The 72,089-nt window shown below is 41.4% G+C and overlaps 1 protein-coding gene and 1 long non-coding RNA gene across 2 annotated transcripts in view; both read left to right on the plus strand.

Annotated features, from left to right (window-relative positions):
- Positions 1–709, plus strand: part of LOC122043714 (zinc finger BED domain-containing protein RICESLEEPER 1-like) — a 2,314-nt gene extending 1,605 nt beyond the window's left edge. Inside the window, exons 3-4 of the mRNA XM_042604308.1 lie at positions 1–321; positions 446–709. The exon at positions 1–321 is cut by the window's left edge and continues 237 nt beyond it. Of these exons, the coding sequence (XP_042460242.1) occupies positions 1–321; positions 446–709 (585 nt within the window). The remainder of the gene's footprint in view (positions 322–445) is intronic.
- Positions 710–8,541: 7,832 nt separating this feature from the next.
- LOC122041235 lies at positions 8,542–13,920 on the plus strand. Its single transcript, XR_006128912.1, has 4 exons — positions 8,542–8,665; positions 8,774–8,907; positions 9,798–9,841; positions 9,923–13,920. It is a non-coding gene; the product is annotated as an uncharacterized LOC122041235 (long non-coding RNA).
- Positions 13,921–72,089: the final 58,169 nt, after the last annotated feature.

Raw genomic sequence — 72,089 nt, forward strand, 5'->3', positions numbered from 1 at the left:
AACACTGTCATGACAACATTAGATCACACTGCAGATATATTTTTCCATGAAGCGTGGAAAATCCAGCTAGAGTTGACTAATGCAATTTCAAGCGAGGACACAATTGTGAGCAGCATAGCTAAGAAGATACATGAAACGTTTGACAAGTATTGGAAAGATTGCAGCCTTGTTTTGGCAATTGTTGTGGTTGTGGACCCGCGCTTTAAGCTGAAGCTTGTTGAGTTTTGTTTTTCCAAGATTTATGGTGAAGATTCTGCTAAATACGTTAAAGTAGTTAATGATAGTATTCAGAAATTATATATAGAGTATACTGATCAGCAAGTAGCATCTCCTTTTTTTTTTTTCTTTTTTTTTTTTTTTTGAAAAGGTAAATATATATCATTAAAATACATAATCAAACAAGATGATCCTGAAACCCTTTATATCATATCTGACGAATTATTAGATTTGGAAGGGGAACCATGGTCATATACATGTGTTCACTCGTGTACCATCTATCCATGTCACCTTTGCACAAGCGGGATGCAATCTCGTCCTCTATACTGGATACTTAGCTAAGGTAGCATCCAGCACTGCCTGTTATCTCTGTCCAACTGCTCGTGTGTCCACATCATCACTGTTCACGCTATGTCCTGTATCCAACAAGCAGGTTCCCCGCACCTCCTCCATGTCTCTCGCATCTCCCATGTGTGTTGTGAGTCTCCAGTGATTCCAAGTCAACTCGATCCATCTCCTCCTGTGTCATGGGCCAGGGTTCCATGATGTCACTTTAAGCAAGTGACCAGCTATCAACGGATTTGGCGCGCCTTTACCACGAGTCGGTTGTTGCGGGCTAGATAGGTCTTTATAGTGGGCCTATGCACCCTCCTGGGTTTTTTGGCAAAGCCCTAGTCATAAACGGATTTGGTGTTGTCCTTACCGCGAGCTGTTTGTTGCGAACTAGATAGGTCTTTATAGTGGACCTATTCACCCTCTTGGGCTTTTTGGCAAAGCCCCATCCATAAATGGATTTGACATGTCTTTACCGCTAGCCATTTGCTGCGGACTAGATAGACCTTTCTAAGGTGGGTCTGTGCACCTGTACATCACCCTCATCTCCTACATGCCCTCCCCACATACAGTCCTCATGCTCTACTACATAACTCCACTCGCTGTGGTTTCTCCTCACATACATCACCCTCAACCCATAAGGTAACCCACATGTAGTTCTCACGTTCTACTGCATGACTCCATCCGCTGTAGTGTCACCATGCTGCTCACCTCCTCGCACACTCAGACTGTAGTACCATCTATAAGCTCCATCCATGGCATTCGTGTGCTCCTACAAATGTCCAGCATCCCCTCAGCATCCTGCTCCAGTCTCCATCAGTGTACCCCTCTAGTCAGCTGCTAGAGGGTGTCTCTATATCCAGGCCATCTGCCGATGGGTGTATCCAAAAGGAGGTATCCGTCGCCATGGTGGTGCCGTGAAGTGTCATTGCCCGTGGTCCTCCATGTATAGTTTCGGCCGCTACTAGCTCCTGATCAGGTACAACTTTTTTTTTTTTATCGAGGCGGTACTTGGGCGTGACGGAGTGTCAGCTAGAGTAGCCCCCCAGTTCTATCTTTATAACAGGATATATGCATGGCCGACAGACCTCAGTGACTAAGCTAAAATAGGCCAAGATGGCCCAAAAGGGTGGAGACAACTTCTCAAAAAGAACTCTGATGCAAATGCAGCATGAGACAACCTACTCTCTGATGGGTTTGTCAGTATCCTATCTACATGTATAGTGACTATGTCCGCAAGATGCATGCCCTCGCCAAGTGTTCCAAGGAGCTACACTCAAAATCGATACCAAAATGCATCCTCTCTCTAATCTAATCTACATGAATGCTATAATGTATGCCCCCAGATGGGGTCAATCTATGTATGTATGCATGCTCAATGATGCCCAAGTACTTGATCTGCTAGTACCCCAAGCGTCCTGAAGACATGTATCTGTATCTTCCTGAAGACCAGCTCACCATCAAATCTTGTTCCCTCAAACATGATGTGATTCCTTGCCATCCATATGTGGTGTACCATCACTGACATGGTAAGGTGGCAAGCTCTATCTAAAGTGGTAGCCCCCTGGTACTGTCTCCTGAATGTCCTCAGCATGCACCGGTAGGTAGCCATCTCAGGGCGCATCTATAACCAACCTCTGACTCGTCCCCACAGCTGCTGGACTGGCTGACATCTGAAAAACAAGTGATCCATCGCCTTCTCATCATGCCTGCAAAAGGTGCAAAGTCGACCCTCCAGGTAGTCCTGTCCAGCACGCACCAGTAGTCTCCCATATGCTAGTAGCCACACTATGAAGGCATGGCTTGGCTGGAGGTCACGCTGTCATACTGTAGCCGCCCAGGGCTTCCTAGCTCCGGTGTCTCTGAAATGGTCATATGTTAGCCTGACACCACCGCCCCCCCCCCCCCTTCCTATGACTAAACCAAGAGGAGAGAAGTTGTCGCGCTGCCTCTAGGCTGCCTGTTGTGCTGAGGATGTTGTCCCGGATTTGTACCAGCTGTTTGATCAGTGGGGAGTCTGTGTGCCTGCTCTGCCACTCTCATACCTCCACTTGCTGTAAATATGTGTGATGCACCCAACGTATCCATAGTGTGTCTTGTTTATCCTACACATGCCATAGAACCTTTGCCAGAAGCGTCTAGTTCCATGCTCGTAAGTCCCTCAAGCCAAGACCACCTTCTCGCTTGGGCCTCACTAGCTCTGACCATGCAATGGGGGGCCTCCTAGACGTCCACATGAAAGATCTGCAAATGCTGTAGATGCGGTCAATAACCCCCTAGGGTAGTGGTAAGACTGACATCTAGTAGCACTCCACCCCCTGTAGGACTGATGATATAAGTTGTATTTTCCTGATATAGGATAATGTGGCTTTCGGCCATGAGCCGATCCTATGGGTGAGTGAGTACAGGAGTGTGCTATAATATGAAATCTTCAATTTCTGGGAGGCTATAGGAATTTCCAAGTATCTAAAGGGCATCTCCCCTATCTGAAAGTCTGTGATGGTAAGCAACTGATCCCGTGGGAGGGGGGGTCTACCCCTGCCATGTAAATACTGGATTTAGCTAAGTTGGCAGTGAGTCTGGCCATCTGAGCAAACTGTGATAAGCTCTCAACTAGTTACGTCACTGATGAGACATCCCCCCGAGAGAATAATAATAGGTCATCTGTGTACACCAAATGTGCTATCCTTAGAGGCTCACATTTGGGGTGGAAATGAAAATCTGACTTGATAGTGTATCGTGCTAATGACCGGGATAGATACTCCATGCATGGTCCAAATAAGTAAGGAGAGAGGGGATCCCCCTATCTGGGTCCTCTACCACCACGGAAGAAACCATGCATGATGTCGTTAATCACTACAGAGAAAGAGGTGGTAGTAATGCATTCTCTGATCCATGCGATGTAAACGGCTGGGAACTGATGCTGCCAAGACATCCTGTAAGAAACCCCAGTGCACTGAGTCAAAAGCTTTCTGAAGATCAACTTTCAATGTACATCTCGGTGAGATTCGATTTCTGGTATAATTCCTCAGGAGTTCTTGTGCCAAGTGGATATTATCTGTGATAGTATGACCTCTAACAAAGGCGGTCTGTGCAGGATGTAGGAGATGAGCTGAGACCTCTGCCAGTCTGCTAGCCAGGAGCTTGGAGATCACCTTGTTTAACACCGTACAACAGGAAATGGGCCTGTAGTCTTGCACCTTACTTGCATGAGCTGTTTTTAGTTCTAAGGCAATCAGAGTGTGATTCCATGATTTTAGGAGTTGCCCAGTAGTGAAGAACTCTAGCACAGCTGAGGTAAAATCATCCTTTACTGTGTCCCATAACTGCTTAAAAAATTTGGAGCTATATCCATCTGGGTTTGGTGTCTTAAGGTCTCTTATACTAAAAAGAGCACTCTTAACCTCCTCTGCAGTAGGAATCCTTGCCAATTGAGCTTGATGATCCATTGACAGTGTTCTCCCAAACTGCATACACTCAACCTGGAATGAAGCCCATACTACCTTAGTGCCTAGCTGCGTCTGATAGTATCTGACAAATGCTTGAGCAACTTCCTGAGGACTAGTGGTAGGTACTCCGTCGTCTTTTTCAATGGCCACTATTTCTCTCCTTTTGTTGTTTCGTTTGACTAAGAAGTGGGAGAAGGGAGTGTTTTTGTCAACTTGCTTAAAATATGCATATTTTGCCCTTTGTTGGTAGAAGAGGTACTCGGCCTGTGCTAAGAGATCGGTAGCTTTCCTGGCTTCTTTATATTCCTCATCCACAGATCCTTGAGTTAAAACCCTCTCCTGTACTTCCTCTAGGCGTATCTGTGCCCTCTTTGCTCTTTCTTGAATGTGTTGGTAGCTTTCTTTATTGAGTTGTCGCAGTTGCTTCTTAAGGAATAAGAGCTTTTGCTTTAGTTTGAACTAGCATACACCTTCCCTGATCATTGAACCTGTAAGTGTCCAATTCTCTTGTACTAGCTGGCCAAAACCATGATGTGTAGTCCATGTGTTGTAGAATTTGAAAGGTTTGGCTTGTGGCCTCTGAGGCTCTAAAATGGATACAATACAGGAAGCATGATCTGAGAAAATCCCTGGGGGTTTGAATTCTGTCACACTGCTCCTGTCCTACTCTAACCAGATCTTGTTCACCATTGCTCTATCCAATTTGCAGACCACTCGCCCATTTGTCCATGTGAACTGGCAGCCAGTAGCATGTAAATCCTCCATCCCAGCCATAATCACAAACTCTAGGAAATCTACTGTGGCATATGCTGTAATATCCATTCCTCCACGTTTGTCCATAGGCGATAGGGGGGAATTAAAATCTCCCATAATGAGCCAAGGTAACTCCATGGTCGTAGCAATTCGGTGTAGATCTTCCCACATGCTTCAACGCCTAGTAACTGACAACTGTCCGTATATAAATGTCACTGCATAAAAGGTCCCTGCAACCTTGCACTGAATGAGGGTATGTATGTATTGATCTTTCCACTCCTTAACCTCTAAGGTAATGAGTTGTGAATCCCAGAAAAGAAGCATCCTGCTCCAATTGTTGATGCCTACTCGTTGCTCAGAGGACCATTGTTGGAATCCATGTGTCTTCAACTGTTGGTGTCGTTGGCGAGTAAGATTTGGCTCCATGATACATAATGTGCTCAACTTGTATTTCAGGAGGAGGCTCCTTACCTCCTTCTGTTTGAGGCCCGTGTTCAGGCCTCTAACATTCCATGATCCTATCTTCATAATTGCTTAGGAGGCACATGCCTCCTAGTAGTAGTTTTGAACTTCCTTTCTTGTCTCCCCATGTTTTCCTGCATCTGTCTATCCCAAGAGTGCCCCATTTCCATATCTGATCTCCTACCTCCTTTTTGCATTTCATTATCCATGTTTTGACCCTTTTGTTGATCTGCTGTATCCGGATTTTGGTCCACTGTTCTTAAGTTTTGGTTCCACTTGGTAGCAGCAAGTCCCACTATGATAGGTTTGATTGCTTCTTCTACAAGGTGTGGCTTATGGTCGCATCCCAGTTCAAGTTGTTGTTGTTCTGAACACTGTGATGTGCTGTGTGTGGGTGGTTCTTGCCTCTTTTTGCATGCCGTGGATCTGGTTTGAACTCTGGAAGTCCTCTCTACACCCTGCTGACCTTGTATCATAGCAAGATTACATTGATACATTTCTGCTACTGCTCTGGTAGTGGATTGATCATCAATACCTTTCCCTTTTAGTCTTGTTTTGCTCCTGAAGCAGTTTGCGCTTTGCAGGAAATCTTCCCCTTCCATGAAGGAATTCTACAGATCTATGCCAGCCATCACTATATTTTCTTTATGATTGCAATTCCATGTTAATTCTCCTCCTTTGCGCTTGTGCTTTAGTCTGAATCTTGTATGAGCTACCTTCTTTAGACTCTAATTGTTTCCCAGCAGGAATTTTCCTTGTGCCACTGAGAGTATCAGTTTCAGAATTTGCAAAAGATTGGTTGTCTTTCCTCCTTGATTTATAACTAGCTGTAGTTTCTTTAAAGGTTCCAGGTTCGATTGGTGTGTGCAGCTGGCTCTGCCGGTTCCCTTTGTATGTTCCAGCTTCATCTGAATCTGCTACTGAATTTGTTTCTAAACCTGAGTTTTTTGTGGATTTGGCCAAATCTGATTCTGAACTACGATAATAATCAGGCTCAGAGTCCATTTCTGATTTTGTGGTTTGGGGTGATGAGTTTGATGTTGTGTCCACATTTTCTGCTGCTTGCTTAGGTACTGTGAGAGAAGGTTCAGTTGATACTGAGTGTGCTGAATCTGAGTGTGTAGTTTTTGAGTGTGCCGAATCTGTTTGTGCAGGTTCTGAGTACCTAAAATCTGGTTGTGCAGGAATTTGGACTACACCTTTGTTCAGCACTAAGGCTGCAGCTTCCACAGCGAGTTCTGGATCTCCAGAATTTGCAGGTGCTGACTGTGGAATTCCTGCATTTGCAAGTGCTGGTTGTGCTGTAGAGTGCTGACCAGTAGAGGCCCCAACTGTGATTGTTTGACTGTCATTGGTGTTTCAGAATTTTGTTCTCCTGCATTATTCTGAACTGAAACTGAACCTATCTCTGAATCTGAACTTTTCTGAACATTCACTGCATCCTCTGTGACCTTGGTTGCGCTATCTTTCATAGCAGATTCTAAACCTGCAATCAAAGTTGCAACTCCCTGTAAGGTGTCCGAGTCACATCGATGACTACTTATGTGGATCACGGGGAGGCCAATCTTGTGAATGGGAATGAGGACATTCAACCTTCAACTTCACATCCCGCGGGAGATGATCTTCTAGACTTTGATACGTATGTCTCGGTGTAAGCAAATCAGTCAGTAAAATTTGAGTTAGACCAGTACTTGGAAGAGTCTCTTGTCCCACGAATCCAAAGCTTTGATATCCTGTATTGGTGGAAACTTAATAATATCAAGTATCTGTTAAATATGTGAATGGAGAAGAGGTGGAAGAAGAGAGAAACTCCATTGTGAATGGGACTTTAATCCCACATTGGGAGCTTCAAGGCTTGTTGCTTGGTTTATATTGATTCACATATATTGAGGATGTGAACAAATGCATGGGGAGAGACTCTCTCTCATGCATGGGTGCGCAGGGGGGTGCAAATTCAAGGAGCAATCGGGTGTCACTCAGTTTGCCGTGACTACCAGCCCTTGGTGAAGTTCACGATCAACCATTGTATCCTGGGAAACAGATGACCCGAGTAAGTCTTGAAGCTTTGCCGAAGGTAGGTAGGGTGAATCTGTTTCAAGAAAACTGCGACTCTCGCAGGCCTTGGTCCGTTGCTCACTCTGTTCTGCCGATTTCGCTCGACGTCGAAGCTCGACCGACCACTTGCTCAGTCTTTACGCTCGACCTGTCTGCTTTCACCCGATCGGTCTGTCCGCGATCTGCCAAATTGCTTCGCCCGATCGACTTGTTTGCCCGTCAGCTCGTCATGCCTTTTTGCCCGCCCGACCGTACTACTCGGTCACTCTAGTTGGACTGCCGATCTGTCCGATCGGCCTGCCTACCTCTTGACTGCTCAGCTCGGAAATACAGACCTGTTGCTCAGCAAATCTTCCCGCTCGACGACTGAGTCCGATCTGCCGCTCTTCGACACGTAACAGAAACTAGAAATCAACCTCTGCTGGCAATCTGAGATTATCTATTTAGGTCATCTCGATTATAAGTTGAATTTAGATTTTATAATTTTAAATTTAGCTAAGTCCGACAATATATTATTTTATCAACATTAACCTTATCTATCCAACGTGGCTAGAGATGTCTTGGCCATTCCTGAATACAAGCCACCTTGTCTATCCTTTGATTCGGGGACTGGAAGTAGAATGCTTGATGATTATCGAAGTTCCCTGTGTCCAGAAACAGTGGAGGCTTTATTTTGCGCAAAGGACTGGCTTCAATATTTACCCACTTTGGCTACCATCAAGTTCAAACAGACTTCTAACTACGAGGATGGTATTCTTCAATGAACATCTCTTTTGAAGGATCCAAAACCTGTAGTTTCCATTATATTGCTATATATTCTTTGAACAATTAATGTTCAATTATGTTATTCTTCAGAGTTTAAATTCAGGTATAGTTATTCCATAGGAATTTCTGAATTGTTGTAACATATAAGGCTTTCTTCCTCATCATATATATGTAGATGTGATGATTTTCTTCCTATCTTAATATGATTGTTGCAGTTTTATTCTTCTTAATAGATTAGGATTTAGTGTCTTAATATAATTAGTTCTTTGGGTTCTAGTAAATTAGTTTGTCTTGTAGTGGTTTAATTTGGTTGCATATTTGAATCACACCCTTAGATTTTAGCAATTTCCAAAACACCCTTTAGTAAGATTTTAAACCCAACTTATTCAGAAAAAATTCCAATTAGTTTGAGGAATTCTCATATGCATTTAATTTGAGAAAATTTCTTTAGCTTAAAGAAAATTTGATGGGAAATACCATATTTGCATAATAAATATGAGACAATTACCTGTTTTAAACCGAACGATAGAGTGATTGTGTCATTGAACTCGCTCGTAAAAATCAGTTCTTGCAGGTTCTCGAGAAGAAAATCCAGAAGTCGATCTTCGAAACCGTCTTGAAAATTGAAGAAGGTTAGTTCTTCAATTCCATTCTGAAAGATTCAATTTTGTTTTGTTAATTTTCTGGAGACAGAGTTGATGTTGTTAGGGTTTATCTCGCTGTTGCTACTGGTGTTCCAGGGGTCCATCCAACGCATCTGCATCAATGCGAGCTTCACGTGTAAGGTTGCAGCGTTGGCTCCCCTGGTAGAATCGGTGCCTGAGCGCGCCGGCTGTTGGCCGGCGGAGGCTATTCGAGTTACGGCCAGGACAAGGTGAGAGGTCTTCCTTCCTGCAATTTTAGTTAGGTTTTAGGGCGGTTTTGTTGGTTCTAGGTTTCTAGTTGGTGGATCTGAATAAACTAGCGTGTAAGGTTGATCCTCTTTGAGATTACAGCTCCAAAGTTCCACTAAACATCTAAGAAAATTTTCAATTTCTTGTATTCACAGAGGTTAAGTGCTACTAAATAGTTATGAAAGATGTGACCTATATCAATTACCAAAGGTGTGAGATTGTTATTGAAGGTGTCACCCATACGTTCAGAAAAATTTTAAATTTTTTGTGGTTCATAGCCCCAAGTTGCCTCTAAAGAATTGTTTAATGTGTCACTAATCAATTATCAAAGGTGTTGCCAAACAATTATCTAAGGTGACACCAATCAGTTCAAGGAAAGTTGTCTCGGTGACACTTTGAATAACTAATTGGTAGGCCTTTCAAAATTAGTTGGTAGTACCTTGGAGTTGGTTGTAAATTTAGAAAGGTCCGCCTTAAGGATTGTGCGCACTCCACTTTAGAATTCATGCGTGCGTGAAGAATACCTGCACACAATTAACCTGGAAGGGGACTGCGCGCTACTTTTATCTAGTGGGTCTAGCTCATTTGAACATTGAACATAGAACATAGCAATAAAAGCACGCAAATTACTTTCCTTGGGATTTAATTTATCTCCATCATAAATTCAAGAGGGAAACACAAACATTTCTAGATGATTTGATCTTCAAATGAATTCCTGATTCTCTATTTGTTTCATATCTATTTTCATTCAGGGAAAAGTTCCATTGCTATCAGTCCATTAGCTATATATGTTTATCTTGCCTAGTCATGCTGCTTTCATACAGTTCGCTTTGTTATGTTTCAACCCAAATACTTATTTTTCACTCTTCAGAACCCAAAAGTGGGGGGATTCAGTTCAAGATTGAGAAGAAAACGGTATGAATTCTTGTTATCTATACTTGTGAAAAGAGAAGGAACAAAAGTTCTCACCAAGCATCAATTTATTGTAATTTGCAGCTCACTCAGAAACCACTACGTGCAGCAAGCTGAATTCATTGAGAAGCGCTCCAAGAGTTGTGGAATGAATTCATGCATATTAAGTTGGATGGTAATCCTGTCCAAGAGTCGAGGTGACGGACGCTGGAGATGTGGCGCTCCTGTTGACCATGCGTGGACCTCCGATGAGACTAGCCTGTAAGCACAAAAGCGTCAGTGCCGAGTCAGGGAGTGGTTCTCCGACGATGACCCTCCGATCAGATCTCCGGTGAAAGCAGCAAGCAAGGAAAGAAACGAAAGTGGCAGCGTAACTGTAACTACAATAGAATGAGCATACCATTGTCGAACCTTGGGGTCCTTTATATAGGGCTCCCAGGGGTGCGCGTGCACGCTCCTCGAGACGTGCACGCATCTCAAAGCTTTTCCTGATAGGGCGTGTCAGAAAAGTGTACTTGATACCATACCTCAACAGCCCGAGCATATCCTGACAAGACAATGGAAGCTTCCGTCGTACGATTCTCTGCCTAATCATGCCGCCGACCATGTTGTCTGTCTGCGGCACGGGTCTCGAGGAGGATATCAGTCGATCCTGCCTTTGTCTGCTAGTGGGTCGAGTGGGTGGGCAGCTCGGCTAATTCTACTATCTAGGCCGAGCGGGGAGAGCGCTCGGCTACTTCCGCTGTTTGGGCCAAGCGGGTCGGCCGCTCGGCTATTTCACTGTTTAGGCTTGTTGGGTCGTGTTTCTGTTTCGTTGGCTGTGATATGATCTTTGGTCGATCGGGATACCCGTCTGGCACATGTCCCACCTGTTAGCGCCTGCCTTAGTGATACTGGGCCTTTGAGCGTCGGAAGCTTGGTGCGAGACCGAGCTGTAGTAACGTCGGACCAGCCATTCCTTAGTCCGATCGGCTGATGGGACCGCCTGATCGGACGCTAGCCTGGGGTCGTTGACTTCCTTGACTTTGACCCTCCATGTGGCATTGACCCCATGCAGGGTGGGGCCCCACCTTACCACCGGATCACTTGTCTGCCCCTTAAGTCTAGTCAAAGGAGACTGCAAGTCCGACTAACTGGACAAGTAGTCTGGAGATCGGTTGGCCGATCGGCCATGAGGCTAGTTGGACCCCGGCCGGTCCGTACAGGACTAATCTTCTGGGCTGCTCGGCGATCTGATTTTTTGCACTAAGGTTTCTCCTTCGGCGTCTTTGGATGGGCACGAGCCGAGCGGTCAAATGCTGACGTCACCCGAATCTCCTTGAAATTCGCACAAATCCCCTCCATTAAGGCCGAGCATGAAATCCAGTGCTCCGACGATCCTGTGCTCCTTGACGGCGGTCCACTTCTCTCTGCGGCTCCCTTTCTTTTTCCTGTAAGCTTCTCCAAACCTTTCTATTGGTGATCTTCCACTGTTCTTCCGCCACGCCACTGTTCCGGCGTATGTTCTGCGTTTTTCCTTTCGTCCGTTGCGCTTTTTGTTTTCCTGGACGAGTTTCTCTTGCAATGGCCAGTTCATCGTTGTCGTCGGACATTGCTCCCGGACTCTGGTACACCACTATAGAGACTAGGTTCGACGCAGGCGACGCTGCGAGCCTCATAAATGTTTTTGACCTTCCCTCTGAGTAAGAGATAGTCCTGGCCTCCCCGTCTGATCGGCCTCATGACCCGTCGACCGACACTGTTTGTTTTTTCCGAGACCAATTCACGGCCGGTCTTCGATTCCCCATCCATCCTTTCATAACTGAGGTCTGTAACTACTTCCGCGTCCCTTTAGCACAGCTCGTCCCCAATTCCTTTCGCCTCTTGTGCGTCGTGGTTGTTTTGTTCAAAGTGCACAGTATTCCCCTAACACCTCAGCTATTCCATTACTTTTATTATCCCAAACAATCCGAGCTGGGCACCTACCTCTTCCAGCCTCGGGTCGGTTTTGTCTTTTTCAACAAAATGACATCTTCCAATAAACATTGGAAAAATTACTTTTTCTATATGCGACTCCCCGAGCGGCCGTGCTTCCGCACCAAGTGGCAAGTCGGACATCCGCCTCAACCGGACCTGAAAAGGTATCGGGGCCCGCCAGACTACCTTCACACGGCTAACTTGCTGGTCGACCAAAAGTTCGACATTCACAAGCTGCTGCCAGAGGGGGTGATGTATATGTTCGGGTTGAGCCCCATCCAAACGAAGCTCCTGAGCAGCCTAGGTACGAAATTTCTCGAACTTCTTCTCTTAAGTCTAACTGATTCTTTCTTTCTTTTGCAGTTGACATAATGATGCGCGCTCGGGCAGCCGGTTTGATGAAGTTGAAGAACGTCGAGATAGAGGCGGCAGCGGCAAAGGAGATGGCGAGCCTCGACCTAACTCCGGTCGGCTCTCATGAGGACGAGAGCGAGGCAACGCCAACTGAAGGAAGAGGCGTCGCCGATCGGACGCCCCACACTGAACTGACGGCGAACCCAGTCCCTTTTGAGACGCAGCCTGCCGCCCCGGCCGAAGGCTCGGGGTCCTCTGGCGATGAAGTCCCCCCTCCGGGCGCAAGAGACGTCGCATGACCACCCCGTCCCGTTCTGCTGCCTCGGCGGTGCGTTCTTCTGAGCGAGGAGTCACTTCCTCAATGGTAGCTTCCGAGACAGTGGAAGCCATTTCTTCCGATTGAACCCCTTCGCTGGCCGATCTGCCGTCGGACCCGATTGCTGCCCAGCCGATCGCGTCTCTCCCTCCAGCTCGACGAAGGATCCTGCGATCCAGCATTCTTCTGGCCCCGACCTCCCAAGCTTCCGGCCATGCGACTTCTTCCCAGTCAACACCAATTGGTCGGCGCTCCGTAACAGCAATCCTCTGCCTGCCGACCGAAGATCTCCTTGATCCGAGCGAGCAGTCGTCCTCTCCTGAACATCAAATCTTCTTCTGCGGGCGGCTCACTCATATTTGGGAGGAGGCCCAAGCGCGAGCGGCGATGATGCCTCCGGGGGCGCTCGTCAACAGTCATTTGGAGATGTCCACCGGAGTATGTATTTAAACTTTAGAAATTAATTTACCAATTACCTCCGATTGGCGCTTACACCCATCTGGTCGCTTGAAGTACTGGGTGGAGAACGTGGCGATGTGCAACTGCCTGACATTTGTGGAGGATGAGCTGAAGAAGCTCAAGATTTCTGGGGGAGTCTCTTCCTCCCAGGGCCATCCATTGCCCCATTGCAAGCTGATCTGGAGAAGGCCAATAAACTCCTGGAGGCCGAGCGGAAGAAGTCTGTCGATCAGGCCATCATGCTTGGTCGGCTCGAGACTCAGGTGAAAACCTACGATAAGAAGATCGAGTAGGCTGTCAACAGGAAGAACCGAGCCATAGCTGACCTGGAGTTGAAGAACCAGGAGGCTCGAAAGTTAGCCGAGAAGCTCAAGGAGGCGGAGAACTTGCTGATCGTCGAACGGGACAATCGTTCCTCTAGGGAGGCCGATCTTCAAGGGCAAGTGAGGACCCTTGAAGGTGCTCTGGAGTCCTCCCGCGCTGCCTTGAAGACCTACCAGGACGTCAACCGAACCGCTTCGATACCATGAAGCAAGAATACCTCCGCTCAGAGAAATTTACTGACAAAGTTGTTAATCGAGTCGTCCAGAGTTTCGAGCTTGCCATAACTAGAACGTTCAACCAGTTGCAAGCGAACGGGCATATCTCCGGCTCTTTGATTGATGGCATCATCGACCGGGTTTAGCTGAACGACTCGATGCCGGACGAAGTCTTCGACTATCTCGAGTGAGGAGGGATCTTGTAACCTTTGAATGTTTGACTGTCGCTCGGCAGCTTTTGGTTTGTTATCAATGAAGTCATTTTATAGTTCTTCCTCATATGTTTGCTTGTCTATCACAAAGCTTTTGACTATTTAGCACCGAACGGGCGTCATGCTCGCATTTCAATCATTGATAAATCCATCAAGGTCATACCTTTGGGTTTTAAGGTCGTCGCTTGACCCTAGGGTTTATAGTCGCCGCTCGACTCTAGGGTTTAATGTCGTCGCTCGACAATTTGGTGAAGGACGGAGTTTAAGGTCGCCGCTCGACCGTCGGTAGAGACTTGGGTTTAACATCGCCGCACGATGATTTGATGAAGACTCGAGTTTAAGGTCGTCGCTCGACCGTCGGTGGAGACCTGGGTTTAACGTCGCTTCTCGTCGAGAAGCGACGATTTGATAAAGTCTTGGGTTTAAGGTCGCCGCTCGACCGTCGGTGGAGACCTGGGTTTAAGGTCGCCGCTCGACGATTCGATGAAGACTCGGGTTTAAGGTCGCCGCTCAACTGTTGGTGGAGACCTGAGTTTAACGTCGCCGCTCGACGATTTGACTTGTCGTTCGGCATGAAATTTGGCAATCTTTTGCTTTTGATTTCAGTCCTACACTCAAAGGGCGCTGGGATAAAGAAAATACATTAATTACTTCAGCGTACCTCTCATCCGGCTTGGTATGGCTGGAGATGGTTCGCGCTCCACGGACGTTCTAATTGCCGTCCGTCCTTATCCTCTAGGTAGTAGGCGCCCGAGTGGAGCTTTTCCACGATCCTGAAGGGTCCAGCCCATGGAGCTTCCAACTTGGTGACGTCACTGACCCGCTTTACCTTATTCCACACAAAGTCGCCGACCTGAAATGATCTTGGGATCACCCTTCGATTGTAGTTCTGCCTTATCCTCTGTCGATAGGCCATCAGCCGGACGGCGACTTTAGCACGTGCCTCATCCACCAAGTCCAGCTCCAGGAGTCTCCGCTCGACATTGTCCTCGTCATAGTGTTGTATCCGGTTAGACTCTACACCAACTTCAACGGGGACGACTGCTTCGCCGTCGTACACCAAGTGAAAGGGGGTTGCTCCCGTTCCTTCTTTGGGAGTCGTGCGGATTGCCCACAGTACGCTGGGGAGTTCATCCACCCTGCTCCCTCCCATATGGTCGAGCCGCGCGCGTAGGATCCGCAATATCTCCCGATTGGCGACTTCTGCCTGCCCATTACTCTGAGGATATGCTACCGAGGTGAAGATCTGTTGGATGTCATACCCCTCGCACCATTCCCTGAGTTCTTGACCAACGAACTGTCTCCCGTTGTCCGAGACGAGCCGACGAGGGATGCCAAATCGGCAAATGATGTGCTGCCAGATGAACTTCTTAACCATCCGTTCGGTTATCCTGACCAGCGGCTCGACTTCAACCCATTTGGAGAAATAGTCGACCGCGACAAGTAGGAACTTCCGCTGACCTGTCGCCATTGGGAAGGGTCACACGATATTCATGCCCCATTGGTCGAACGGGCAAGACACAGTAGACGCTTTCATTTTCTCGGTCGGCCGATGCGAGCAGGTGTGATACTTATGACAGGACAAGCAAGTGGCGACTATCCGGGCGGCGTCCTCCTGGAGGGTCGGCCAGAAGTATCCGGCCAGGAGGATCTTCCTTGCTAATGAGCGGTCGCCCGGGTGCCCGCCGCAGGATCCTTGATGCATCTCTCGCAGTATGTACTCCGGGTCTTCCTATCCGACGCACTTAAGCAGAGGTCTGGCGAAGGCTTTTTGTAGAGTTGATCCCCGATCAAAGTGAACTGCCCGACTCTTTTTCTCAATAAGTTTGCCTCTTCCCGATCGGAGGGTGTAGCTCCTGATCGCAGAAACTCTACTAGCGTCGTTCTCCAGTCGCTTGGGAAGGTGAGCCCCTCCATCCGATCAATGTGGGCCACCAGGGACACTTGCTCGATCAGTTGTGATATGACGATCGGGGATAGAGAGCTAGCCAGTTTGGCCAATTCGTCTACAACTTGGTTCTCCGCGCGGGGGATCTTTTGTATAGTGACCTCTCGAAAATTAACCTTTAGCTTTTCAAAAGCTTCAGCGTAGAGCTTGAGTCTTGTGTTACTTATCTCGAATGTCCCAGTAAGCTGTTGAGCGGCTAATTGAGAATCTCCGACATGCTGGGCGGCTTGTAGACCGGCTATCAACGCCTTGTATTTGGCTTCATTATTTGTTGCCCTGTAGTCCAACCGAACGGACAGTTGCATCTGTTCGTCCTGAGGGGAGATGAGCAGTATCCCGATCCCGCTCCCCTGCCGAGTGGACGACCCATCCACATATATTTTCCAGATTGAGTCGGGCTCAGGATTTTGTACCTCCGTGACGAAATCCGCCAAGGACTGTGCCTTGATGGCCGCTCGGGGTTGATACTAGATGTCGAACTCGTTGAGCTCTGTTGTCCACTTGATCAGCCGTCCGGAAGGCTCAGGATTGAGGAGGACTCTCCCCAAAGGACTATTGGTCATCATAATGATAGTGTGCGTGAGGAAATACGGGCGGAGCCTCCGAGCGGCGAGTACTAATGCGAAAGCAAGCTTCTCGAGACCAATGTAGCGAGACTCAACGTCTTTTAATATATGACTTAGGAAATACACTGGTTGTTCTTCGCCATTCTGACGGACTAGTGCTGAGCCGACAACATGCTCGGTCGAGGACAAGTAGATTTGGAGCGGTTCACCGGCAATTGGCTTAGCCAGTACAGGCAACGAGTTTAGATACGCCTTGAGATCCTCGAATGCCCGGTCGCACTCTTCGTCCCACTGAAATTTGGTGGCTCGGCGCAATATCTTGAAGAAGGGCAGGCTCCGATCGGATGATTTGGAAATGAATCGAGACAATACAGTTATCCGACCGGTGAGACGTTGGGCTTCCTTCAGGTTTCTGGGGGCGGTATATCTTGTAGCGCCTTCACCTTGCTAGGGTTTGTTTCGATTCCCCGTTCGGTAACAATTTACCCCAGAAATTGTCCGCTTTTCGCGCCGAACAGACACTTGTTCGGATTTAGCTTGATCCCATACGTCCTCAACGTCTGGCACGTCTCCGTGACATCTGCACATAGATCAGCAGCTCGGAGAGACTTAATTAGTATATCGTCCACATATACCTCCATATTGCGGTCGATCTGCCACCGAAACACTTTGTTCATCAGTCTTTGATATGTAGCCCCAACATTCTTCAGTCCGAATGACATAACATTGTAGCATTACGTACCGTCGGCTGTGATAAAGTTGACCTTCTCTTGATCTTCCCGGGCAAGTGGCACTTGATGGTATCTTTGATACGCGCCCAGCATGCATATCAGCTCGCATCCGGCAGTGGAGCTCACCATCTGGTCGATCCGAGGTAGGGGTAGAAGTCCTTTGGGCAAGCCTTATTGAGGTCTCAAAAGTCGATGCAGACCCTCCACTTATTCCCGGGCTTGGAGACCAACACCACATTGGCAAGCCAGCTCGGGAACTGAACTTCACGTATGTGGCCGACCTCCAGGAGTTTTTCTATCTCTGCTGGGATGATCAAATTCTGCTCAGCTTTGAAGTCTCTCTTCCTTTGCTTTACCGGCCGAGCGTCCGGTCGAACGTGCAACTCGTGCTGGGCGACGTTTGGGTAGATGTCGGGCAGTTCATACGTCGACCATGCGAACACGTCGTGGTTCTGCTGGAGACATGCGATCAGCTCAGCTTTCTGCTCAGCCTCCAGATCGGCGGCAATGAAGGTAGTTGCTTCCGCTCGACTTGGGTGGATCTGTACTTCTTCCTTCTCCTCGTAAACCAAAGTAGGGGGCTTTTCAGTACGGCGTTTACCTCCAACTGGGGTGCTTTCCGTGCGAACTTCGCCTCCGTCTTGACCATCTTAACATAGCAACGTCGAGCGGCCAACTAATCACCCTTTACCTCTCCTACCCGATCTTCCACCGGGAACTTGATCTTCTGACAGAAGGTTGAGACGATCGCTCGGAATTCATTGAGGGTCGGTCGGCTCAGAATGACGTTGTAGGCTGAGGAGGTGTCTACCACGATGAAGTTCGTGGCTCTCGTCCTTCGGAGCGGCTCCTCTCCAAGTGATATGGCCAGCTTAATTTGGCCGATCGGCTGGACCTCATTGCCGGTGAACCCGTACAGCGGGGTTGCCATCGGCAGTAGCTCGCCCCGATCGATTTGGAGTTGATCAAACGCCTTCTTGAAGATGATATTGACCGAGCTGCCTGTGTCAACGAATACACGGTGAATGGTATAGTTTGCAATTACCGCTCGGATAATGAGGGTGTTGTCATGCGGTACTTCAACTCCTTCGAGATCCCTGGAGCCGAAGCTGATCTCGGGCTCGCTTGCATTCTCCCTGCTATAGCCAACGGTGTGGATCTCCATCCGCCGAGCGTATGATTTTCGGGCTCGGTTGGAGTCTCTCGCCTCGCACAGCGTTGCTCCTGTTCTCCTCCTCCCGAGCGGACGGTCTGCTTCGCTCGCGTGCGGCTTGGTCGGGCTCGGTGCTTCTTCGATGGGGCTGCTGCGATGATCTCCTTACTTCCTCTCATCGTTCTGCACCATGGTGCCCGTGTCGCCGGTTAGGAGAGGGAGATCGGCGGCAATAACTTCTGGGCGCCGATTGGGTGACTGAGTTGGATCCGCGACAGTCGCGGGTATTGTGGGTTGCTGACTGATGGAAGGAACAGAACATGGGGGTTCATACCTTTCCTTTTTGTTTTGGGCGTCCGGAGGCCACATGCTGAACAGCGTGTGACCTTGCTTCCTGAGGTGGTCGTGCTCCTTCGGCCCGGGGCCCGCGTGGTGGATGATGGCTGATTGGCGACCTTCATTCGGTCGGTGTTGACGGCTCGGATGGCGTTTCCTTTCTTCTTGCCGCTTGGGCCTTTTCCACGTTTATGTATTCGTTGGCCTTTTTCAACATGTGGTCATAGTCCCGAGGCAGTTTTCGGATGAGCGACCAAAAGAAGTCCCCGTCCATGAGCCCCTGGGTGAAAGCGTTCATCATGGTCTCCGAGGAGACTGAGAGGATGTCTATGGCCACCTGGTTGAAGCGTTGGATGTATGCCCGAAGGGACTCTCTGGGACCTTGCTTCATGGAGAATAGGCTGACGCTCGTCTTTTGGTAGCGCCTATTGCTAATGAAACGATATAGAAAGGTCGTTCGGAAGTCCTTGAAGCTTTGGATGGATCCGTCTGGCAGCCTTCTGAGCCATCGTTGTGCTGAGCTGGAGAGCGTGGTGAGGAAGACTCGGCACTTGACTCCCTCTGTATACTGATGAAAAGTAGCAACGTTATCGAACTTACCAAGATGGTCGTCCGGGTCGATCGCCCCGTTATATTCTCCGATCGTCAAGGGAGCGTAGTGTCTTGGCAGCAGATCTTGTAGGATTGCCTCGGAGAACTGGCGGTTGATCCGCTTGGGCGACAAATCAGCTCGGGGCGCCTTGCCTTTCCTTGCATCCCGCACGGGTGCTTCGTCTGAAGAAGAGTCCCTTCCTTGATTGGCTTGAGCAATCTCGGAGGGCGTTTGAAATAAAGCTCGGTGGAATGGAATAGGCGCGGGTGGAGCCTCCCCGTGAGTGCCGGTCGACCCTTTATTCTGCCCCCAAATGGACAATTGCTCCGGTCGGTCTTCATGGGCCACTCGGCCTCCTAAGGCCGATGTTGCTTGTTGAGTCAGCCGATCGGCTAGCGCTCTTTGCTGTTGCTGCTCGACTAATTTTGCCGCTCGCGATTGTACAAGTGCGTCGAGCTCCTCTTAAGTGAGCGTCACCGTGTGAATTCACCAGCTTCTTCCATCCTCTCGGCTCAGATGTAGATGTGTTCCCATAGACGGCGCCAAATTTGATCCTGTTCGAGAGTCGAGGTGACGGACGCTGGGGATGTGGCGCTCCTGTTGACCGTGCGTGGACCTCTGATGAGACTAGCCTGCAAGCACAAAAGCGTCAGTGCCGAGCCAAGGAGTGGTTCTCCGACGATGACCCTCCGACGTTCAAATCAGATCTCCGACGAAAGCAGCAAGCAAGGGAAGAAACGAAAGTGACAGCGTAACTGTAACTACAGTAGAATGAGCATACCTTCGTCGAACCTTGGGGTCCTTTATATAGGGCTCCTAGGGGTGCGCATGCATGCTCCTCGAGGCGTGCACGCATCTCAAACCTTTTCCTGATAGGGCATGTCAGAAAAGTGTACCTGACACAGTACCTCAACAGCCCGAGCATATCCTGACAAGACAATGGAAGCTTCCGTCGTACGATTCTCTGCCTAATCATGCCGCCGACCATGCTGTCTGTCTGCGGCACGAGTCTCGAGGAGGATATCAGTCGAGCCTACTTTTGTCTACTAGTGGGCCGAGCGGGTGAGCCGTTTGGCTAATTCTGCTGTCTGGGCCGAGCGGGGAGGCAATCGACTACTTTCGCTGTCTAGGTCGAGCGGGTCGGCTGCTCGGCTACTTCCACTGTCTAGGCTTGTCGGGTCGTGTTTCCATTTCATTGGCTGTGATCTAATCTTTGGCCGATCGGGATGTCCGCCTGGCACATGTCCCGCCGGTCGGCGCCTGCCTTGGTGATACTGGGTCTTTGAGCGTCGGAAGCTCGGTGCGAGATCGAGCTATAGTAACGTCGGACCAGTCATTCCTTAGTCCAATCGGCTGATCGGGTCGCCCGATCGAACGCTAGCCTGAGGGCGTTGACCGCCTTGATTTTGACCCTCCACGTGACGCTGACCCCCTGTAGGGCGGGGCCCCACCTTACCACCGGGTCAGATGGTATGTATTGTATCGCCTTTATTTGTGTTCAAACATGATAATGAAAAGTTCATCAGTATGTATTACAAAATTTATTTATTTCAACATTCTTTTTTAAGCAATTATCCAATAAATTGTTGGGTGCATTTAGAAAACCTAATATTTTCATTCTTATGACTTCTTTTAATCTAAATCTTCTTATTGCAGACTCACTGCAATGGAAACCCTAAATTTCACTTTTACAGTAATATGATAGAGTTCTTGAATCTGATTTCAGAAAGGTGGTTGACATAAAGTACTCAATGAATCAATTAGAACAAGTATCATAACTTACATGAGTTTATTTGTCCCCTCGGAGGGGTCTAGTGGCTAGCGCATGAGGTGTTGTCATCCTGAGGTCTGGGGTTCGAAATATAAAAATCAAATCCTCTAAAACAATTTAGTAGAAATATAAAAATCAAATCCTCTAAAACTCCCTCATCAATTCAGATTTGACAAGATTATGCTTCATCTCATATTTTCTTTTTCTTCCTGTTTGCAGATTGGAATGCATATTTCTGGATATCATTTGTACCACTAATTGAAAGTATATAGACAAAGTTGAATAAATTAGAGCTGATGAGCAAGAAAACTATGCCCAACTTCGTATGTTTTAGAAGATCTTATCGAAGTTTGACTATGTTTTGATCATCATGCAGCTTCTGCTCTCCGAGTGCCTCGATTGATGTAACTGATCAAGAGTTGTCTTCGCTTTGATCCACTTCATCCTATGCCTATGAGATTCCACTTTTTTCTGGATATTGGCAAGTAGCAGAATGTATCACATGAATCATATAGTCTCGCCACAAGCGAATGCAAGATCTGCATGCCAAATTGCTTCCAAGACATTTGAAAACTGATATTGTGTACTTGCATTAGTAAATCTTGGTTGACAACAAACCCTCGATTCAGTATAGAATAACATTTATAGTATGCTAATGAATGATAAAGTAAGGGGGTGTTTGGTTGATGAGTTTGGGAATGAGGGAATAGAATGATAGTAAAAGATAGTGTTTGGATTGTGGGTTTGGGAATGACATTTTGGGAATGATTACTAGATTTATAGGAATCAACCAAATCCATATAACTTGATGAGTTTCATTTCTACTCCTATTCTCATTTCACCCTACTATCAAATCCATACCCATGGTCATTCCTATCATTTAACCAAATGCTCCCTAAAATTCTTGTCTCGGTGATTTCAGACAACCATCGCATTTGATCTGTGCATCAAGGGAAAAAAAGTATACTTCATTGTACCAAGGTTAGTAATCAGGTATACTTCAACCTGTTTCAGCTTACACTTTTTATGTCTCAACTCTAATTCAATTCTCGCAATTCTCCAGGGATACAGCTCCCCTACGGCTATAATACCCTTCCACTCTACGCTATTGTCACCCCTTTTCCTTCAATAGCTAATTGTTTCAGATATTCAGATGGGAAGCTCATTCAATAAGGCCATATTCAATGAGAATGTACTGGAAATCTTGTCGGTTGGACTAAGAAAACAGAGGAGCAGAAATGGAGTGGGCAATAGAGAAGATATTCAGAACATGGTTCTTGAGGAGGGAGAGGAACTTGACTGTAAGAAACTTATGGAGCAAAGAAAATATAATTGTTTCAATAGCTCTATGAATGCTCAATCCTTCGTTTTTTTTTATAGATTTGTATAGGAACTAAACTTGTTACTTTGGTTCTGAAATCTTAGTCGAAGGTGGTAAACTTATCGAGTCACTAAATATCTCAGAAGTTGCTGTTGAAGTCCTGGATTTCTTGTATGGTGCCGTCAACCAAATGAGTCATGGTAGCCAAAAGCACCACAGAAACTAGTTGACATGAGTAACAAGGTGCGTCTTAATAATTGAAAAACTCATGGTCCTTAGCTCTTAGCTTTCTCATGTAATTAGTGCTCATATCTTTAAAATAAATCTTGCTAACAACATTTCTTCCCCTTCTTAATTTTGTGTTTAGGAGGATGGCAGAATCCAACATCATGTGGAGCATGCCTTCACCAACATGGTGGCCATGCCTAAATTATTATCACCAACACTAATTTACATAAAACAAAATATTGTTGTCACCACCTGGTCCATCCTCTTCTAACCCAAGAATCTGATAACACAAACCACTGTTAGTTGGCTCACCGTTCATTAATTACGCGATAAACTTGGTCACGAACATGATTAGGTTAAGGCTCCGCAAAGGCTTAGTAGCTCTTATGGACTGGTTTGAGGCTTAGCATGTGCAAAGGACACTTTCATTTGGTTGTTGGGATGGGGACCTTGGAAATGTTAGTTGAGAAATCTATCTCAAGTTCAATCATTCTACATAAGAAAGTGTTGTTGTTGGTTTTAATCGTAATCAAGTTACTTAGGATTATCTTAGATCGATGTCGTTCTACTTTTTATTCCTTCGCTTCATTTTGAAGGTGGAATCATAAAATTTTGCTTGAAACACACAATGCTAATTAATGGTACTATAAAGAAGTAGTACAGTTGTGTCGTCAACGGGGACCTTACTTCGACACTATGTCTATAAGCTCAACTAATTCATCAATTCCCTACCCAATAATTCTATGTAAGAAAGTGTTGTTCCTTTCGATCATAATCAAGCTACTTAGGATTATCATAAATTGATATAGTTCTACTTCTTACTCCTTCGCTTCATTTTGAAGTCGGAGTTATAAAGGTTCGCTTTGAAAACACAATACTAGTAATGGTACCATATGAACACGATAGCACATGGCACTTAAAAGTAATAAGTGATTTTTTAAGGGTCAAATAATCCTTCTCAGTCGATTGGTAGATTGATCTGTTGAATCATGTGGTTATTTTGATATGATCAACCAAGTTGGTTAGGTCTTGCTTTGTGTTTGATCTCTGTGTCTGAGTGTGCAGGAACTTAGGAGCGCAGGAAGTCGAGCGGAAGACGCAGCTAGCGAGAAAGACGACACGGGAAGGGAGCCGATGGACTCGGTGCGTTCGAATGACGAGAGAGCTGCGGAAGAGTACATCGGTGGGCGAGAAGAACGTGTGCGGCGTTCGAGGGACGTTAAGCCGGGGAGGAAGATTGCTCGAGGAAAAGGCCGAGAATTGGATTCGAGTGAGCCCTATTCCGGTTAGGCGCAATCACTCAAGTTATCGGAGCATCGGAAGCTGAAACAAAGTCAAAAGGAGCTAAAGAGCGAGTTGTAGGCGCCTTAAAGGAAGTGCTGGAGGCGCCTACGCAGTCCTCCACCTTAGAGGCGCCTTCAACAAGTGTTGAAGGCGCCTTCAATAATGGAGGCGCCTTCAACACTGTTGGAGGCGCCTCCAAGCTGGTCAAAATGATCGTTCGAACACAGGATAGAATTCTATCCACTCACCGAGTTGGAGACGCCTTGAATCTTATTGGAGGCTCCTTGGACCCTCAGAATAGACTTTCCAAGAGCTATATAAAGGCCCCTGGAGCCAGGAAATAATGATTAACTCAGAACTAAACTCTGTAATCAATTCCTAGCAAGTAGTGAGCATTCTAAGTGTGTAAAAAGGCTTCTCCGCCAACAGTGAAGGAGACTCTGCTAGTGCGATCTTCGACTGCCTTGGATTAACAACCGTCTTTGTTGTAACCAAGTTAAACTTCTGTCTCCTCTTTTATTTCTATTTTAATTTTATTATTGTTGTTGTATTTTTGAATTGAAAGTTTTGAGGAGGGTATAGTTTAATTTTACAAGCAATTCACCCCCCTCTTGTCGGCCTCCGTTGCACCAACAATTGGTATCAGAGCCTGATCGCATCAGAAAGACTAACCGCCGACTGAAGCACAATGATCAAGACGATGGCCGTAGCGAATATTCATCCCCCAAAGTTTGACGGAGACTTCGCGGCGTGGAAACGTCGGATGGAGGTATTCTTCAAGATAGAATTTGATATTTGCGTAATCATGAAATATGGCTATACAGTTCCAAAAGATAAAGAAGAAAACACGTGGAGCAAGAAGGAGCAAGCCGATTTTGTCGCCAACGGAAAGGCAGAGTTCCATCTGCTTAGCGTGCTGCCACCACAAGAGGTAAGTCGAATCGGAAGCTATGACTCCGCGAAAGACCTCTGGGAAAAATTCCTGGAGCTTCACGAAGGTACCTCGGAAGCTAAGCTAGCGAGGCGCGACATCCTCCAGACCCAGTTAACGAACCTTCGGATGAACAACGGCGAGAAGGTAGCGCAACTCCAAGCAAGGATTAAGGAGTTAATAACTCAACTAAGCAACCTTGGAGAAGAAGTAACAAACCGGGACTCGATCCGGTACGCGCTCAACGCCTTCCCAAGAACTCCAAATGGGCGTCCTTAATAGATGCGTATTACAATGGGCGTCCTTAATAGATGCGTACTACATCTCTAAGGACTTCGAGGTAAGTACTTTAGAAAATTTATTTTCAACTTTTGAACTTCATGAATCTCGAGTTGCAGAGCCCAGTGGAGTAGTGAAAACTAGTCAGAACATTGCCCTAAAGGCAAGATCAAATGATTCTGACTCCGAGGTCTCGATCGACGAATCTGAAGCTACATTAATGGTAAGACGATTTAATAAGTTTTTTAATTCTAATAAATTTAGATCATAGACAAAGAGACATCAGCAAAGAAAAAGAACGGTTAGGTGTTACAACTGCAATGAAGAAAGACACATCAAAAATGATTGCTCAAAATTAAAGAAAAAGGTGAAAGAGAAGGTAAAGACAAACTACAAGAAACTAGAATCCTCCAAGCACAAGAACTTGAAGGTCACTTGGTCAGATTCGTCTTCTTTCGAATCAGACGTCGAAGCCTTCTCGGGGTTAGCGCTAATGGCTAACCATCAGCTGGAAGAAGAGTCAAGCTCAAAGATGAGCATAGATGAAGGGGGAGGAACATCAAAAGAAGAAAGCTGCAGTGAAGGGGGAGCATCACCAAGTCAGGTAAGTAAGGTACGTGCTCTAACCCCTACTCAGTCGTTTCAATTTATCAAGTCTCTTTCAAAAGATTTATTTAAATTAGAAAAAGAGAATGCTGACTTAAATAGAATCTTAGATAAATTGAAATTAGAAAATGATAACTTGAAATTAGAAATTGACAAATTGAAATATGATGCATGTTTAAAAATAAATATTTTTCAGAAATCAAAACTTAAGATTTATGGAAAATTAAACTGGTATGTTAAACATCATCAAGGTCAACTTAGGCAAATTCCTAAAACTTATGTACACCCCAGATTTTTTATTAATCCTGTAGGAAGGAACCTCTATTGGATTCCAAAATTTGTGCTAAATTATTTTTTTTAAATACTTTCAGAAGAAAAATTAAATGTTAAAATTTCCTTATGAAGTCTTGTTTAAAGAAGTGGTTGTTGCTCCAATAACCAAGAAGGCCTAGTGCCTCGCCATGACCTGGAAGCTGAAATATTGAAATAAAATGTTTAATTAACTTTCTGAATTAAACTAGAATTAAATAATGCTTTGAAAGTTTTTTCAAATTTTTTTAAAAATTCTAAAAATTTATTTTAACTTAGAAATTATTTTGAAAAATTCTAAAAATTCAAGTTACTTAGAATTTTTTTTTAAAACTCTAAAAATTCATTTTTGCTTAGATATTTTTTGAAAAATTCATCTTACTCAGAAATTTTTCTAACTTAAAATTTGCTAAATATTTTTCTAAATCATATAATTATTACCCCATTTTTGTTGTGATCAAAGGGAGAGAGAAAAATACAAGTTTAGGGGGAGAATTTTTTTTCAAAACTATGAGTTTAAAAAAAAAATTGAAAAATTCTGTTTAAACTCTTAATTAATTAGTTGTAATTTTATTTATTACAAATTTATGCTTAATATGTTAGTTTAGTAATTTTCTTTAAAATTACTGTTTGTCTATTTTTACCCTAACTTGAACTTGGGTTGATACACATCAAAAAGGGGGAGATTGTTGAACCCCGTGGTTGTTTTGATGTAATCAACCAAGTTGGTTAGATCTTGCTTTGTGTTTGATCCCTGTGTCTGAGTGTGCAGGAGCTTAGGAGCGCAGGAAGTCGAGCGGAAGACGCAGTTGGCGAGAAGGACGACACGGGAAGGGAGTCGATGGGCTCGGTGCGTCTGAAGGACGAGAAAGCTGCGGAAGAGTACACCGGTGGGCGAGAAGAACGTGTGCGGTGTTCGAGGGACGTTAAGCCGGAGAGGAAGACTGCTTGAGGAAAAGGCCGGGAATTGGGTTCGGGTGTGCCCTATTCTGGTTGGCCGCAATCACCCAAGTTATTGGAGCATCGGAAGCTGAAACAAAGTCAAAAGGAGCTAAAGAGCGAGCTGTAGGTGCCTTAAAGGAAGTGTTGGAGGCGCCTGCGCAGTCCTCCACCTTGGAGGCGGCTTCAACAAGTGTTGAAGGCGCCTTCAACAATGGAGGCGCCTTCAACACTGTTGGAGGCGCCTCCAAGCTGGTCAAAATGGTCGTTCGAGCACAGGATAGAATTCTATCCACTCACCGAGTTGGAGGCGCCTTGAACCTTATTGGAGGCACCTTGGACCCTCAGGATAGACTTTCCAGGAGCTATATAAAGGCCCCTGGAGCCAGGAAATAATGATTAACTCAGAACTAAACTCTGTAATCAATTCCCAGCAAGTAGTGAGCATTCTAAGTGTGTAAAAAGGTTTCTCCGCCGACAGTGAAGGAGACTCTGCTAGTGCGATCTTTGACTGCCTTGGATTAACAACCGTTTTGGTTGTAACCAAGTTAAACTTCTGTCTCCTCTTTTATTTCTGTTTTAATTTTATTATTGTTGTTGTATTTTTGAGTTGAAAGCTTTGAGGAGGGTATAGTTTAATTTCGTAGGCAATTCACCTCCCTCTTGCCGGCCTCCGCTGCACCAACATGATCTACTGTAGCAATCAATTAGTAATTAATTAATTGGGAATGCAAAATGGATATGGAGTGTGTGATTTAATAATTTTAAAATTTAGATGCGATTTAGATATTTCAAAACTTAATTTACTTGGTTCGATAATTTACCGAAAACACAATGCTAGCAATGGTACTATATCAACGTGATATCACAGGGCACTTGAAAGAGTGAACAAGGGCTGAGGTATGTGTTAGCCTACTTAGGCTTTAACCCAGGGCTCATTTTAAAGTTTAAAGAAGAAGCCTATATATTTTTAAAAAAATCGTATATTTAATCATTTTAATCAATTGTTCACCCAATTAGTCCTAAATTTCTAAATCAAATTTCACGATGAACACGAATTATATATATATATCGTTCATCGTGAAATTTGATTTATCCTAGCCGACACTCATGGGCGCCTCTTACGAGGAGAGGCGCCTCTGTTTGTGAGAGACACCCATGAGGTGGAAAAGTGTGAAAAAATTGGGAGATTGCTAGAGGTTGTTGGCAGTGATAATAGTTCGATACTCATGACTATTATCCCGACTACGAGTTGTTCATTGTTTCCGGAGTTCACAACAACGTCGATTGAGGTATATCAAAACTCAACTCATTTCGTATATGTAATCTCTTATATGATTATGTTATGTCGGAATAAAATTCAACATTGGTATCAGAACTCTCATGCTTGCACCACTTATGATTTATACCTCGGGAGCCCTTACTCAACTCTGTAATGTAAGCATGACTTGAAGTAGACCCAACGTCCATGGCAAGAGGAATCCATTTGTGAAGACCAACGAAAAAGGATAGAAACGCAAGAAGAAACTTGATAAGAGTAATGTTCGATGCTTCGTATATGTTAAGCTTGGACATTTTGCACGCGAGTGTAGCGAGTGAAAGGTACATCCTTATTTTTTACATGGTGTGAGTTATGTGTCATCTAGTGTGATGTTCGCTAACTCTTCTCTTTTGTGGAGTATAGACTTAGGAGCCACAGACCATGTAGCTCATGGCAGGAGCGCATTTGTGGAGTTCCGTCGTTTGAGTCCTTATATGAAGAGGTTATATGTAGGGAATATATCATATGTGGTAGTGAGAGGAATTGGGACCTATAAGCTGTTGCTGCAAAGCAACCAAGTCCTATATCTTCATGGCGTCTTATATACTCCAAAGATTAGGCGGAATCTAGTATTTGTCTGATGTCTAGATCAGTTAGAATACTGTGTGATGTTAGACAACTCTGTAGTTTCTATTTGTTATGACAGCTCTTTAGTTTGTTCTGGTTTAGTCCATGAGGATCTTTATATACTAAATTTGATTTCGTTTGCTTATCCTTATTCTCCTATTGTCTATGTCTCTGATAGTGTAGTAGATTGTATGACATAGCAGACTTGGTAAAATAGGGCAAGAGAGGATGAGTAGGTTAGCAACAAGTGGCCTATTAGGCCTGTTAACGAAGGTTGAGTTGCCCTTATGTGAGTACTACCTAGTAGGCAAAGCAATAAAAACACTTTTTAGAAAAATAATGAGAGCTGGGACATAATTGTAGTTGGTTTATTCTGGCATTTGCGGGCCTATGAATGTAAGAGTTAGAAACAGAGTCACATATTTCATTACATTTATAAACAACAACACACGTTTCAGTTACGTCTACTTAATCTCGTACAAGTCTGAGGCACTAGAGTGCTTCAAGAGGTTTATTAATGAGGTTGAAAATCAGTTAGGATTGAGGGTAAAACTATAAGTACTCCGAGTTAATTTTGATGTGGTCAAACCAAGTTAAGTTAAGTCCTGTTGTGTTTGATGCCTTGTGTCTAAGTGTCCAGGAACTTAGGAGCACAAGAAGTCAGGCAGAAGACGCAGCGGGCGAGAAGGATGGCTCAGGAAGAGAGTCGATGGGATCGGTGCGTTCGAGGGATAAGAAGCTACGAAAGATTACACTGAGAGATGAGAAGGGCATGCACAGCATATCCGAGGGACGAAAAGCCGGGGAGGAGGTCTGCTCAAAGAGGAGGTCAGAGTTGTATTTGAGTGAGCTCAACTCAGGATGGTCGGAGCATCACTCAAGCAAGCAAGGAAGAGTTAACCAGTTTTTCATTAACTGGGTGAGCTGCCTTGTGGAAGGCGCCTCCAACAAGGTTGGAGGCACCCTCATGCATTTTTATGGAAGGCGCCTCCAACCTTGTTGGAGGCGCCCTCGAGCCTTTATGGAATGCACCCTCAAGCCTTTTGGAGGTGTCTTCAATAGTCGTTAGGCTGTCGTTAGAAGAAAATAAAGCTTTATCTCTAGGGGATAAAGTTTATGTCCTTGGAGGCGCCACCGAGCGATGAAAAGCAATGGCTAGTTCATCCCAAAAGGCTATAAAAAGCCCCATGATGTTAGGAATTAAACATAATTTGAACAACTTCTATAATTCATTCTTAGTCTTTTTTGAGCTTTCAAAGAGTGTAAGAGACTACTCCGCCTTCAATGAATGAGTCATTCTAGTGGAGCTTTTTCAACCGCTTTAAATTAACAACTATCTAAGTTATAACCAAGTAAAAAACTTAGTCTTCTTACTTTTTCATTAAGTTGTTATTTTTTTTTTGTTAATCACTTGCTTCTATTAATCTTGTATCCTTGCCAAGTTCCTAGAAAGAGATTTTGGCTAACTTCTTTTCAGGGCAATTCACCTCCCTCTTGTCGGCATATGCGGGCCTATAATTGGTATCAGAGCCCAACCGTCTCAGAAGGACTAACCGCCAACTGAAGCAACGAGACAATGGCTAGACCAAGTATCAACCTGCCAAAGTTTGAGAGGGAATTTGCTACATGGAAAAAGAAAATGGAGGTATTTTTTAAAATATATTTCAATTTATTATTAATAATTAAATATGATTTTGTAGCACCTAAAGATTAGCATGAAGCTGAAAAGGAAGAATACTTATGGGCCAAAAAGGAACAAGTCGACTTTGTAGCGAATGGATGAGCTGAATTCCACCTGCTGAATGTACTTCCAACCTAGGAAGTCAATATGGTTGAAGCCTACGAGGCAGCCAAAGAACTCTGAAAGAAGTTCCTAGAGTTGCACGAAGGAACCTCGAAGGTGAAGCTAGCGAAACGAGATATACTTCGGAATCAACTGACAAACCTACGGAAGGAAAAGGAAGAAATGATAGCACATCTACACGCAAGAATCAAGGAGTTGATCACCAGTCTGACAAACCTCAGAGAAACCATAACGAATCAAGACTCTCTCTCTCTCCGATACGTGCTCAACGCCTTTCCAAGAACACCAGAGTGGACATCAATCGTCGACTCCTACTATATTTCAAAGGACTGTTAATCCCATAGGTCGAAACTTATATTGGGTGCCCGAATTTTGCTTAGTTTAATTTAATTAATTTGTATACATGCTAAAATAAAAACTTAGTTTAATTTTATTATTATTAGGAAAATTAATTATTTCATATACCTACTATTCATTTTTTTCTATTTAAATATTTTTATTTAATAATGAAATTCATTTTCGGTTAGATTAAATTTTTTTGAGATTTTTTTTTTGTAATTATCCAATTTTTATGAATTTTTAAATAAACAATTTAAAATTCTTTTGGAGATTAATTTTAAAAAATTTGAATTTTCTAGAGATTACCATTATGTTTTGAACATTAAAAAAAATCAGCAATATTTTTAAAATTTAAAAAATATTTTTAAAGCATTTAAATTAAAAAAATTATTATATTATATTAAATTATTTATTTTGATCAAAATAAAAATATATATATTTTTTTAAAAAAACTCTAATCTAATTTTTTTCTATTCAACAATAAAAAAATCAGTATTTTTCCAAATTTAAAATTATTTTTCAAATTATTTTTAAAAAATGACATTTTAATCTCCAAATTTTGAATATTTAAAAAATAAATTTTTAAAAAATATTCTAACTTGTTTACTGATTCATTCAACCTTAGAATATTTTTTTTAAACTTTTCACTAATTACCCCTGTTTTTTTTTTATATGATCAAAGGGGGAGAGAGAATAAGTTAAGGGGAGGTAATTGCATGATTTTTGTAAAATTATGATTACACTTATTTCAAATTTGTTACTTGTAATAAATTACAAATTTTAATATTATTTTTTCCCTAACTTAACTTGAATTTATACACATCAAAAAGAAAGAGATTGTAAGTACCCCGGGTTGGCTTTGATGCGGTCAAATCAAGTCAAGTTAGGTCCTGTTGTATTTGATGTCTTGTGTTTAAGTATACAGGAAGTTAGGAGCACAAAAAATCAGGTGAAAGACTCAGCGGACGAGAAGGATGGCATAGGAAGAAAGTCGACGGGCTCGGTGAGTCCGAGGGATGAGAAGTTGCACAAGAGTACACCGACGGACGAGAAGAACAAGCGCGACATATCTGAGGGACAAGAAGCCAGGGAGGAAGTCTGCTCAAGGAAGAAGTCAGAATTGGGTTCGGGTGAGCTCAACTCCGGATGACCGGAGCATCACCCTAGCAAGCGAGGAAGAGTTAGCCAATTTTGATGGTTAACTGAGTGAGCTGCCTTGTGGAAGGCGCCTCCAACCTTGTTGGAGGCGCCCTCAAGCCTTCATGGAAGGCACCGTCAAGCCTTTTGGAGGCGCCTTCAATAGCTGTTAGGATGTCGTTGGAAGAAAATAAAGCTTTATCTCTAGAGGATAAAGTTTATCTTCTTGGAGACGCCTTGAACCTCCTTGGAGGTGCCTCTGAACAACGAAAAGCAACGGATAGTCCATCCTAGGAGGTTATAAAAAATCCCCTGATGCTAGAAATTAAACGCAACTTGAACAATAAATTATGTAATTCATTCCTAGTCTTTTTCTGAGCTTTTAAAGAGTGTAAGAGGTTACTCCGTTTTCAACGAAGGAGTCATTCTAGTGGAACTTTTTTAATCTCCTTGGATTAACAACCACCTAGGTTGTAACTAAGTAACAAACTTAGCCTTCTTACTTTTTCATTAAGTTGTTATTTTTTATGTTAATCAACTTCTTCTATTAATCTTGTATCCTTGTCAAGTTTCTACCAAGAGATTTTAGCTAACTTCTTTTCAGGGCAATCCAACTCTCCTCTTCCTGGCCTTTGTGGATCTACAAAAACTCTTAGAACTAATCGAGGGCGTGAGTATCTATTTAGTTCTTTGAGTGAGGCATTACAAGACAGTTGACTATTCCTGCTACTCTATAGTAAAATGGAGCCGTCGAGAGAAGGAATAGGACTATGATCCTGTCTGAAATCTGAGTCAGACAAACCGTCGGGTGAGGTGGATGGAATGTTGACCGAATCGTGATGTCCCAAAGGGGGGTATACTAAGATGTCTTTTATGTTGACTAAGTCATCAGAAGTCCTCTGGTCAACGCTACCTGCAACCAGCGACCGAGTCGCCCCGGTCACTAGTACCCCGATGCTCGAGGGTGCCCTCGGGTGGATCAGTGAGCTGGTCGGGATGGTCGAGTTGTCATGACCTAGAAGAGTAGATGACTCTGAACAGGCTGGAGAGATGGATCTGACGATGTGAAGCTAGACGCGATGGCACAAAACAGGATATGACCTCATCACACAGACCGGGATATGACATTGGTGCGCAGACTGGGATAGGATATCAACACGCGGGTCGAGATATGATAACGACACACAGACTGGGATATAATAACAGCACGTAGGCCAAGACGATGTGAAGACTGGAAAATAATCTTGACTCAAACCCAGAAACACAAATCAATTCGAAGGCAGGAACACAACAATGGAACACAAGTTAGAGGCATACGACGACGAGGAATCTACACCGTATAAATGTCGGATTCTCAAAGATAGCGACCACCATCCATAATGCGAAGGCGGTAGTGGTTGCGGTGTGAAGGCCACGGTTGTGGTGGGCAACCGCAACACCCCTAGGCGCTGGAGCAAGTTGGGATGACCGGCTATGGCGCTGAGGGATGGCTGTCATAGGGCGGTGGATCGGGAGAGATGCTCAGGAGAGGGAGAGGCGCTTCAGCATGAAGACAGTGAGGGGAGTGACGCTGAGGGAGAAGAGGGTTGTTGCTTGTGTGAGGGAAGACAACGACAAGGTGCGTCCTGGTGGTCGGATGCGATGGTAGCCGTTGGATGCGGCGATGGCCTCCGGGGAAAGAGAGGGAGAGGAGAGAGGAGGTCCTGTCACGAAGACAGCAGGCCTCAACGGCGAACGACGTTCGAGGTGGCGTTCTCAAGAGCGAGGCGGCGGTGTCTCGCGGGAGATAGACAGAGGTTGCATCGGTGTCGTCGGGACGAAGAGGAAGAGGAAAGGGGCTGGTTGCGAAGGCGTCGGCGCATAGAAAGGGAGACGACTATGTGTGCTCGGCGACAGTGGAGGTGCGAATTCGGCATCATTGTCGTGGGGAAGGAAGGAGACGACTCGGAGGTGGTCGTCGCCAGTGGCAGTCGCTCGAGGGTGGCGGTGAGAGAGGGAGAAGAAGCTCCCCTCCTAATTCATGGTGGTGGTGAAAAAACAAACCAACAAAGACCTAGCCCCCTTTGCAACAGTGCCTCTTCCTCCCCTTAGGAGAATGACCAAAATGCTCCTCACTTTTCTTCTAATTCCTCCTAGGTCCCTAAGCTATAACCATATCACAAGCCTCCCAAATTCCTCCTATGTCCCTAAGCTATATCCACATCAGACTGTATTGGAGATGATGAGGTCTATGATAGTGCAAACCAATTTATTCATCTTCCATTGGAGAGATGCATTATTGACTGCAACCTACGTCCTCAACCATGTTCCAATAAAGTCCGTAGTCAGCACCCCATACAAACTTTGGACAGGAAGGCACCCTGACCTTATCAAATTAAAATCATAGGGTTGTGCCGCGTATGTTTATGATTCCTCACACAATTATGGCAAGTTAGGCCCATGAGGAAAGAAGTGTAAGTATCCCAGGTAAGTTTTGATGTGATCAACCTGGTTAAGTTAGATCCTTTGATATTTTGATCCTTGTGTTTAAGTGTGCAGGAACTTAAGAACACAAGAAATCGAGCGAAAGACGCAGCGAACGAGAAGGATAGCACGAGAATCAAATCGATAGGCTCGATGCATTAGAGGGACGAGAAACTACGGAAGAGTACACCGGTGGAGCAAGAAAGACACGCGTGGTGCTTCCGAGGGACAAGAAGTTAGAGGGAAGACAACTCGAGGAGAAGTCTAGAGTTGGGTTCGGGTGAGCTTAACTATGGAAGATCGGAGGATCACCCAATCTATCGGAGAAGAAGCCAGCAACTAGAGAAGGCGCCGAATGGTCAGCACATGGTTGACTGATCCAGGCACCCAGATTATAGGGATGGCAATGGGTCGGGTTCGGGTCGGATTCTATATCCTCTGTCCCCATACCCATCGGGTATAGGATCTCCGATGGGTATACCCATACCCATTAAATGATCGGATATCTTCTATAGTTATAATTTTTCTTCTTTCTATCCAACTATTATCATTCAAAAAAAATATATTAAAATTAATAACCTATTAAAAAAAATATATATATATATATATATAATTAAAAAAATAGATTAAATATCTATATAGTCTCCTCCTAATATCAACAAAAATAGTAAGTTGATTTTGGAAAATGAAAATTTTCTTTAATATATGTATATATATTATTTAATCAGGTATTCGGGTCGGGTATTGATAATCCCTCCATACCCTCCTCTATTCGGGTCGGATGTCGAATCCTCCATCGGGTTCGGGTGAATTTGCCATCCCTACCAGACTATCCAGGAGCCCAGACTAAATTGTAACGCCCGAAAAATTCTCAAACTATTTTAGAAATATTCTATGATTTTTCTGGAATTATTAGATATTTTTCCGAAATTTTCCGAGTAGCGGAAGTAGCAAAAATTATTAGAAAACGAAAATGGCCTAAGCGGGAATTGAACCCGAGACCTATGGTTTACGGATAATTCTAGTAACCAGTTGAACCCAGCAGGGCCGTGCTGAAAGGAAAGGGAATCAATTATATTTATAATTAGTTTGGTCGAATTAATTATTTAGTATAAATAGGAAAACATAAGTTGGTTTGGTTTATTTTGTGTTGGTTCAGCAACTCCTCCTTCACCCTAATCTCACCGACGCCACCTCTCCCTCTCCTCCCTCTCTCGGCGCCAACACCCAAGCAACCCTAGGGTTCCATCCCTAGGGCCATAGGAGTGCCTCCCGGTGACATCTCGGACACGAGGACGCTCCCCTCCGTGAGTAGAACACGTGGACGCGAGCGAATCGTCGAGAAATCGTCTCCACCGGAATTTCTAGCGATTAGATTTGTAAGAAATCTAACACACCAGGTAAGAAACCCCTCACCTGCAGTATAAGTAGCTCTCGTTTGATTGCATGCTTATAATTTAGTTATATGTAGATTTTTATCGATATCTAGAGTGTATTTAATTCTCTTCGCAGATTTAGGGGTTAGTTGAGTATCTCTGGATGAGCCGGACGCGGTTTCCCTCTTCAGATAGAGGTTCTAGACGTCGTCGGGTGCCTAGAGGTGGTCCCCCTATAAGAGAGGAGAGTTGGAGCACACTAGGTGTTCGATAAAATGTTTAGCGCAACATTAGACGGTTTTAACAGCATAGTTAAATGTATAGAAGCATTTAAACCAGCATATTAGTTTTATTTCAGCTTTATGGGACTAGATGTCCAATGGGTGGGCTCCCACAGTCTAGGTTCAGACAACCTAGTTCTAGGTTCGGATACCCTAGATTAAAGCAAGTGTTTGAATATTATACACTGTACTGGATTAGATATCCATTGGGTTGGACTCCCATAGTCGTCCCTAGGTTCAATTAACCTAGTAAACCCTACTAGATTCTGAACTGCAATCCGGGTCTAGTTAGGGATCTTGACAAAATCTGATTGCGGGGCCCTCTGACAAGAACATGTTTAGTATTTTTATCTATTATATATAATAGTTTTTCAAATCAGTTTTAAAACATAATGGAATTCAGCATTAGCTCAGCTTCAGCTTAGCTCACTTTTGTATCAGCTCAGCTTATTTCAGTTGTTAAATATGATAGCTTCATATACAGTTCTAGATATATTATGATCAGTTTTATTTTATGTTCAGCTTATGTTATGCTATGCTTTGTATGATACCATGACATGCCATGCTTGCATATTCAGTATGTTTTTCAAACAGCATGATTTAAAAGTATATTCGCATCGTATGCATGATTTAGTGAGGTAGATGGTTTCTTACTAAGCTTTTTAGCTTACAGATACTATTTTCCTTATACTGCAGATACAGGTAAAAGGAAAATGGATTAGCAGTGGAGGCTGGAGGTCAGTGCTACGAAGATGTGTGTGGGCAGGAACTTGGAGTAGAGATCTTAGGGAACCTTAGCAAGCTTTGTTTCAAACATTAGAACTTTTCAGTGTTTTTGTCATCTTGCACTTTAGTAGGTTAATCGCTATGAATTAGTTAACTATGCACCTTATTATGCTTAGAACACCTCTTTTATGTTGTTAGAATGTTAGTTGTTGTCGTTGGAGTGTTTCCTAGTCATTTTAGTACTTGTAATGTGATGGAGGCACGAAACCGTGTTGAAATCAGACCTTTGGCACGGAATCAGAAACTCGAATTGATCAGCTGATCGATTCGAGAGTTTCCAATCGATCGAAGGATCGACTGGGCACCTGGTTTCGCGAACATTAGGCTTCTGGATCGATCGGGCGATCGATCCAGCCAATTCCGTCGCGAACAGAAGGCTCTGGGATCGATCACTGGATCGATTGATCAGTCTGGATCGATTAGCCGATCGATCCAGAATATTGCCCGAGCACAGTAGCGTGCTGGATCGATTACTGGATCGATCCAACCTATGTTCCGCATACGGTAGCTGGCTGGATCGATCACTAGATCTATCCGACTATTCCAATCGATCCGTAGATCGATTGGGAGGCCTGGTATCAGTGGGGGAGTGTCTAAGTTCAGTTCCTTGGCCATGAGAAGGTAAAACATGTTACGAGTAGTTAGTTTACCTCCCTTAGCATGTATAGAACCAAGAAATGTCAGTAGTTTAGTAAAATTTTAATTAGTTCAGCTTCCGCATATGTCTTTAGTAATGGTCAGGGAATAGTTTAGCGCAGATTAAGGTAACGACCGGCCTCATAGCCTAGTTAGTAGAAGGCGGGTCGTTACAGAGTGGTATCAGAGCAGTGTTCCATACTTCCTACACACACATCAGCATTGTACCTGCAGCTTCCAAGTAAGAATACCTCTACCTTATTTATGCTTTCTGTTTTCCCTGTTATTACAGTTCATGTTTATATGTCTGCTGCTGGTTAGTATAGGATAGTTTTTAAACATGATATCAGTAGTTATATAACTGTGATTACATTAGTTATGTTATGTTCTCTATGTCTTTAGAAATGGCACGAGGACGCCCAGCTAGAAGGGCACTAGCTACTGAGCCCCAGCAAGAGGCAGGCAGTTCAGTGCCTCCTCCAGACCTTACAGCATTAGTGGCTCAGTTACAGCAGCAGCTAGCTGAACAGCATCAGGAAATAGCCACCTTAAAGGCTAACCAGCAGAATACCCCCACAGTCACCCCGGAACCGACGACTTCGGTAGTCTTAGAGGTTCCACCGGCTCAGCCTACGCACCAGCGGTCCCAGCAGCTGAGCCAAGAAAGGAAGCCTATCGATCCAATGGTGGCGGGTCAAGCCAGAGAACTTCTCGGGCACTAGTGAACCATGGGATGCCTAAGCCTGGTAAAACATTGGAGAGCACGATGGAGCTTCGGGTGGCCGAACACAAGAAGGTGAAGTGTGCCTCCTACTGACAGAGACGACGCGTGTGGTGGGAAAGAATCGAGCAAGCGCCCAAAGGAACCGGATGTCATGGGTGACTTGAGAAAGAATTCTTGAGGAGTTCTTTCACATATGGGTTACAAAGTCACTACGACGAGTTCACTGAGTTTCGTCGGGCATCCTTTCGTTGAGGAAGCCGTGAAGAAATTCAACAGGTTGGCCGTCTATGCCCAGAGTTAGCACGGAGAAGGAACGAATCCGGTTGATGCTCAAGATCTTGAGGCCGGAGATAGCAATGAGCGTGGTTGGTGGCATACATGGGCCATAAACCACGGAGGAGTTAGTGAGCGGTGCCTTGACCACAGAGCATTACCAAAACAGAAGCAAGTCTCCTCCGAGTCCAAAGGCCAAGGAAACTCTCACACTAAAAAGCAGCAAGACCACAACTCTAATCGGAAGGGAACTCCAGCAAGAAGCGCAAATCGGGAGTGACCCAAAGGAGAACCATCTAGCAAGCGACCCAGCTCCAAAGTATGCTACTTGTGGGAAATTCCACCTGTGGGTTTGTCACAAGGGCACACGAGATGCTTTGAATGTGGACAAGAAGGGCACATGGCCAAGCAGTGCCGAACAAGACCGGTCTTCCTCGGCCACAGCAGATTTGCCAGCTCAGTTATATCAGATGCAGGCCGCTCTAGAAGGTCCACTTATCAGCCAGGGCAGGTTAGAAGCCCCTCCAACGATGGCGAATGCGAGGATCTACTCACTCACGAGATGACGTAGCGATGCCTCGACGGTTGTCACAGTCGATTAGCATTTTTCGATATAGTGCTACTATTCTATTTGATCTTGGGCAACCCATTCATATATAGCCGGTGTTCTCCGAAAATTAGAAATACCCTCGGAGGTACTCAGTGGTCGGCACTACCTTCGGGAGAGATCATGGCATCCACTCACTGGCTCAGAGCAGTGCCAGTAGGCAGAGAGCTCTTTTGTGATCCGATAGTGCTAGAAATGACCGACTATGACGTTATCTTTGGAATGGACTTTACGATCGATACGGTGCTACCATAGAGTGTCGTAAACAGAAAGGTGCAATTTGAATACAACGGAGAACCAAAGAGAAAGGCCAAGAAGTTTCTCTCAACGATGAAAGCACGAAGCTCTTGGATTCGGGATGTACGAGTTCCTAGTACACGTAGTCAATGCCGGTCGGGACAAGAACCAATAGCAGAGGTTCGAGTTGTATGTGACTACCCAGCTTCCCTGAAGAGTTACCGGGCTTAGCACCACAGGGAGATTGACTTTGAGATAGAGCTCATTCCACAAATCCTATCTCCAAAGCGCCTTATCGCATGGCTCAAGCAGAACTGGAGCAACTACAGGAGCCGCTTGACAAGGGTTTCATACGCCCGAGTCACTCAACATGGGGAGCGTCTGTATTGTTCGTGAAGAAGAATGATGGAAGCATGCGACTGCTGAAACAAGTCACAATCAAGAACAAGTATCCCTTCCCAGAATCGATGACTGTTCGACCAAATGAAGGGAGCAGCAGTGTTCTCTAAGATAGATCTCAGATCAGGTTGAAAGTGAAGGAAAAGGATATACCCAGACAAAGATTCAGAACCAGACACGGACACTACGAGTTCGTAGTCATGCCCTTTGGCATGACGATGCTCCACTACATTCATGGATCTCATGAACAGAGTATTCAGGAGTACTTGGATAAGTTTGTTATTGTGTTTATCGATGACATCCTTATCTACTCAGGAACTCGGGAAGAACACTCAGAGCACCTGAAACTAGTATTGCAGACCCTTCAGGAGAATCCAGCTATACGCCAAGTTCACGAAATATGAATTTTGGCTAGATCGGTGTCCTTCCCGGGTCACATCATCTCAAAGGATGGTATTATGGTAGATCCCAGATAGAAGCGGTAAGTAACTAGAAGAGACCTAAGAACGCCGGTGAAATCAAGAGCTTTCGGGATTAGCGAGGATATTCTGAGAAAGTTTGTGGAGGACTTCTCCGGATATCCTCCCAGCTGACTCTTACCGGAAAGAACAGAAATTTCGGTGGACGGAGGAGAGAATTGTGAGCTAAAAGGAGATTGACCGGTGCTCCCATTTGGCTCTGCAGACGACACCAGCTTTGACATCTGGTGATGCCTCTAAGTTGGGACTAGGGGCAGTACTGATGTAAAACGGCAAGGTGATCGCCTATGCCTCCAGACAACTCAAGGATTATGAGAAGAATTACCCTACTCATGACCTTGAGCTTGCAGCAGTAGTGTTCGCTCTCAAAATTTGGAGACATTACTTATATGGAGCTCAGTGCAGAGTGTATACAGATCATCAGAGTCTGAAGTACTTCTTCACTCAGAAGGATCTGAATATGCGACAGCGCAGATGGCTTGAGCTGGTCAAAGACTATGACGTAGACATCCTCTACCATCCAGGGAAAGCCAATAAGGTAGCCGACGCACTTAGCCGGAAATCCGGTGCTACCTTATTATCTCTTACAGCCATGTCACCGCCCCTACAAAAGGAGATCGTAGATTTCGATCTTGAACTCATTGTTGGACAGCTCTCTACTATGACCTTAGAGTCTACCTTGCTTGGTGATATTCAGTCAGCTCAGGATCAGGACCCTGAAATTCAGAAAATCAAGCAAGGGCTAACAGAATCAGAAAGCAGAGAATTCAGAAGCGGGGTGTTGTATTTTGGTGACAGACTCTGTGTTCCAGATCAGGAGGAGCTACGGAGACAGATTTTAGATGAGGCTCACAGGACTCCCTATGCGATGCATCCAGGTTCCACCAAAATGTATCAAGACCTGAAGAAACTTTTTTGGTGGCCCGGGATGGAGCGAGACATCGCCAGATATGCTAGCATCTGCCTCACCTGTCAGAGGGTCAAGGCAGAATATCAGCGACCAGGAGGAGTTCTGCAGCCTATACAGATTCCAGAATGGAAGTGGGAGGATATCTCTATGGACTTCATAGCGGGACTACCCAGAACCACGAATGGTTTTGATGCCGTCTGGGTAATAGTCGACAGGTTGACTAAATCAGCCCACTTTTTAGCTATCAAGATATCCTACTCCATGGAGAAGCTAGCTCAGTTGTATCTCCAGGAGATCGTCAGGCTTCATGGAGTCCCACGTACCATTATTTCAGACAGAGACAACATATTTACATCATACTGGGGTGTATACAAGATCGGTGGGCACGGTTAAAGTTCAAGACAAAGATTCACTCCATGAGACGGATGGTCGACAGAGCGAGTAAATCGGTGCTCGAAGATATGCTCCGAGCGTGTAGACTTCAGAGGAAGTTGGTGCAAATATCCGAGCTTAGCGAATTTGCATACAACAACATCTATCGAGCCATTATCGGCATGGCACCTTATGAGGCTCTCTACGGGCGGAGGTGTAGATCTCGATCTGGCGTGAGAGTGGTGAGCAGAAAGAGCTAGAACTTCAGACGGATCTAGTGGCGGATACCACGAACTATCTGAGATCCGCCAGAGGATAGAGGCAGCTAGAAAAGCTATCTTGATACAGCCCTTAGAGTTTTTAGTTGGGGATTCATGTTCCTTAGAGTAGCTCCTATGAAGGGGTGATGCGTTTTGGGAAGAAGGGCAAACTTAGTCCCGGATATGTGGGACCATACCTTATCGATAGAAGAGTGGGCAAGGTAGCGTATGAGCTAGAGCTACCCCAGAAATGTCACCGTTCACAACGTATTTCATGTCTCCATGTTGAAGAAGCATACCCCAGATGCCACCCAGGTGATTGAGCCCCAGTCGGTACAGATCCGCGAAGACCTCGGCTATGATAGTCAAGAGACTAAGAAGCAAAGAAGTACCATTAGTCAAGTCATTTGGCAGAACCAAACACGAGGAAGACTTGGGAGGGAGGACAGCATGAGACAGAAGTACCCAGAATTGTTCTAAGTTCGAGGACGAACTTTTTATAAGGTATGGGGGATTGTAACGCCCGAAAAATTCTCAAACTATTTTAGAAATATTCTATGATTTTTCTGGAATTATTAGATATTTTTCCAGAATTTTCCGAGTAGCGGAAGTAGCAAAAATTATTAGAAAACGAAAACGGCCTAAGCGGGAATTGAACCCGAGACCTATGGTTTACGGATAATTCTAGTAACCAGTTGAACCCAGCAGGGCCGTGCTGAAAGGAAAGGGAATCAATTATATTTATAATTAGTTTGGCCGAATTAATTATTTAGTATAAATAGGAAAACATAAGTTGGTTTGGTTTATTTTGTGTTGGTTCGGCAACTCCTCCTTCACCCTAATCTCACCGACGCCACCTCTCCCTCTCCTCCCTCTCTCGGCGCCAACACCCAAGCAACCCTAGGGTTCCATCCCTAGGGCCATAGGAGTGCCTCCCGGTGACATCTCGGACACGAGGACGCTCCCCTCCACGAGTAGAACACGTGGACGCGAGCGAATCGTCGAGAAGTCGTCTCCACCGGAATTTCTAGCGATTAGATTTGTAAGAAATCTAACACACCAGGTAAGAAACCCCTCACCTGCAGTATAAGTAGCTCTCGTTTGATTGCATGCTTATAATTTAGTTATATGTAGATTTTTATCGATATCTAGAGTGTATTTAATTCTCTTCGCAGATTTAGGGGTTAGTTGAGTATCTCTGGATGGACCGGACGCGGTTTCTCTCTTCAGATAGAGGTTCTAGACGTCGTCGGGTGCCTAGAGGTGGTCCCCCTATAAGAGAGGAGAGTTGGAGCACACTAGGTGTTCGATAAAATGTTTAGCGCAACATTAGACGGTTTTAACAGCATAGTTAAATGTATAGAAGCATTTAAACCAGCATATTAGTTTTATTTCAGCTTTATGGGACTAGATGTCCAATGGGTGGGCTCCCACAGTCGCCTCTAGGTTCAGACAACCTAGTTCTAGGTTCAGATACCCTAGATTCAGCTAATTAGTGTTTCAGTATTTTACTTTCAGCAGCGGCACTGTACTGGATTAGATATCCACTGGGTTGGACTCCCATAGTCGTCCCTAGGTTCAGCTAACCTAGTAAACCCTACTAGATTCGGAACTTGCAATCCCGGGTCTAGTTAGGGATGCGCACACAGCAAGTACAGTTGCCAGGGCCCTACAGCAACATGTTTAGTATTTTTATCTATTATATATAATAGTTTTTCAAATCAGTTTTAAAACATAATGGAATTCAGCATTAGCTCAGCTTCAGCTTAGCTCACTTTTGTATCAGCTCAGCTTATTTCAGTTGTTAAATATGATAGCTTCATATACAATTCTAGACATATTATGATCAGTTTTATTTTATGTTCAGCTTATGTTATGACATGCTTTGTATGATACCATGCCATGCCATGCTTGCATATTCAGTATGTTTTTCAAACAACATGATTTAAAAGCATATTCGCATCGTATGCATGATTTAGTGAGGTAGATGGTTTCTTACTAAGCTTTTTAGCTTACAGATACTATTTTCCTTATACTGCAGATACAGGTAAAAGGAAAATGGATTAGCAGTGGAGGCTGGAGGTCAGTGCTACGAAGATGTGTGTGGGCAGGAACTTGGAGTAGAGATCTTAGGGAACCTTAGCAAGTTTTGTTTCAAACATTAGAACTTTTCAGTGTTTTTGTCATCTTGCACTTTAGTAGGTTAATCGCTATGAATTAGTTAACTATGCACCTTATTATGCTTAGAACACCTCTTTTATGTTGTTAGAATGTTAGTTGTTGTCGTTGGAGTGTTTCCTAGTCATTTTAGTACTTGTAATGTGATGGAGGCACGAAACCGTGTTGAAATCAGACCTTTGGCACGGAATCAGAAACTCGAATCGATCAGCTGATCGATTCGAGAGTTTCCAATCGATCGAAGGATCGACTGGGCACCTGGTTTCGCGAACAGTAGGCTTCTGGATCGATCGGGCGATCGATCCAGCCAATTCCGTCGCGAACAGAAGGCTCTGGGATCAATCACTGGATCGATTGATCAGTCTGGATCGATTAGCCGATCGATCCAGAATATTGCCCGAGCACAGTAGCGTGCTGGATCGATCACTGGATTGATTCAACCTATGTTCCGCATACGGTAGCCGGCTGGATCGATCACTGGATCGATCCGACTATTCCAATCGATCCGTGGATCGATTGGGAGGCCTGGTATCAGTGGGGGAGTGTCTAAGTTCAGTTCCTTGGCCATGGGAAGGTAAAACATGTTACGAGTAGTTAGTTTACCTCCCTTAGCATGTATAGAACCAAGAAATGTCAGTAGTTTAGTAAAATTTTAATTAGTCCAGCTTCCGCATATGTCTTTAGTAATGGTCAGGGAATAGTTTAGCGCAGATTAAGGTAACGACCGGCCTCATAGCCTAGTTAGTAGAAGGCGGGTCGTTACAGAGGCGCTCGGACCACCAAGGCGCCTAATAGGTGCCTCGTCGCAGTGTCATTGCAGTGGATCACCTTTGGGTTCACGTCAACAACAGTCCGGGCGCCCGAACATGGAAAAATTTGATCTCAAAGTCATTACGTGGAGATAAAGTTTGCCTCACTAGGAGTGCTCGGAGAAGGTCCAGGCTCCCGGAGATGCCACGTCAGCAAGCGATTAGTTTCGACCAATGAACTATAAATAGAGTCATAGTCTTCTTCATTAAAGAATAACACACTTGTATTTCATCTACGAATTCTATTAGTTGTTTTTGTGCTTTCAATAACTGTAAGAAGCTACTCCGCCTACAACGAAAGGAGAATTTTAGTGAGCTTCTTCTGTCTTGAATTAACAACCATCCTGGTTATCACCAAGTAAAATTATATTTGTCTCTTACTTATTTTTTTTATGTTATTTATTTTATTTAAGCTAATAGTGTGAATTTATTAAGAACGATAGTAAAAGAAAGTTTTAAATTTCATTATAGGGTAATTCATCTCCCTCTTGTCGGCCACATGGAACCAACAATTAGTATTAGAGTCCAACTATCTCAGAAGGACTAATCGATAACTGAAGCAACGAGATGGCCAGAGCTAGCATCTATCCACCAACGTTCGAGGGGGAGTTCGCGTTCTGGAAACAAAGAATGGAGGTATTTTTTTGAACTAACTTTGATATAATGCTTTCTATTAAATTTGGTTGTGAAGTCCTCAAAAGTAAAGATGTAAAAGAACTCGAGGAGCATCTTTGGACTAAGAAGCAGCACGACAAATTCATGGCAAATGGTAGGGTTGAGTTCCACCTTCTGAGCGTTCTGCTTGCTTAGGAACTTGATAAAATTAGCAACTACCATTGTGCAAAAAAAACTTTGGGAAAAGTTTTTAGAGCTCTACGAACAAACAACGGAAGGAGAATTTGATTCTGTTATGGATACCGATTCATCTTTGGAAGAGTCCGAGACCAAGGAGATTACCAGAACAGTACTAATTGCTGAGTACTTACCTGAAGACAACGAAAGTATCTCGGAAATAAACATCAATGAACGGGGAGACACTGTAGAAGAAAGCAGCAATGAAGGGGGATCGTCTACTGATAAATGTGATATGATAAATTAGGTAAATAAGCTTTCTCCAGAGCAATTATATAAAGTTGTGCAAATGATAAGTAGATCCTTATATAAAAATAGAATAAAGTATGTAAAGTCAAAGAAATAATATGCATGCCTAAAAGAAGAATTTAAGAAATTAATAGTTGAAAATATAAAATTAAAAGATAAAATAGAAATGCTAAAAAGGATAATTAATGTTCAAATTTCTCCAAAAATAAATTTTAAATATCATCGAAGATTTAACTAGTATTTACGAAACCACATAGGCCAAATTACAAAAGTAGATAGAAAATTAATTCCCAAAAAATATTTAATTAATCTATTAAGAAATAATTTATTTTGAATACCAAAATCATGTTTAGCTCAATAAATTAATAAAAAATGATATGTAAAAGGAAAAATTCTTAGAGAAAAACTCAGGAATAGACACATAAAGTGATATGCCCACAAAAAGTGAATATGGTGTGTCATGAATTTATGCGTCTATCTTTTGCTTTTCCACAAGATTTTTTCCCTTTGCATATCATTACTTTTAATTAATTTCATATGCATGGTAGAAAATTAATTTGTTTGTTTTATTCATTTTTGGTAAAATCAATTATTTTGTCAATTTTCTGATCATATTTTCTATTTAAAATTTTATCTATAAAAAATGAAAATATTATCTACAAACAGGAAAAACAATTAAAAAATTTCCAGCTATATTGTTTTTTATGAATTTTTTAACAAAAATTATATTTTTAAAAATTAAAATTATTTTGCAGATTTATTTTTTCAAAAATTTATTTGTCTTTGATAAAATATTGTGTTCTCTGTCAAAATATTTTTTTTCAAAATTTTCTGACCGTTTATTAATTTTCTACAAATTTTTGGTCAAAATAATAATTTTTAATATTAAAAATTATCAAAAGATCAATATTCAAAATTTTAATTTTTCTATAGATATTCTCTCTGTTGTATATATTTAGAAAAAGTTATGAGATTTTTTGAGCTCGAAATAGATTTTTAAACCTTTTTTTTGAAACTTTTATCTCTCTAAATAAATTAATTTATTATTGCTTATTTGAATCATGATTATTCGTGAAAATTTTATCAATATTCTATATTATTGTGTTTGATAGTGAAAAAAAAATTCAAAATTTTTCAAAGAATAAAATCAATTTCAAAAATTATTTTTTAACTGGTTTTTAATTGGTTTTTAATTTGTAAAAAAAAATCATATTTTCAAAAAATAATTCCTATAATTTTTCTATGTGTTAGTCAGTATTTATGTATCCCTTATAATTTTTTCCAAATTTATTTCAATGTTTACTCCTATTTTTTTTAATGTGATCAAAGGGGGAGAAATTAGTGAGGTAAAGTTAGGACTTATTTACAAATTCTTAAGCTGAATTTAATTACTTTATTCATATCAATTCATGTCAATTTTTTTAAAAAATAAATTTTATGTCTATTTTACTCTAACTTTAATTAGGATTGATGCACATAAAAAAAAAAGAGATCGTAAGTACTCCAGATAAGTTTTGATGTGATCAACCGGGTTAAGTTAGGCCCTGTGGTATTTTGATCCTTGTGTCTAAGTGTGAAAAAATTTAGGAACACAAGAAGTCGAGCGAAAGACGCATCAGATGAGAAAGATAGCATGAGAATTAAGTCGACGGATTCGGTACATCCGAGAGACGAGAAGTTGTAGAAGAGTACACTGTGTGGAGCGAGAAGGACGCGCGTGTTGCTTCCGAGGGACGAGAATCTGGAGTGGAAGATTGATCGAGGGGAAGGCTGAAGTTGGGTTTGGGCGAGCTTAACTCTGAAAGGTCGGAGGATCACCCAAGTGACCAGAGAAGAAGCCAGCAATCGAAGAAGGCGTCGGATGGTCAGTGCATGGTTGACTGATCTGAGCCCATGGATTGTCCAGGCGCCCGGACTAGATGGGTGCTCGAACCACCAAGGTGCTTAATAGGCACCTTGTTGTAGTGTCGTTGTTGTGGATCACATTCAGGTCTACATCAACAACGGTCTGAGCGCCCGGACATGGTCCAGGCACTCGGATATGGAAAAATTCAATCTCGAAGTCGTTGGTTGGAGATAAAGATTGCCTCGTTGGCGGTGCCCAGAGAGGGTCCAGGCTCTTGGAGATGTCAAGTCAGCAAACGACTAGTTTCAACCAGTGAGTTATAAATAGATCCCTGATCTTTTTCATTAAAGAACAACACACTTGTATTTCATCTACGAATTCTGTTAGTTGTTTTTATGCTTTTAACGACTGTAAGAGGTTACTCCGCCTACGACAACAGGAGAATCTTAGTGAACTTCATTTACCTTGGATTAACAACCATCTTGGTTGTAACCAAGTAAAATTCTGTTTGTCTCTTACTTACTTCTATTTGTGTTATTTATTTTGTTTAAACTAACAGTGTGACTTTACTAAGAACGATAGCAAAAGAAAATATTAAAATTTCATTACAGGGCAATTCACCCCTTCTTTCTGGCCGCTCAACAAGAAGTGTATCTTCATTAGGTAATTTGACCACTCCAAGGGACATGTGTTCCTAGGAGAACATGCAGACGGGACTGTCAATGAGATTGAGTCTCGTGATGTCAAGTTTCTCTAGAATGATTTCCCTAAGAGAGGTGAAATCGATTGAGACTTCACCTTCTACGAGATGGATGAGCCTGGTGGTTCAGCCAAACCCAACGACGGGATAGGTCCTATTAAGGATTTTGGTTCTAGTGAGAGTGATCCATCTAAAGGTGTGGTGTCTCTCTCTCCTCGCAGGAGTTATCGGAAAAAAAAAAAGTACCTCATCTTCATTTCCTGATTGAGGGTGAGATTCTCATTATAACTCTAGAGGATAACAAAGAACCAAGGACATTCAGAGAGGCTATTGAGTGTTCAACAAAGGACGAATGGTTGAAGGTCATGTAGGAAGAAATGAAATCAATGGAAGTCAACAAGGTCTGAGACCTAGTTGACTCACTTGAGGATAGAAAGGTCATTGGGAACAAGTGGGTTCACAAAATTAAAAGGAAGGTCGATGGATCAATCAAGAAGTATAAAGCCCATTTGGTAGCCAAGGGTTACACGCAAATAAAGGACATTGACTACGAGGGGACCTTCTCCCCAGTAGTCATGTTTATATCGATTCGTTTACTTTTAATGATTGTCGCTTATTTGGATCTGGAGTTACACCAGATGAACGTTAAAACTACTTTCCTTAATGGGAATCTGGATGAGAAGATCTATATGGAACAACCCCTGGATTTGTTCTAGTAAGTCAGGAAGATAAGGTCTGTCGACTTTGGAAGTTAATATATGGCCTAAAATAGTCATCCATATAGTGGTACCTAAGATTTCACAAGGATGTGTTATCTTACGATTTTACGATGGCCGAGGAGGATCATTATGTTGTATATCTTATAGGGTCAGATAACTCTTTTGTGATTCTATCGTTGTATGTGGATGACATAGTATTGGCTAGGAACAACATTGAGTATTTAATAACTATTAAAATATGATTCTTAGCCAACTTCAATATGAAAGATATGGGTGAAGCTGAGTTTATCCTTGGAGTACAAATCCAAAGGGATCGCTCGAGAGAAATGTTGGCTCTTTCACATGGGGACTACATTAAGAAAATTCTCGAGCGTTTTGAGATGAGTGAAAGTAATCTCATAGATACTCTAATCGCTAAAGGGAATGCCTATGTATGGAAATGTGTCCTAAAATTCAGGAAGAAGTAAGGAAATTGAGTAAATACTACAACAAAAATGTTAAAAGACAACACTATAAAGACAACGATTTTAAGAGAAATCGTTGCAAATTTAGCCAAAGATAATGATTTTTGACAAAATCGTTGTCTTTGAACTCCCATTAAATATAAAAGACAACGGTTTTGTGAAAACTGTTATCATTAAACGACTTCTTTTTAAATTAACAACACTTTTTATAATGGTTTTCTAAAACCGTTGTTTTTAAGCGTTTTTTAAGGGTTACGACAACAGTTTTGATAAAACCGTTGTCTTTGACTTTATTCGTTTCGTCATTTTCCCCCTCACAGTTTTGCTTTCCCTCTCTCCGAAAATCTTTTCAGTGTCGTGTTTTCCCCTTCGCGTTCCCGAACCCTAAGCCATTTTTCTTTCCCTCTCCTTGGATGATCTCTTCACGCCATGACACCAAATGGAGCACTTGCGCGAGATCTGCAAGTGTCTCAAAACCCTAGTCAACTTCCTCCTCTGCCATCGCGACAGCCTTCCGAAGCACAACCCCAAGCCATGGGATCCTCCCTTCGACCCGTCGCAGCCCTCTCCCCCGATCTCCTATCCCATCACCAGCCTCGAAGCCCTCGCCTCCCGCTCCTACCTCTGCTACTTTCATTTCCCCTTCAACCGCGCCTCCGTCCTGCTCCCGTCCATAGGATCCTCGTTTGCCATGACATTAAGGGCAGGTACATCAATGACCTGCAAGTGCAGGGGAGTGGCAACCCCGGAGCATATGCAATTTGGCATTGGTACCTCATGGATGTCTTCGTCTACTTCTCGCATGACCTAGTCATGTTGCCGCCGCCGTGCTGGACCAACTCCGCCCACACCCATGGTGTCAAGGTATTCTCTCCTGATGGTCCTCATCCCCTTTATTTTGTTGTTTGGTCTAAAATGCTCCAGCTCCACTATTCTTGATAATTACGGTGATGATTTTCTTTATGAACTATACCTCACTATTTTATTCATGTTTTCGCTGCAAATAAAATAGTGGTTGATTGATCAACGACATTCGATTTAATTTTGCTCAAAACACATACGTTTCTATGTCTCTGAGAATCATTTTTTCCTTCATCCAGTCTTTTTTTTTTTTTTGAACTTTCCTATCCTCTGTTTGCTTATTAACCTTTCATTTATCAAAGTGTGGATGTTTCTCTTGACTAAGTTCATTCAGTCAGCTTGATTCACATGATGTTACTTTCTATTCCGTTAAAACTTGACTTATTCTTTTTTGCTTTGTTGCATGATTTAATGGATATGAAGGTTTTAGGAACTTTCTTGGTTGAATGGGATGAAGGTAGACTAATTTGTGATACTTTGCTTTCGTCAAAGGAGTCTTCCCAATTGTATGTTGAATGACTTACAGAACGAGCTGGTGCTTTGGGATTTGATGGTTGGCTGGTTAGTCTCATCTTCTCTTCTCTTCCCTTTCCTTTTTTTTATGTATGTGTCTGCAGAATCTTTGTCTTCAAATAATTGTTTCCTTTAGTTTGGAGTTCTTGATTTTTTGGCTTTGTATCTTTGCCAAGAATTGCTTTTCTAGGAGTTAAATTCGATCTTGATTTGTTAGTTCCATTTTGTGTATTGACCCATATAAAAATGATACATGATAGTAAGACTTTTTGAGTCAATATAGAAGTCAAACTGGACAAGAAGCAAGTTAATAACTTGAAGGAGTTTGTCCATCATCTATCTCGTACTATGCATTCTTCAATTCTTGTCATTTCACTCACTAAATTTTAAATTCTCTGATAATATAACTCCTCATTACACTTTCTTGGTGAGCTGTATTAGTGGTCAGAATGATTTGTAAAATGCAAGCTTAGCTACATGCATGGAACGTAGCCTCGTTTTTATGTTGTACGTATCGTATGTACTGTTAACTCGGTGTACCCTGTCAGTCGAATGCAAAACTTATTTAAAGAACTAGCTAATGGATGAGAATGAATTTACTACTGATTCCTTGCAGGAGCTTGTTCATTCCCGTTCTTATGTGTAAGTACTTGTTTACACATAACTAATATTTTTGTTCTCCAATAATTGATATTGTAATTGAGATTTCCTATTCTATGTCCAAATGTACAAATATAAGAGGAGTACAACTATGATATCTTTCAGTAAGTTGGGCGAGCAATGCTCTTAAGTTCTTTCATGATTTGTGTCATACCTTATAAATTGTTAAGACCCCTGTATTGAAAAATCTAGACTGTGGTTTCACTTGGAGGTCTGACTATTCTTTCCAAGTTAAACTTGTGAAAATTCTAGGTTAACCAGAGTCCATTCAATCCTACCAGACAAGATTAGCGATTGGTTCCAGTTTTAACCTGCTGAAGTGAGTTGTCCAAGATTTTGAAACTTGTCTCTTTTGATCATAAATAGCTTGCATGTTTTTACAAGATCTGATAAACATTTCTTTTATTTATATGATTGTTTTTACAAGATTTGATGACTTTTTTTATTTCTATAATTGTATATTGTGTCTTGTGCATTGTTAGCACTTGCAATTTACTTGGAAGTTGTTTTAGTGTTGTCATACACAAGGTCAATGACTGATGCAGAACATAAAGGTAAAATCTAAATTATCAGATCTTTGTATATTCAGAAATAAAATCTCAAATTTATGTATACTTTTTAAATTATGGAACCATTCACGACTCTGAAAGAATAACAAAGGCACATATATGGTAACTGTTGTAAAAACATATGTGTATTTATTATTCTTTTAGAACAAGTTTTTTCATATATATAATAGTGTATTTCTTTTGATATCAATAGGTTGTTGATCTCCTAGTGCCTTATAAAGGGATGGAAAGATTGAACTTTTTGATAGAGTTGGTGTGGGGAAGACAGGATTTATTATGGAACTGATGATCAATAATATTGGAAAAGGTTGGCATGAAAGAATCAACAAGTGAGAAAGAGGAGTCCAATGAAATCTTACAAGTTGAAGATTGTGATGGGACTTGGGTTGACAATAATTAAGTGCAATCCTACATGACATGAAGCACCATCACAAGTTTCTAGTCTTTTGGCTATTGTTCATTAGTTATAAATAGAGTTTATTTGTTTATTTGTATTGGGATAAATTTTATTTGAACATTAGACATGTTTCTTCTTTTATGATTGTAATTCTTGTATAAGTAACATTTTGAATGACATTGATATGGGGAATATTCTTTCTTTTGTGATTATGAGCCTTTATTATATATTTATATTGAAATATGATATATTAGTATTAAAAGATAATAGTTTAAAAAATAACAGTTTAAAACCGTTGTTGTTGTCTATCGCCCTCAAAGACAACGGTTAAAAACCGTTGTCGTAGCCCCAAAAATCATTGTAACTGGCAGCGTTATTAAAAGTGCTCTAAATAATAACAGTTTTAAACCGTTATCTTTTCATTCAAAGACAACGGTTTTAAACCGTTGTCTTTCTATTTAAAGACAATGATTTTAAACCATTGTAAAACTGTTGTCGTTTCATTCAAAGACAACGGTTTAAAACCATTGTCGTAGCCCCCACTTTTAACAACGCAGTTAGTTACAACGATTTTAAGGGCCTACAACAATGGATAAAATCCGTTGTCTTTTAACATTTTTGTTATAGTGATAAAGTACCTTACTTCAGTGTAATTGGAAGTCTTATGTATGTAATGATGTGTACTCAATCGGACATATGTATGCAGTAAGTCTGGAAAGAAGATATTAGGCTAATCTTGGAAAAGGAAACTAGAGAGTAGTGAAAAGGATTTTTTGATATCTTAAAGGAACTACAAACTTATCCTTGTGTTACGAAGGAGACAATTTGCACCTTATGGGTTACTCGGAAGTTGATTGGGGAGGTGACCTGTGTCAGACCCCGTGGTTGTTTTGATGTGATCAACCAAGTTGGTTAGGTCCTACTTTGTGTTTGATCCATGTGTCTAAGTGTGCAGGAGCTTAGGAACGCGGGAAGTCAAGCGGAAGACGCAGCTAGCGAGAAGGACGGCACGGGAAGGGAGCCGACGGGCTCGGTGCGTCCGAAGGACGAGTGATAACCATGATTTTACTACACTATTCTCATTCATACAATCATGGTTTGATGTAGTTTTCATATATAGAACTCATATTTACATCACGTTTTATTCATTGTATTGAATTTGGACTTAATTGTAAATTATTTTATTATGGGTTAATTTGATGCTAATATTTGATTGTTATTTTGTAGACATCAAATGATCTCGGATGGGATGAATTGGAACCAGATTTGCACTCGGATCAGAGTTTTAACGAGGCGATCAAGCTCGAAAATGATCTTAGCTGTTCATTCAAGATTGGAGCATATCTACACCATCCAATGAAGATCCGGTCCATCCAACCTAATCAGGAGTGGATCTGGACCGTAGATGAAGATTAGTACACTTAGATCAGATTTTAGGTCATCTTTCACCGTTGATTTAACTCCGAAGCCTTCCAACCGTTGGATCAGATCTGAGGAGATTTAAAACCCGCGTGAGAAGCTATAGTGCTTGAGCTCGGTTCCTCGTGACATTGCTACAGTCCTTCTTCTTCGCGCGACGGCTAAGGCTCCCGTTCACCATCTCCCGATCCAGATTTTGATCCCGTCTTCAACAGCGAATTCAGGAATCTCTCGGCAATCAGCGAATGAAGTTCAGAATGCGATCTGTGGGCGTTCTCTAGATCCGCGATGATTTCTTCCTCGATCCGTTTCCTCCTCAGATTAAAGGGTGTTCTCTAGATCTGAGGCTTCCAGACATTGTGGAGGCTAACTGGAGTTCTCTTGAAGCTTCTGCAATCGTTCCGCTTCCACATCAGCTCGGAGCTGTTGAAAATCGGACCGATCACCCGATTAAAGCTTCGATTGCCACTTTCATCCTCTGTTCTTCATGCGATAGGATCACCGGCCAGAAGGGCGTTCTTTGCGGCTTGGAGGTCCTTATTCATTGGCTGAAGATTCCAGATGCTGTTGTTGAGAGCTGCATGGGCGTTCTCTGAGGCTCCTTCGCAGATCAGCGATGAGAAGGAATTTGGTCTTGGATTTGGAGTTTGTGAACGTTTACCTTTCTTGCAATTAGTTTAAATTATCCACATACATGCTCAGATCTTGTGGTCTGATTTTATTACTTGTCATTTATTCTTTGTTTCATGTTTTCTGAAATTCCTGAATCTGAATTATCTCACTTGCTTCCTAATCTTGTTGAATTTCTGCATCTAAAATAGTGTTTAGCTACTAACATAGTTGCAATCTATTTCCTAGTTTGAATTTTTCTATTTTGGTTCATGTAATTTAGAGTTAGTTTCAATTAATGAGTCAATGAAACTTTTGTTCTAAGCATTGGAATTGTGGTGAATGTGAATGGAGTTTGAATGTAAATGTTTGTCTTGAGCCTTTCATTATTATCCTCTAGTAAACTTTGTTGAATGAGAGTGAGAGTTGAAGATTTGTTGATTGAGATTGATTGGTGAGGTTAATTGTTATTGAGAATAGGATGCTAGTTCGGTTTCTAGAAGTGAAATGAGCTCTTGAGTTTCATGATTACTGTGATTGTGAATTTAAGAGATAATAATTGATCTATTTGATTCAATGAGGCATTAGAATCCGAGCTTAGTTGATGCGTATTTGATGAGAAGGAAATGAATCATGTTTAGATTAGAATGAACTTTCTTTGATATTATTTTCATAGTGATTTTATTAGATGAAGTTAATTTGTTATGTGAATTAAGTGGAAATGCCTAGTTGACCTTGATCATGAAATAATTCAATTTGAATCAATTCTAGAGTACTCACACAACATACTAGTTATCCTTGAAAAAAATACGACTTGGGACTCCTTACTACACGTGTTATTTTAGTTAATGTGAGTTTCCAATCTTTATCAATTTGGGATGCCACATGACATGCAAAAAGGCCGACACCAAATTTTGGCGCCATTGTTGGGGAGCAACTAACTAGTAGTGTGTGTTTAATTTTAGATTGTGCATTGATTGATTGATTTTATTTGTTAGCATGTTGATTGATTTGATTGTTTATTTCTTTTTGTATTTTCATGTTGGTTTGTTATTGAATTTGTACTTGCTTTTACTGTTCATATTTTCATGTATATAAAACTTTATGCTTTTGAATCTTCTAATTTTGATTGTTAGTGTGTAGTGTAAGAACAGGAGATTTCTTTAGCATGGATCCATATTTTCAGAATTTTGGAGGTGGAATGGAAAATCAAAATTTTCCGCCTGAGTATCAGTTTTACCCAAACATGGATCAACAAAATAGGTATGAATCATTTTCTAATGGTTTAAATGCTAATTGGGTGGATAATTCATATTTCAGGTATGAAAATACACAAGGACCATTTATTGAGCCATATCCAGTTTACTAGAGTTCATATGGGTTCCAAGAAGTTTCAACGTCTTTTATGTCAAATTCTTTTCAACAAAACGATCCTCGGATGGATGAGTCAACATGGAAACTCAGGGAGATTATACAATAAATAAGTGAACATCAAGAGCAACAATTTTCAAGGATACAGAACATACAGATTCAATTAGATCAAATTGCATCATCCATCAATCAGCTGCAAGCACGAAATTCCAGTGGAGAGATAGAAAGTAGCGATTCTATCAGGCCTGACCCTACTTCCATTACTTCACATGATTTTTCTAGTATTTTTTGTGATAATGATGTAATTATGCAAATTTCTGATCCTAATGATTTTGTTGTTGAAGATGTTGATAGTGATTCAGGTTCTGAACATTTTTTTGAAGATGATTTAAGTGTAGGGGAGTGCTTACTGGAAGCATTATCTCAAGAATCACCAAAGATTGAAGATGTAAGTGTAGAGACTTTTGCTATGGAAGCAGAGCCCCAAGGATCACCACATGAAGTTGTACATCCACCTGAACCATCACTTGAACCAGACTTTGAGCATTCACATGATGAAGAGGAGGTAACAGTCACCACTCCAGGTACCTTTCAAGATGATAAGGTGAGTATTTTTTTGTGATTTTTCAGAAAATTTAATAGAGGTACCAATTGTTGATTTAATTAGGTGTGATTCATTTCTTGATAAATTTTCGACCCACACTAATATTCTCCTATTTTCTTTTTATCCCACATGTGTATGGGAGGTATTGTCTTTTAATGATGTTGTAGGAGAATACAAGCTCCCGGAGTGGATGCTTGAACTGAATCGCCTCTGACCTCCAGAAAAAGCTTTTGATGGAAAAACGGTAAATAAAAAGAAATTGATTGCAACCAAAAATACTCCATTACCGGTGTGGATTTTGTTGCTAAATCTTCTTCGACCGCCGGAATTAAAGGGGAGTTGGTTCTAATTTAGCTTTCTTTTGCATTTTAATTCATGCTTTGTTAATAAATTCTTTTTATGCATTTCTTTAGTTTCATACTTTGCATTTTGCATTTTGTTTCCACACTTTGCTTTCATATTTTGCATTTAGTTTGGTATACATAGCATTTCAATTTTGAATAAATTCTCCAATGAATTTTCTAGTAATATTTTTAAGATGGTAAAAGTTTCTTAAATTTGATCATCAATTTTAGGTCATGTGACATGATTGGATGCTTTTCTTACATAATATTAGTTAGATTGGAGGTGGATTTCATTTTGATCAATTGAGCTTGTTTGCAATAAAAAATTTACCTAGAGAGGACCACCTTAAGCCTAAATTGCATTATTTTCTTTTGTGTGACATGCACTCATAGCTATTGAAACTCTAGAACTTGTTTTGTTTCTTTTCAAAGTCGCAATAGCATATGTATGCATGAAAATTAAGGATATTTATCATTCTTGTTTCTCATAACTTCCCATTTCTTTATCCACCAATTTCTTGAAATATTCTCATCTAGCATTCTAAATCTTATCATTTTTGCTTGTCATTCTTTTGTTGAAAGTTTTGGTTGAATCCTTGATGAGTTATATTCCAAGATGGAAAAGTTTTAAGTGTGGTGGAAGAAATTTCATATGTTCAAAGTTCATGAGATTGAGAATTTTGAGATTGGAGTGGAATGTTTTTCTGAACAGGGAAGATGTGAATTGATGGTTCATTAGATTGCATGCTAAACTTAACCATTCCTTGAGTTTATTCATCTATAGAGCAAGCTTAAATAGTCTTGAATTCTAGACATTGTTACTTTGGTGATACACTCAAGCTATTTGAAGATATAAGATGAAAAAGGTTTTGTAATGCTGGAATCTGAGCATTCTATTGTGTTGCTGCCCATGAGCTGTAGTAATTCCTAATCTGGACTCTCAATTAGGGATTGAATATATGATTTCCATCTCAGAAAGCTCCTTTAATTTAGCAAGAATCAGGAAACAGAGGGAATAGAAATGGGTTTTGCAGTGCTGGAATTTCACAGAATGTGCAGAATTAAAGTTTGATTGATGTATCAATGGTGTGCCAAACTTGGTTGTGGAATTTTGGTTAGGAAGAAGCTAATGAGGAAAGGAAGAAAAGTGATACTGGAATATGTTACAAGGTTCTGTGATGCTGAGTTGAAAGGAATAAGATCCTCAACTTATGGAAATCTGCAGCAACTAGTTTTGAAGAAGTCTCAAGCAATATGATTTAAGAAATGCTATTCGAATCTTTGATATGGTTCATAAGTGAAACAAGGTTATTGCATGCTGGAATTCTGTACGAGCTGCAGGAATAAAATCTTGAACAATGACATGCCTGATAAAAGTTTTGTGCTAATTCTTTATGCTATTTTTGATCAGCATGGTTATGAAACTAAGTGCCTATTAATTGAGTGTCGAATGATTCCCTTTTCTATGTCTGAAACTTAATACTAAGCTGCAGAATTAGTGGTTGTCATGCTGGAAATCTGATTACCATGGATCAAATTCAAAGTTGATTGAATAGAGTAGACTGTTAGAGAGTTGTTGATATATCAATGAAGTTGTTCGCAGAGGCAAACTGAGAAAACAAAAAGCAAGCTGGGATTGTTGCAGAATTTAAAAAATAGTATCTATTGGGTGTTGGAAGATTTGATTCACAATAGATTGATTTAAAAGTGGAAAGCATTGTTGTAATACACTGTAGTATGCTCCTACACTTGAATTGTTAAATCCTGTGCCAATTTGGAGAATGAGGGGTTGCTGAAATCAGAATCAAAATTCAATTTCATTGAATCTGATTTTGGCAGTTGTGAATCTGATTTTATCAGCATCAGTATTCAAGATGCTATTAAATGCCTGATTTGAATCCTTAAATAGAAATTTTGTTTGGAAAGGAGCTAAGTTCTGGAAATGCAAAACTGAATTATGGGAACTATGAATTTCAGAACCTGATAGGACTACAGAAATGCTGAGAATTGTAGAAATGAATCCAATGTACCAATAAGTACATGTGTTGTGCCAATTTTTCATATTGCTTCTGTCCGGAACATATATTGTAGCTGAATTTTATTGGAATTGAATTCAGGATTTCTGATTTTGAAGCAGTAAGCACTCCAGAAGTTGAATCTGTAGGATGAAAAATTAATGAGACTAACAACAACAACAACAACCAAGCCTTTTCCCACTAGGTGGGGTTGGCTGTATGAATCCTTTTACGCCATTGAGCTCTATCTCCTATTATATCATCATCTATATTTAGATAGATTTTATCTTGTTTTATTGTTGCTAACCAAGTCTTTTTTGGTCTTCCTCTTCCTCATTTGATATGCATGTTTATCATAGTTTCACATTGCCTAACTGGAGCATTTATTGGTCGTCTAAGTACATGTCCGTACCATCTTAAACGTGTCTCTCAGAATTTGTCCTCAATAGATGCAACTCCGACTTTCTCTTTAATGCTCTCATTCCTTATTTTGTCCATCTTCGTATGTCCACACATCCACCTTAACATCCTCATCTCTGCAACTCTCATCTTATGCTCATGTGCTCGAGTCATAGCCCAACATTCAGCTCCATATAACATAGCAGGTCTAACAGCGGTTTTATAGAACTTACCTTTAAGTTTAAGAGGTACTATACGGTCACATAAAACACCCGACGCTCCCCTCCATTTCACCCATCCTGCTTGTATTCTATGTAAGACGTCTCTCTCAATCCCTCCATCATTTTGTAAAAATGATCCTAAATATTTAAATCTCTCGGTTCCGGGCAACTCGTCCTCTCCTATCTTAACAATTGTTTCATTACTTCTAATATTGCTAAATTTAAATTCCATATATTCTGTCTTTAATCTACTAAGCTTAAAACCTTTCCCTTCTAGTGTTTCCCTCCAAGATTCTAGCTTAGCATTTACTCCTTCACGTGTCTCATCTACCAAAATAATATCATCTGCAAACAACATGCACCACGGTACTGTGTCTTGAATGTGCGCAGTGAGTTCGTCCATAATTAGTGTAAAAAGATAGGGACTTAGGGTTGATCCCTGATGTAACCCTATCTTTATTGGAAATGCTTCAGTTACTCCGCCTGAAGTCTTTACTCTGGTCGTTACATCCTCATACATATCCTTAATTAGTTCAATATATGTTACGCTAACACCTCTCTTTTCTAAAATTCTCCATATAATTTCTCTTGGGACTCTATCATAAGCTTTTTCTAAGTCAATGAATATCATGTATAGATCTTGTTTTTGCTCCCGATATTTTTCAATTAATTGTCTAAGGAGATGTATAGCTTCTATTGTCGACCTTCCAGGCATGAACCCAAATTGATTTTCTGTCACTGGTCTCCTTCCTTAATCTTTTTTCTATTACTTTTTCCCAAAGTTTCATAGTATGACTCATTAGTTTAATATCCCTATAGTTTGCACAATTTTGTACGTCTCCCTTGTTCTTATATAATGGAACTAGAGTACTTATCCTCCATTGATCAGGCATTTATTTCGTTTTCAATATCATGTTAAATAATTTTGTAAGCCATTCAATACCCTGTTTCCCTAAGCACTTCCATACCTCTATCGGAATATCATCTGGTCCAACGACTTTTCCATTGTGCATCTCATTTAAAGTTTGTTTTACTTCTGAAGTTTGAATTCTACGATAAAAATTAAAATTTCTATGCTCATTTGACCTAATTAAATTACCTAAGTTAAGTTGGTCACCTAAACCTTCATTAAAAAGTTGATGAAAATACCTCTTCCACCGCTCTTTTATTTCTCCATCATTTACTAATACCCTATTACATTCATCTTTAATACATTTTATTTGACTAAGATCTCTTGTTTTCCTTTCTCTCACTTTAGCTATTCTATAAATATCTCTTTCCCCTTCTTTTGTATCCAATTTTTGATATAACTGTTCAAAAGTTTCATTTTTTGCTTCACTCACTACTTTCTTAGCTTCTTTCTTAGCTATTGTATATTTTTTTAAGTTTTTCTCGTTCTTACAAATATATAATTCCTTATAAGCTATTCGTTTTTCCTTCACTTTCTCTTGTACTTTCTCATTCCACCACCAAGATTCTTTACTTAGTGGTGCATGTCCCTTTGACTCACCAAGTACACTCTTAGCTACTATTTTCAACTTTGATACCATCTTATCCCATGTTGTATTAGAGTCATCGTATATTTCACCTAATGCTTGTACTTCTACCTTCTCCTTAAATATATTTTGTTTCCCATCCTTTAACTTCCACCACTTAATTCTAGAAATTGTATATATTTTCTTTCTATTGATACTATGTTTGAGGCGTATATCCAACACTACTACCCTATGTTGGGTAGTTAAGCTTTCTCCTGGGATGACTTTGCAATCTTTACAAATCTTTCTATCCTTCTTCCTAACCATAAGAAAGTCAATTTGCGATTTATTATTCCCACTTTTGAATGTGACTAAGTGTTCTTCTCTTTTCTTAAAAAACGTATTAGCTAATGTAAGGTCATATGCTATCGCAAAATCTAATATAGTTTTCCCTTCCTCATTCCTCGTTCCAAACCCATAACTCCCATGTACTCTCTCATACTCCTCATTTTTCACTCCAACATGCCCATTTAGATCACCTTCTATTAAAATCATTTCATTTGGTGGAATATTTTGTAATATTTCATCTAAGTCCTCCCAAAACCTTGATTTGGTAGCTTCATCTAATCCTACTTGTGGTGCATATACGCTAATTATGTTCATAATTTCTTTCGCCACTATTATCTTAAGGGTTATAATTTTATCCCCTTTTCTAACTACTCCTACAACTTCATCCTTTAACAAATTATCTACAATGATACCCACTCCATTTCTTGCTTTACTCTTTCCAGTGTACCATAACTTAAAACCCGAGTTCTCTATCATCTTTGCCTTCTCGCCTATCCATTTTGTCTCTTGTACACACAAAATACTAATTTTTCTCCTAATCATTATATCTACTACCTCCATGGATTTACCAGTGAGAGTTCCTATATTCCATGTTCCAAATCTTAGATTATTAGTTTTCCTATCATATTTGTTCTTATCTAACCTATGGTGTGAGAACTTTTGCCTATTTAACACTACACCCAAGTTCTCATGGAGATGTAGCGGTCATTGCTGAGACGTTACAGTCGGACCCTGTAATGCGAACTCTTGCATATTTATCACTACACCCGAGTTCTGGAGATGTAGCGGTCCTTGCCGAGACGTTACAGTCGGACCCTGCAACGCGTTCCTTCCGGGGAACAACCTAGCATTAGCACAATAGTTTAAGGGATTCATTCATTGAATATTTGTCATAGTTTGACGCTGGCTGGCAACCTAACGCAACCCTCCTCCTTTATCCAGGCTTGGGACCGGCCATGACCGGTCATCATGGGCGGAGTTAAAAATTAATGAGACTAAGTTGCAGGAAATTTTGCAGGAACTCTTAAAAGATTTCTATGTGACAGGAAGTAGTCCTTTTGAGTTGGAATTCAAGAGCAGCAATCTGATTTTCTTGCAATATTTGATAACCTGTACCATGATGCATGACCTAGAATTGTTCAATTGCACTGCAGTGCAGAAATCAGCAATTTGGTATGAGTTTCAAGAGATGATTTCAGAATGGGTTGCAGCAGTTATCTCCTCAAAACACTTGCATTGTGCCAATTTTTAAGAAATCAGTAAGCAAATCAAAATCTGCTGTTGATAGGCTGATGTTTAATTCCCTAATTTCCGGAAATGTTGGAATGACATAGCTTTTATCTGAATGGTGTTGTTTATGTACAAATGGAGAATCAAACTGCAAAATTATTCCTAGTATTGAAATTGGCAGTGAGGATCCTATTACAGTCCTATACTTTTATGACAAATACAGCTTCCTTTCAAGCTGAGTCCTGATGAATAAAAATCTGCAAACTCATTGAATTTACTGTAATGTAAGACTTGTTAGTTGATGTGTGCATTGTAAGAGTAGGACTTCTACTTGTCAAAGAATGTGTCAGATTTCTGTGGATTCAGTGAACTAAATTCTTAAAGATGTAGCTGCACATCTGATTAGTTGAAGTTTGAGCAGATTCTGTAAATTCCAGAACTTGATAAGAAAGGAATTTAGGAGCAGCAATTGATAGGAATTAAGAGGTTCTGTAATTTGACATTTAAAGTCTGTTGGTGCCAAATTTTATTGAGATTTCTGTTCAGCAAAAATCTACTATTATCTCTGTGCTGAATGGGAGTTTTAGTTAAGCTGAATACTTGGTTAGAAGAATTTGTCAAGCCAGAATTTGATACCAATATGTTTATGTTATTTTTGGATAGCAATCTAAATCTGAACTTCTAGCATTTCAGAGCCAAATGAAATTCTCATCCTAGCTGGATTCTATTTGATTTAAGCTAAAGCCACCTCAGAATCTTAATGCTGAAACTTAGGCCTTCAAGGAATTGAGGATGCTTTGGATGAAAGCTCTGTACAATAGAGGTTGAAGAGTACAGAACTTCAAGTTTCTGAATTGCAAAACATTCATCAAGTGCATGATTAGTGCACAATCTCTATGCTGTTAAATCTAGAATTCAATGCCAAATGAGATATCCTCTCAAGCTAGATTTTTTATGACTTAAAATGAGATGTCCTTGAGTTGTCAATTCTGAAATTGAGTGCAGAATTTATAGTGAAGTTTTGAATTTGTAAGTTGGTGCCAATCTTCAAATCTGATTTCTTTAATTCCAATTGAAGCTTAATTCTGGAAATGATGAGCTGAATTCTAGAGGATTTAAGCTGAAACTTAATCTAGCAAGTTGAATTTGTTGAGCTGTTGAAAAATTGAGTTGTGGACTAAATTATCTGTCATGCATGGAAATCTGAAGTTGGAACCCTGTTTAGTGCTGAATCTTATTGTTGCTACTGACCAAAAACAACTAGAATTTGTGCTACAGATTAGATTTGGAAATTGATGTATCAACTTGGATTAATTTTGATGAGGTTTGTTGTTCGAGATGGATTGAATTTGTGCCCAAAATTTTACTATGTCTTCCACGACAACAACTCTAAGAGGTTGCTCCTACACTCTGCTGAAATTATGGGAAAGTTGTAACTACATAACACTACAGAAACTCTGCAGTAATTCTGCAGAAACTACTAATCTACAAGAATTTGATCTGGATCTTCACTGGAATTTGCAGAACTGGGAATTGTAGAACTGGAAATTGCAGTATTCACCTGTGTGTTGGCTCACAATTTCTGTGATTAGAATCTATGAGGTTGTGTCTGAATGTACATCAAAATTTCTAATTCTGAAATTGTGAGTTGTAGGAATAGATTTGATTTGCTAATTTTGAAGCTGTGTTTGATTATTGCTGAATTTTGTTATCAAAGCTGCATTTGGTGGTTAAGGGTATTTGATTTGGTCTTCTACCAAAGCATTAGAGATCTGCCAATGACAGAAATAGAGAACAAAATCTGCTGTAGAAAAAAAGAATGAAAATAGTGGTTAAAGTGTGTTAAGAATTGGAAAGCGTGATGTTTTGAATTGTCCGAGACGGCCAAAGTTTAAGTGTGGGGGAGGGAGCTCTTATCCATAAGGGGATTTGAGATTGTTTTAGTCTACAAATGCTGGAATTGAAGTGGAAAAATAGAAAAAAAAAAATAAAAAATAGTGGCAAGAAAAGAGTATCAACATTGGAAAAAGAGTATCAAGAATTGTGGATGACTATCAAATTGAATGGGAGGTTAGCTTGATCTTTTGAATTATTAAAAACAAATGGTATTCATCTCTTTTCACATCAAATGGTCAACTTATTAAGTATATTCCTCTAATACTCTTATTTTCTCATTTACTTCACTAAATTCTTTTATTTTGCCTATTTCATCTATTTTAATTGTCCTTCTTGATTTCATTTCAATTCTTAATGATAAAATCCTTGTGATTCATGTATGCTATATTTATAGTGGTGGAAAATTAGAAAATAAGCAAGCTTATGGTAGTAAAATGTTGTGAGTGACATTGAGTGAGCTCCACTAATGCATGTTTTGAGTGTGAGGGCTAGAATAGGTGAATACATTGTGAGATTACAACTTGCTTAATTTTTCAATTGGATTGAAACTACCATACCTAATGATTATTGTTTGGATTATATTTATGATTGTTTGTGATCTTTAAGATGACTTTAGTTAATTACTTCTTACCATCTTCTAGGTATTGCTAAGGGAATTTGTGTGGAGATGATTTTTAGCTTTTCTTGACTTGAACGGGACGTCCAAGACTAAGTGTGGGGGATTTGATAACTATGATTTTACTGTACTATTCTCATTCATACAATCATAGTTTGATAACTATGATTTGATGTAGTTTTCATATATAGAACTCATATTTACATCACATTTTATTCATTGTATCGAATTTCGACTTAATTGTAAATTATTTTATTATGGGTTAATTTGATGCTAATATTTGATTGTTATTTTGTAGGCATCAAAGGATCTCGGATGGGATGAATTGGAACCAGATTTGCTCTCGGATCGGAGTTTTAATGAGGCGATCAAGCTCCAGAACAATCTTAGCTGTTCATTCAAGATTGGAGCAGATCTACACCATCCAATGAAGATCCGGTCCATCCAACCTAATCAGGAGTGGATCTGGACCGTAGATGAAGATCAGTACACTTAGATCGGATTTTAGGTCATCTTTCACCGTTGATTTAGCTCTGAAGCCTTCCAGCCGTTGGATTAGATCTGAGGAGATTTAAAACCTGTGTGAGAAGCTACAGTGCTTGAGCTCGGTTCCTCGTGACATTGCTACAGTCCTTCTTCTTCACGCGACGGCTAAGGCTCCCGTTCACCATCTCCCGATCCAGATTTTGATCCCGTCTTCAACAGCGAATTCAGGAATCTCTCGGCAATCAGCGAATGAAGTTCAGAACGCGATCTGTGGGCGTTCTCTAGATCCGCGACGATTTCTTTCTCGATCCGTTTCCTCCTTAGATTAAAGGGCGTTCTCTAGATCTGAGGCTTCCAGACGTTGTGGAGGCTAACTGGAGTTCTCTTGAAGCTTCTACAATCGTTCCGCTTCCACATCAGCTCGGAGCTGTTGAAAATCGGATCGATCACCCGATTGAAGCTTTGATTGCCACTTTCATCCTATGTTCTTCATGCGATAGGATCACCGGCCAGAAGGGCGTTCTCTGCGGCTTGGAGGTCCTTATTCATTGGTTGAAGATTTCAAATGCTGTTGTTGAGAGCTGCATGGGCGTTCTCTGAGGCTCCTTCGTAGATCAGCGATGAGAAGGAATTTGGTCTTGGATTTGGAGTTTGTGAACGTTTACCTTTCTTGCAATTAGTTTAAATTGTCCACATACATGCTCAGATCTTGTGGTTTGATTTCATTACTTGTCATTTATTCTTTGTTTCATGTTTTCTAAAATTCCTGAATCTGAATTATCTCACTTGCTTCCTGATCTTGTTGAATTTCTGCATCTAAAATAGTGTTTAGCTACTAACATAGTTGCAATCTATTTCCTAGTTTGAATTTTTCTATTTTCGTTCATGTAATTTAGAGTTAGTTTCAATTAATGAGTCAATGAAACTTTTGTTCTAAGCATTGGAATTGTGGTGAATGTGAATAGAGTTTGAATGCAAATGTTTGTCTTGAGCCTTTCATTATTATCCTCTAGTAAACTTTGTTGAATGAGAGTGAGAGCTGAAGATTTGTTGCTTGAGATTGATTGGTGAGGTTAATTGTTATTGAGAATAGGATGCTAGTTCGGTTTCTAGAAGTGAAATGAGCTCTTGAGTTTCATGATTACTGTGATTGTGAATTTAAGAGATAATAATTGATTTATTTGATTCAATGAGGCATTAGAATCTGAGCTTAGTTGATGCGTATTTGATGAGAAGGAAATGGATCATGTTTAGATTAGAATGAACTTTCTTTGATCTTATTTTCATAGTGATTTTATTAGATGAAGTTAATTTGTTATGTGAATTAAGTGGAAATGCCTAGTTGACCTTGATCATGAAATAATTCAATTTGAATCAATTCTAGAGTACTCACACAACATACTAGTTATCTTTGGAAAAGTACGACTTGAGACTCCTTACTATACATGTTATTTTAGTTAATGTGAGTTTCCAATCTTTATCAATTTGGGGTGCCACGTGACATGCAAAAAGGCCGACACCAACGAGAGAGCTGTGGAAGAGTACACCGGTGGGCGTGAAGAGCATGCGCAGCGTTCGAGGGACGTTAAGCCGGGGAGGAAGGCTGCTCGAGGAGAAGGCCGGAAATTAGGTTCGGGTGAGCCCTATTTCGGTTGGCCGAAATCACCCAAGCAAATGGAGATTCGCAAGTCAAAACGAAGAAGAAAAAGAGTCAAAAGAGGCTGGAACCTATTTATACCATGCAAGCAGAAAGGTATTTATAGCAGGAACCTTGAAGGTGCCTTAAACATGCATTGAAGATGACTTCAACATTGAAGGTGCCTTCACTACTTGTAAGGCGCCTTGACCCAAATCAAAATGACCATTGAGGTTCAGATAGAGTTTTATCCGAACAACTTATTGGAGGCACCTTGGACCTCTATTGGACGTGCCTTAGACCTACGAGATAGAGTTTCCAGGACCTATAAAAGGGCCCCTGGACCTAGGAATTACACATCAATTGTTCAATCAACTCTGTATTCATTCCTAGCAATAGTTCTGAGCTGTTAAAGTGTAAAAGGCTTCTCCGCCTTCAGTAAAGGAGGCTTTTTCTAGTGCGCTTTTCATCGCCCTGGATTAACAACCTTCTTGGTTGTAACCAGGTTAACTGCTGAGTCTCTGTTTTATTTCTGTTTCTTTATTTCAGTTATTTTATTATTGCTATTGCATTTTTAAGTTGAAAGCACGAGGAGGGTATAGTTTTTATTTTTTAGGCAATTCACCCCCCTCATGCCGGCCTCCGCTGTACCAACAAGTGGTATCAAAGCCCGACAGCTTCAGAAGGATTAATCGTCGACTGAAGCACAAAGATCAGGACGATGGCCGGCGTGAACATTCATCCCCCGAAGTTCGACGGAGATTTCGCTACTTGGAAGCGAAAAATGGAGGTATTTTTCAAAACTGAATTTGATATACTTTTAATAATGAAGTATGGATATGCAGTGCCAAAAGATAAAGAAGAGTACAATTGGACGAAAAAGGAGCAGGTCGATTGCGTGGCCAACGGAAAGGCCGAATTTCAGCTGCTCAGTATTCTGCTGCCCCAGGAGGTAAGTCGGATCGGAAGTTATGACTCCGCCAATGACCTCTGGGATAAATTCCTGGAGCTCCACGAAGGCACCTCAGAAGCAAAGCTAGCAAGGCGCGACATCCTCCGGACCCAACTTACGAATCTCCGGATGAACAATGGCAAGAAGGTAGCGCAACTCCAAGCAAGGATTAAGGAGCTAATAACTCAACTAAGCAACCTTGGAGAAGAAGTAACGAACCGAGACTCGATCCGGTACGCGCTCAACGCCTTCCCGAGAACTCCCGAGTGAGCCTCCTTGTAGATGCGTACTACATCTCTAAGGACTTCGAGGTAAGTACTTTAGAAAATTTATTTTTAATTTTTGAACTTCACGAATCTCGGATTGCAGAGCCCAATGAAGTGGAGAAAACAAGTCAGAACATTGCCTTAAAGGCAAGAACAAACGATTCTAACTCCGAAGCCTCGATCGACCAATCCGAAGCGGCACTATTGGTAAGACGTTTCAATAAATTTTTTAATTCTAATAAATTTAGATCGCAGACAAAGAGGCATCAGCAAAGAAAAAGAATGATTCGTTTCTACAACTGCAACGAAGAAGGGCACATCAAAGATAACTACCCAAAATTAAAGAAAAAGGAGAAAGAGAAGGAAAAGACAAAGTACAAGAAACTAGAATCCTTCAAGCACAAGAACCTGAAGGCCACTTGGTCAGATTCATCTTCTTTCGAATCAGACGTCGAAGCCTTCTCGGGATTAGCGCTAATGGCTAACCATCAGCTGGAAGAAGAGTCAAGTTCAGAGATGAGCATAGATGAAGGAGGAGGAACATCAGAAGAAGAAAGTTGTAGTGAAGGGGGAGCATCACCAAGTCAAATAAGTCAGGTGTGTAATCATACCCCTACTCAGTCCTTTCTCTTTATTAAAGCCCTTTCTAAAGAGTTAAATAAATTAGAAAAGGAAAATGAACATTTGAAATTAGAGAATGCAAAATTGAAAGATGAAATTGAAAAATCGAAGACTAATGCATATTTTAAATCAAATGTTTTTCAAAAGTCAAAACTTAAGATTTATGAAAATTTAAACTGGTATATTAAAAATCATTAAGGTCAACTTAGGAAAATTCTCAAGAATTATATACTCCCTAACTTTCTGATTAATCCAGTAGGAAGGAACTTCTATTGGGTTCCAAAAGCCTTATTAGAATAAATTTCTTTTATTATTAAAGCTTCCAGCAAGAAAATTAAACGTTAAAATTTCTTTATGAGGCTTTGTCTAAGGAAGTGGTTGTTGCTCCAATAACCAAGAAGGCCTAGTGCCTCGCCACGACCTGAAAGCTGAAATATTGAAATAAAATGTTTAATTAACTTTCTGAAAAAGCATTAAAACTAGAATTAAATAATGCTTTGAAAGTTTTCCAAACATTTTCTTGAAAATTCTAAAAATTCAATTTACTTAGAAATTTCTTTTCTGGAAAATTCTAAAAATTCATTTTACTTAGATTTTTTTAAATTCTAAAAATTCAGTTTACTTAGAAATTTTTTTTTCTGGAAAATTTTAAAAACTCATTTTACTTAGATTTTTTTTTAAAAAAAAATCATATTCTCTTATTATTACCCCATTTTTATTGTGATCAAAGGGGGAGAGAGTTTTTTTTTTAACTCTGAGTTTTAAAAATATTTTTAAAAAATTCTGTTTAACACTTAATTAAATAGTTACAATTTTATTTATTGAAAATTTATGCTTAACATGTTAGTTTAGTAATTTTTTTTTAAATTACTGTTTGTCTATTTTTACCCTAACTTGAACTTGTGTTGATGCACATCAAAAAGGAGGAGATTGTTAGACCCCGTAGTTGTTTTGATGTGATCAACAAAGTTGGTTAGGTCCTGCTTTGTGTTTGATCCCTGTGTCTGAGTGTGCAGGAGTTTAGGAGCGCAGGAAGTCGAGCGGAAAATGCAGCTAGCGAGAAGGATGACACGGGAAGGGAGTCGATGGGCTCGGTGCGTCTGAAGGATGAGAGAGCTGCGGAAGAGTACACCGGTGGGCGTGAAGAGCATGCGCAGCGTTCGAGGGACGTTAAGCTGGGGAGGAAGGCTGCTCGAGGAGAATGCCGGAAATTAGGTTCGGGTGAGCCCTATTTCGGTTGGCCGAAATCACCCAAGCAAATGGAGATTCGCAAGTCAAAACGAAGAAGAAAAAGAGTCAAAAGAGGCTGGAAACTATTTATACCATGCAAGCAGGAAGGTATTTATAGCAGGAACCTTGAAGGCGCCTTAAACATGCATTGAAGGCGCCTTCAACATTGAAGGCGTCTTCACTGCTTGTTGAAGGTGCCTTAAGCCAGGTCAAAATTACCGTTGAGGTTCGGATAGAGTTCTATCTGAACGTAACAACTCATTGGAGGTGCCTTGGACCTCTGTTGGAGGTACCTTATACCTACGTGATAGAGTTTCCAAGACCTATAAAAGGACCCCTGGACCTAGGAATTACACATCAATTGTTCAATCAACTCTGTATTCATTCCTAGCAATAGTTCTGAGCTGTTAGAGTGTAAAAGGCTTCTTTGCCTTCAGTAAATGAGACTTTTTCTAGTGCGCTTTTCATCGCCCTGGATTAACAACCTTCTTGGTTGTAACCAGGTTAATTGCTAAGTCTATGTTTTATTTCTGTTTCTTTATTTCAGTTATTTTATTATTGCTATTACATTTTTGAGTTGAAAGCACGAGGAGGGTATAGTTTTTATTTTTCGGACAATTCACCCCCCTCTTGCCGGCCTCCGCTGCACCAACAATCTGGGCAAGCGAAAATCAACATCAAGTTTTAACTTCTTGCTTAATGGTAGGGTCATCTCTGGGGAAATAATAAATAAACCTGTGTTTCTCTATCTACAATATAGGCTGAGTTCGTGGCTTTCTCCGTAGCAGTTCAATAAAGTATTCGGCTTTGGAGATTATTAGATGACTTAGATATTGTAACAAATAGTAGGAAGCTAGTAATGATTTATTATGATAATCAGGCTGTTATCGCTTACACTCGATACCCTAAGTTTTATAGTAGAACCAAACATATAAATACCATGTATCATTTTGTGAGAGACATCGTCGAGAAGGGTGAAGTGGCCGTCAAATACATTTCGACACATAGCATGATAGCTGACCCCTTCACCAAACTCATCTCTCGAGATCTTATGAAATTTATCAGTTTGTACTTTATTGATGATATTGATGTTTATTAATTTATATATATATATATGATGCTCATGCATTATTCAATCACATTTACATCTTATAATGTACTTGTTTTGATTATCATATGTATGTTTTGTGAAATAATTAAATATGTCAGACAGACAGGATCAACTCTCTCAAACAAGTGACCACCTTCGAGAGTGGAGATGCGATGGTTTTTAACTGTAAAATATTGTGAGAGTAGTTCTGCTAGAACTTTAAGTCACTCTGATACGTATTCAGGATGAGGTCATATGTGACATGACTGACATGGATGTACCCACATCCATATTGTCTGTAAGAATATAGTTTATGAGATGAGAAAATTATGATTTTGGTTCTGTAACTTGTGTTTTTTCTAATTTTAGTCCTGTTGAGAATTAATTTACTTTTTTAGTCCCGTAATTTATAATATTTTTTAATTTTAATCCTTTTCTTTAAAATTGAAAATTTTGACCGGTAAATGTTGAGTTGGCGGTCATTAATTACCTACGTGGCACACACAAGTTTTTCATAGCGTTTGTCCGTTTACGAAACTATGGAACAGAGGAAGGAGACAGAAGGAAACCTTGCATCTTTAAGATCTTCTTCGCGATCTTCCGAATGCAGGCTGGCCAGTGCATTTGAAGCTGGAATGAAGTTACAACAATCTTTAGCGGCAGAAAAGTAGCAAAAAGTTTAGAGAAAAGGAGAAGAAGAGATCGAAGAGAAAAAAAAAAAAGATGAGCAGATTCAGGATGATTTTGCAGAGGAACCTCTTGTTTCTTGTCTTCTTCTTCCTTCCTCCTCCCCTTTCTTCTTCTT

Source organism: Zingiber officinale, chromosome 2A (genome assembly GCF_018446385.1).
Source record: "Zingiber officinale cultivar Zhangliang chromosome 2A, Zo_v1.1, whole genome shotgun sequence".
NCBI lineage: Eukaryota > Viridiplantae > Streptophyta > Magnoliopsida > Zingiberales > Zingiberaceae > Zingiber > Zingiber officinale.